The sequence below is a fragment of the Amphiura filiformis genome, chromosome 14 (assembly GCF_039555335.1).
Source record: "Amphiura filiformis chromosome 14, Afil_fr2py, whole genome shotgun sequence".
Classification (NCBI taxonomy): Eukaryota; Metazoa; Echinodermata; class Ophiuroidea; order Amphilepidida; family Amphiuridae; genus Amphiura; species Amphiura filiformis.
In genome coordinates, this window is record NC_092641.1 from 53,646,751 (window position 1) to 53,698,123 (window position 51,373).

General features: G+C 37.5%; 4 protein-coding genes across 4 annotated transcripts; all 4 read right to left on the reverse strand.

Annotated features, from left to right (window-relative positions):
* Positions 1 to 14,398: 14,398 nt before the first annotated feature.
* LOC140169498 (uncharacterized) lies at positions 14,399 to 17,357 on the reverse strand. The gene is made up of 3 exons (XM_072192761.1): positions 16,318 to 17,357; positions 14,683 to 15,149; positions 14,399 to 14,592 (listed from the first exon to the last, which is right to left on the reverse strand). The coding sequence occupies exons 1-3, from the start codon at positions 17,355 to 17,357 to the stop codon at positions 14,399 to 14,401; spliced, it is 1,701 nt and encodes a 566-aa protein (XP_072048862.1).
* Positions 17,358 to 17,380: 23 nt separating this feature from the next.
* Positions 17,381 to 19,234, reverse strand: LOC140169499 (uncharacterized). The gene is made up of 2 exons (XM_072192762.1): positions 18,587 to 19,234; positions 17,381 to 18,334 (listed from the first exon to the last, which is right to left on the reverse strand). Exons 1-2 carry the CDS (start codon positions 19,232 to 19,234, stop codon positions 17,381 to 17,383), a joined length of 1,602 nt encoding a protein of 533 aa, XP_072048863.1.
* A 716-nt stretch (positions 19,235 to 19,950) lies between these two features.
* LOC140169500 (uncharacterized) lies at positions 19,951 to 20,445 on the reverse strand. Its single transcript, XM_072192763.1, has one exon. The coding sequence runs from the start codon at positions 20,443 to 20,445 to the stop codon at positions 19,951 to 19,953; it is 495 nt and encodes a 164-aa protein (XP_072048864.1).
* A 2,301-nt stretch (positions 20,446 to 22,746) lies between these two features.
* LOC140169502 (uncharacterized) lies at positions 22,747 to 47,725 on the reverse strand. The gene is made up of 8 exons (XM_072192764.1): positions 47,338 to 47,725; positions 45,321 to 45,402; positions 44,141 to 44,193; positions 42,471 to 42,599; positions 41,467 to 41,663; positions 35,038 to 35,115; positions 33,246 to 33,456; positions 22,747 to 25,024 (listed from the first exon to the last, which is right to left on the reverse strand). Exons 1-8 carry the CDS (start codon positions 47,723 to 47,725, stop codon positions 24,978 to 24,980), a joined length of 1,185 nt encoding a protein of 394 aa, XP_072048865.1. The 3' UTR covers positions 22,747 to 24,977.
* Positions 47,726 to 51,373: the final 3,648 nt, after the last annotated feature.

Sequence of the window (51,373 nt, forward strand, 5' to 3'; positions counted from 1 at the left end):
ACAGTGTAAAGGGTTTTGAGCAAATCATCGATACACATAGTTATATATGAACAAGTTAACCTGCAAGTTTGTGTCGCAACCCTATTAGATCAGTTGGTAATTAAGTGCCGGACTTTGGTACAATTTTAGTTTTCAAAAGCGCTTGATGGTAAGCACATTATGCTAACTATCGAATTTTTACGGTATTCAATTTCAAGGATTATAAATAGTACTTACATGATGTGATAGTTAGTGGTCGTTCTTTCCCGTCTTGTGGCATTTTCAACTGTGATTTCACGTGTGTGCACTTTTCTTTGTTTTTTGTTACACTGATTATACTGTAAGTGCCAAAAACTATGAAACTAAGAATTAAAACAGGCAATATGGTTGTAGCACGTCGAGATATTTGTCTACATACCATTTTGAAAACCACACCAATTCAAATGATTAGGCTATAGCACTTGCGTATGATTTTATAGTACGGATATTGATGAAAGAGTTATGGTTACTAAAATGACGCAGGCCAAAATCACCTGCTTCCGATTTCATACAACAGCATTCACACAAACACACTGTTTATTATAAAACTTAATTACTATTTATTAATTAGTGCAGTATGGCTGTCAATCAAATAATGCAATACCATACAAGAATCAATCTTAGAATTACTACAACAAATTTCTTTAGCTATGTTTACTTAAAGGAGGATTTCTTGATCCTAGCATCCTCTTTTTATGACATTTTTCAGCAGATATCCACGAATAAAGCTTACTCCCAAAATTCATACTGCAGTTACTGTCCGTTTTCCTGTACACAATACACAGTGCTCTTACCATTGACGCGTGACCTCTACAAATAGCCTACGTTAAAAGTATGGGGATTTGCCTAGTTAACGTCGCTGTGTGAAAAATAACCGGCCAATATTAAAAGTACTCTTCTAAAGTTCTAGAAAATATAGTTTTGTAACATGTCCTAAATTTTTAGCTAATTTAGATGTTTGGAAATATGCGTACTTTGGTGTTTTAGTGTATGTTATAGGTAATAGTACATTGCCTAGTTACCGTCGCTGTGTGAAAAATAACCGGCCAATATTAAAAGTACTCTTTTAAAATTCTAGAAAATATAGTTTTGTAACATGTCCAACATTTTTAGCTAATTTAGATGTTTGGAAATATGCGTACTTTGGTGTTTTAGGAAGGATATGTAAACGACAGATAACATCAAAAATATGAAGAAATTATTTCCAAACCGTGTTAAGTCTGCAAACCACCATGCTTCTCATTTTCAAGAACGCTGGTTAACAATAAGCACGTATTGTCTCATTTCGTATACAAAGACCACATATAATTGTTCTCTAGCGCTCGCTTTATAATCGTTCACCCAACTGAAACTATAATCCCAGCGCATTGCTCCATTGTACGTATAAAGCAGAAACATATGTTGTGTGTATTTAACCAGAGAAGATATGATTTAATCAGTTGAGCTGTTTTCAATGAGTGTTATCTTGGTTTAATAGCTTTTAATGGGGTTTAAGTTCTGCAAAGGTCGAGGTGAATTCTACTGTAGACATGACTGCATCATGTTCAGTTGATTCCGATTTTGCTTTTGTGAGTTATGCATGATTATGTGTATTATACTGCTCCATAGACCACTGTTGTTGTAATTTCGTTCTGGTATACCAGAACGAAACTAAAATTTGACGATATTTTTGTTAAACAAATTAATCTGCAAGAAATTTTTTGGTACATAAACGTTATGTAGCCAGAGGTTTCCAGTGGTAACTTTTTTTGAGAAAAGTGGGGGGGGGATGAGGCTGTGGATCACGAAATACCCTTTTAACTAAGCCTGGAGATCTTGACTGGCTGACTTTCTGATGAGATTCCGTTGATGGTCTCAGTTCTTGATCCAAGATCCGGCAATGTCCAAGATCCTGCCTATCCAAGGTAAACCCCTGGTTAACCACAATCTCAGTCCAAAGTCCTGATGACTATGTTTTCACTATCCTAGCTGCTATGCTAGTGTTTCCAAATGGTTTTCTATGTTGACCATAAGCTCCTCTCTCGGATATCTCTTGAGCAAGCTTTCTGCTCCACTTGACAGACAGATAACACACTATGTTAGTCCATCGTTGATGGAGACACTTCAGTCTGTCGCTTCCTTGAGTCGACAAATAATTTTTGTACCAATACTGGCCAACATAAGTTTCAAAGAGTTCCCTCTTATAGCTATAGTCTGCTGCGTCAATCATTTCCTATCCAGGCTTTATATACAATTTCTTACCATTCTAAAGAATAATGTTTACTATTTATGGTAAATTACACCATCATCCCCATATATGGTATATTACATCAATTCTAAAAATAGTGCATGAAACCACCACAAGCCAATCAGACTCATTACTCCATATACATAATATCTAAATATTAGTGTGTATACAGGTGGTGTATGACATGCAGTCCCTAAATTCAGTAAATTTTCATCGTCAACCGTGTAATTGAATGGGATTATTTTGAAATTTTAAAACGCTTGAAATATCACAAACAAATAGGCCTATGTTGATAAATAATATAAATACAAGCTAAAACCGTTGGGGTTCGATAATGAACCCCACAAAACTAACCAGTATATGGAAAATGCCATACGGCCAAGGCGGTTTCACGAGTTGCCGGCTCGATCATGTCATCCGCCGCCTGTGTGTATAGATGGTTACTCTAATAGCGCCACCGCTTAATGTTCTAGAAGATTCTGGGGGGATCATGATCATTCTTTAGTTTCCATTAAATGTATGATTGTATATCTATCATTAGCATTTTCCATGAGTTTTCAGAATATTCCATGAACAAACCAGTAGAGATCAATATCAAAACAATTGAAAACTAATAATTTGATGGCAAAATGGATACCTTTTAATATAATATTATGGATAATTATTTTTTTTTTGGGGGGGGGGGGGCACATAACAAAAGCAAGTTTCAACAGATGTTTTCTCATGCATTTTGTTTGTTTTACAATGAATATGAAATAAGTAAATTCTATTAATGTACATTTCAGATTTGAGGTATACCTTACCATAAATACTTAATATAAAAATTATCAAAAACCGGAATTCGCATTTTGGTTTTCAGACCACTGACATGTTTTTACAGGAAACAAACTTCCTATTTTTAACCTTAGATTTTATTTATTATGTAATAAACCTTAGAATTAAAGTAAAGTTGGTTATTTAAGCTACATATGTTCGGATTTTAGTTACAAAATTACGTGTTGAAATTATATAGTACCCCGGGGGCACTCCAACTTTGGAGGTGACGCGTATGTATAGGGCTGTTAAAACCCCCTTTTTCAGCATCGCTGTCACCCAAATACCCCATATTTTTTTACGAACAGATGCTCTGTCACCCGAAGACCCCATATTTTCCATTTGATCTGTCACCCAAAGACCCTTACAAGTTCAATTTGAACAGCAATTTTCATTTATCACTGATTTTGTTACTTATTTTGAAAAAACAACAACAAGGTAGTCGTTCCAGTCCTTGGATATCCTCACAAAATAAACTCGTAGACATCACTGTGCATTGTGAAATGTAACAACAAGGTAGTCTTTCCAGCCCTTAGATGTCCTCACAAAATAAACTCGTAGACATCACTGTGCATTGTGAAGTGTAACAACAAGGGAATATTTCCATTCCCTGAATACCCATCACTGTGTAGTCCTTCCAGTCCTTAGATATCTTCACAAAATAAACTCGTAGACATCACTGTGCATTGTGAAGTGTAACAACAAGGTAGTCTTTCCTGCCCTTAAATGTCCTCACAAAATAAACTCGTAGACATCGTTGTCCATTGTGAAGTGTAATAACAAGGTAGTCGTTCCAGTCCTTGGATATTCTCACTGAACATCACTCGTGAACATCACACAAGTGTAACATTGTGAAATATAACAACAAAGTAGTCTTTCCAGCCCTTAGATGTCCTCACAAGATAAATTCGTAGGTATCACTGTGCATTGTGAAGTGTAACAACAAGGTAGTCTTTCCAGTCCCTGGATATCCTCACAAAATAAATTCGTAGGCATCACTGTGCATTGTGAAGTGTAACAACAAGGTAGTCGTTCCAGTCCCTGGATATCCTCACAAAATAAATTCATAGGCATCACTGTGCATTGTGAAGTGTAACAACAAGGTAGTCTTTCCAGTCCTTGGATATCCTCATAAAATAAACTCGTAGAAATCACTGTGTTTGTGAAGTGTAACAACAAGGTAGTCTTTCCGGTCCTGGGATATTCTCACAACACAAAATAAACTCGTAAACATTACTGTGCATTGTGAAGTGTAACAACAAGGTAGTCTTTCCAGTCCTTGGATATCCTCATAAAATAAACTCGTAGAAATCACTGTGTTTGTGAAGTGTACAAGGTAGTCTTTCCGGTCCTGGGATATTCTCACAACACAAAATAAACTCGTAAACATTACTGTGCATTGTGAAGTGTAACAACAAGGTAGTCTTTCCCGTCCTTAGATATTCTCACAAAATGAACTCGTGGGCATCACTGTGCATTGTGAAGTGTAACAACAAGGTAGTCGTTCCAGTCCTTGAATAACCTCACAAAATGAGATCGTAGACATCACTGTGCATTGTGAAGTGTGACAACAAGGTAGTCGTTCCAGTCCTTGGATATCCTCATAAAATAAACTCGTAGAAATCACTGTGTTTGTGAAGTGTAACAACACGGTAGCCTTTCCGGTCCTGGTATATTCTCACAACACAAAATAAACTCGTAAACATTACTATGCATTGTGAAGTGTAACAACAAGGTAGTCTTTCCCGTCCTTAGATATTCTCACAAAATGAACTCGTGGGTATCACTGTGCATTGTGAAGTGTAACAAAAAGGTAGTCTTTCCAGTCCTTGGATATCCTCACAAAATAAACTTGTAGACATCACCATGATCACTGTGCATTTTGAAGTGTAACAACAAAGCAGTCTTTTCAGTCCCAACACAACAAAATAAACTCGTACATCCCGTGTTGTGTTTGTAATTTTATATTAGTTTGCGTCTCTCCTCTCTGGGCTGAAATTTCCATTAGTATAGACAATTTTCGTAATTGACCACTTCGTCGCCGTTCAGTGGAAAATTGTCTATAGCGTTTTAATGTTTATTCAAAATCTCTGTCTAATAAAATCCTCATAATTTCGGGCATAATTTATTAACAATCGGTATAAATTCAGTCATTGATAAATAAGATGAAACTACCGGAGGGCTCATCATGAACCTTTTTTGGGAGCATTTGTTCCAATTTATGTAATTCCAACTCAAATTCCACTTGTTCATCAATTGTCAGATTCCGAAGTTCAGAATAAAAATAGCCAAGTGTAATATGAAGATAACGATAATAAGATGTACCAAAAACTTGATCCGTCTCTAATCTTGCCTTGTAGAATTTCTTTAATAATTCCGTATCATTCATCAACACATGAATCGAAAGTGCACTATTTTCACAGTTTATATCTAAAGATTTTACTTTAACTGTAAAATACTCTATTCCGGTTTTGTCCCAAACTTGTTGAGCTCTTTTCATGATTGGGTAAACCTCATCTGCTGGGATGCATTTTTCATGGCTTACAGTGCGGGTTGGGTTAGCATCTAACCAATCTTGGACAAACTTGACCGGTGGCTGCGAATTCGCATAGATGCTATATGTTGTCATGTGGTAAGATGTGTAAGGCAAGGGGGATATGACTTTTCTTAAGATGTAACTATTTTTGATGAATTCTTCCAAATATTTCAATGTTTCGATGCTGTTACATTTGCTGATGACGGTAAATCCACAATATTGTATATACTCCCCCGCACTATTGATCTTGCCTCCGTCAAGACGACGAGCTGAAATGAATTGACGAGAAAAATATGAAAACAATGATTTATTATCAGATTATTACTTAACCCTATGAGAACTACATGCTGATTGGCCCAAATGAATATTGTATCCAATTTTGAACCAATCAAGGAGGATATTAATAAGATAATCTGCAAATACAAGTTTGGCCATAGTCAATGGACTTTCTCAACACATGCAAAGAACATTCAAAACACATGGTTGATACAGCCGTGAAGCCCTACCATGCACCACACCTGCCCCCTTAGACAGCTCATTGTCTACCCAAAATATTAATTGCATTCATTCGACTGCGGAGCAGGCGACTACAAAGTTTCTCCAAGCACCACGATTCATAGCTATAGTGAGACAATTTTATTGTCAATAGTATCTGTTTGTAAATCTTTCTTAGTATCCCCTAACAGCTTCTGTATAGTATAAGTCAGATAGCGTCTCCATTTTCATTATACCGTATAAACTCGATAGTTAGCATATGTGCTTACTATCGAGCGATTTTTAAACATGCAAACATGAAGTGCCCTATCCACAAAAGTGTAAAGGGATTTGAGCAGATCATCGATACGTGACATAGTTATATACGAACAAGTAAACCTGCAAATTTGTGTCGCAACCCCATTATAGAACAGTTGGTAAAGCGCCGGAGTTTGGTACAATTAAATGTTTTCAAAAGCGTTCGATAGTTAGCAGATATGCTAACTATCGAATTTTTACGGTATTCAATTTCAAGGATTATAAATAGTACTTACATGATGTGTTAGTTACTGGTCGTTCTTTCCCGTCTTGTCGCATTTTCAACTGTGATTTCACGTGTGTGCACTTTTCTTTGTTTTTTATTACACTGATTATGCTGTAAGTGCCAAAAACTATGAAACTAAGAATTAAAACAGGCAATATGGTTGTAGCACGTCGAGATATTTGTCTAAATGCCATTTTGAAAACCAAAACAATATTCAAATGATTAGGCTATAGCACTTGCGTATGATTTTATAGTACGGATATTGATGAACGAGTTATGGTCACTAAAATGACGCAGGCCAAAATCACCTGCTTCCGATTTCACACAACAGCATTCACACAAACACACTGTTTATTATAAAACTTAATTACTATTTATTAATTAGTGCAGTATGGCTGTCCATCAAATAACAAAGCAATATCATACACGAATTAATCTTAGAATTACTACAACAAATTTCTTTAGCTATGTTTATTTAAAGGAGGATTTCGTGATCCTAGCATCCTCTTTTTATGACATTTTTCAGCAGATATCCACGAAAAAAGAATAATCTTTACTATTTATGGTAAATTACACCATTATCCCCATATATGGTGGGGGATCATGATCATTCTTTAGTTTTCATTAAATGTATGATTGTGTATTACTATCATTAGAATTTTCCATGAGTTTCCAGAATATTCCATGAACAAACTAGTAGAGATCAATATCAAAACAATTGAAAACTAATAATTTGATGGCAAAATGGATACCTTTTAATATAATATTATGGATTATTAATTTTTTTTTTTTTTTGGGGGGCACATAACAAAAGCAACTTTCAACAGATGTTTTCTCGTGCATTTTGTTTGTTTTACAATGAATATAAAATAGGTAAATTCTATTAATGTACATTTCTGCTTTGAGGTATACCTTACCATAAATACTTAATATAAAAATTATCAAAAACCGAATTCGCATTTTGGTTTTCAGACCACTGACATGTTTTTACAGGAAACAAACTTCTTATTTCTAATCTTAGATTTTATTTATTATGTAATAAACCTTAGTAAGTAAAGTTGGTTATTTAAGCTACATAATGTTCGGATTTTAGTAACAAAATTACGTGTTGAAATTATATAGTACCCCCGGGGGGCACTCCAACTTTGGAGGTGACGCGTATGTATAGGGCTGATAAGACCCCCTTTTCAGCATCGCTGTCACCCAAAGACCCCATATTTTTTTTACGAACAGATGCTCTGTCACCCGAAGACCCCCTATTTTTTCCATTTGATCTGTTACCCAAAGACCCTTACAACCTTACAAGACCCTCGATTTTCGAGGTTTCTGTGGCGCTGTTTCGGCTCTCACCCAAAGATTCCATTAAAAAGGTCATGTTCTCACCCAATGACCCCATATTTTTTACATTTTGCTCTCACCGAATGCCAAAAATCATGCTCTCACCCAATGACCCCATATTTTTTACATTTTGCTCTCACCGAATGCCCCTTAGTGCGGAAGTGCCAGTCCTACACCTATATCCATTTTATATTGAAGTGCCCCCCCCGATAGTACCACTGTGCAGAGAGAGGGTCCATGATGAGAAACTGTGATACGTTTGGCCAGATCGGCTATTGGGTTGCGATCATTAGGAGGTTACTACTCTTAATTCTTAACATTAAATTCATCAACAACAATGTGTGTTGGAAAGTGTAACAACAAGGTAGACTTTCCGGTCCTTGGATTACCTCACAAAATGAGCTCGTAGACATCACTGTACACTGTGAAGTGTAACAACAAGGTAGTCTTTCCAGTCCCTGGATATCCTCACAAAAAACAAAAAAAAACTCGCTGTACATTGTGAAGTGTAACAACAAGGTAGTCTTTCCTGCCCTTAGATGTCCTCACAAAATAAACTCGTAGACATCGTTGTCCATTGTGAAGTGTAACAACAAGGTAGTCTTTCCAGTCCTTGGATATCCTCACAAAATAAACTCGTAGACATCACTGTACACTGTGAAGTGTAACAACAAGGTAGTCTTTCCAGTCCTTGGATATCCTCACAAAAAAAACACCTCGTAGACATCACTATGCATTGTGAAGTGTAACAACAAGGTAGTCTTTCCAGCCCTTAGATATCCTCACAAAATAAACTCGTAGACATCGTTGTCCCTTGTGAAGTGTAACAACAAGGTAGTCTTTCCTGCCCTTAGATGTCCTCACAAAATAAACTCGTAGACATCGTTGTCCATTGTGAAGTGTAACAACAAGGTAGTCTTTCCAGTCCTTGGATATCCTCACAAAAAAACTCGTGGACAGCACTATTTGTGAAGTATAACAACAAGGTAGTCTTTACAGTACTTACAAAATAAACTCGTAGACATCACCATGATCACTGTGCATTGTGAAGTGTGTAGCAGCAAGGTATAGTCTTTCCAGTTCTCACCACTGTGCATTTGTGAAATGTAACAACAAGGTAGTCTTTCCAGTCCTTGGATATCCTCACAAAATAAACTCGTAGACATCACTGTGCATTTTGAAGTGTAACAACAAAGCAGTCTTTTCAGTCCCAACACCACAAAATAAACTCGTACATCTCGTGTTGTATTTGTACTTTTATATTATTTTGCGTCTCTCCTCTCTGGTCTGAAATTTCCATTCGTATATAGACAATTTTCGTAATTGACCACCTCGTCGCCGTTGGCGGCGTTTGGCGCTGATAACTCCAATTTAGCGGAGCAGAAAACTGAAAGAGAGACCAAAGATCAAATTACATACTCCCAATTATGCAAGTAACTATAAGGACTATCTATCTGAGACTGGGTACATATGTAGTACAAGCACAATGGAAGTATATTGTGTTTAGCATTTTGCTAATTTGAATCTCCATAATTAATTAGGGTTAATTTCTTGAAAAATTAAAATGTACTCTAATAGCCTCTAATTATTTATGCAGACTAAAATTAGCAAAATACTAAACGTAATATACTTCTATTGTACTTGTATTGCATATGCACCAAGTCTCAGCTAGATAGTCCTTATAGTTACTTAGCATTAACTTTGCATAATTGAGAGTATGTAAATTGATCTTTGGCCTTGCTTTCAGTTATCTGCTTCGCTAAATTGGAGTTAGCAGAGCCAAACGCCGCAAATGGCGACGAAGATATTGTCTATAGGCGTTTTAATGTTCATTCAAAATCTCTATCTAATAAAATCCTCATACAATCTGTATAAATTCAGTCATTGATAAATAAGATGAAACTACCGGAGGGCTCATCATGAACCTTTTTGGGAGCATTTGTTCTAATTCATGTAATTCCAACTCAAATTCAACTTGTTCTTCAATTGTCAGATTCCGAAGTTCAGAATAAAAATAGCCAAGTGATATATGAAGATAACGATAATAAGATGTACCAAAAACTTGACCCGTCTCTAATCTTGCCTTGTAGAATTTCTTCACTTGTTCCGTATCATTCATCAACACATGGATCGAAAGTCCACTGTTTTCACAATTTACATCTAAATATTTTACTTGAACCGTAAAACACTCTTTTCCGGTTTTATCCCAAACTTGTTGAGCTCTTGTCATAATTGGGTAAACCTCATCTGCTGGGATGCATTTTTCAAGGCTGATAGTGCGGGTTGGATCAGCATCTAACCAATCTTGGACAAACTTGACCGGTGGCTGCGAATTCGAATAGATGACATATGTTGTCATATGATAAGATGTGTAAGGCAAGGGGGATATGACTTTTCTTAAGATATGACTATTTTTGATGAATTCTTCCAAATATTTCAATTTTTCGACACTGTGACATTTGCTGATGACGGTGAATCCGCAGTATGGTAGATACTCCCCCGCACTGTTGATCTTGCCTCCGTCGAGACGACGAGCTGAAATAAAGACGAGAGAAATATGAAAACAATGATTTTACTTGAGTTATTTATTATCAAACAGAATCACTTAAACTGTCATGTCAAAAAGGAGCTATCATAAAAGCACAATGCTGAACATCCTACAAATGTATGTCTCCATCAAAGACGTCAAGTGGCTGCAGCAACGGGTCCTCTATACAAAATAAATGCACACAGCTTGTGCCCTCCAGATCTGAAAGCAGTCAGAATAGCTACCCGCTCCAGCTTGTCCATGCCTTGCCATGCTCTCACAGTACCAGTTTCTAGAGCCATATCTACTGGCAGAACCTTCATTTACACTGCAGTTCATGTTTGGAATAGCCTACCAGATGGAGTAGTCGGAGACATATCTAGGCACACCATTCATAGCTAGTGAGACAATTTTATTGTCAATAGCATCTGTTTGTAAATCTTTGTTAGTATCCCTATTATTCTGTATAATAGAATTTTGGAATTAAATCTAATACTGGAACTTACTTTTTGCAACTATTCAGCATCGAAGTGGTTACGTAATTCTCTTGGTTACCGGATCACGCTACTTTGGTATGCCTTCGAGTGCCATATACTTTATGTGGTGATCATTTCGATCGTGGTTCATTACTCTAGCGCGTGATCCCGTTGACATAGTAACATTACGTCACTTCGATACTGAATTGCGACGTTGCGTCTGGAACCACCAGTCATCAGGCAACTGATCCGCTGGGCTGGTCACGTGATAGACGGCTAGGTATCATCCCGATGGCCCGGTCCCATGCATGAGATAAGTTAAAATGGAGTCCCCCTTTCTTGTTCAGCGATGGTTGCTCAATGCGCTCCCAAGTGGCTTCATTTATGAATCTCAATGCCATTGTTCCTCCTGATCCAAATAACGACTTCCTTGTTCTTAATGGAGTGTCCAGTAACGAGGAAGTCGTTACTCTGGATCAGGAGGAACAATGGCATAGGAGAGGCATAAAAGAAGTCATTTGGGAACGCATTGAGCAACCACCACTGAACAAGAAAGGGAGACTCCGCTTTAACTTATCTCATGCATATGACTGGCCATCGGGATGATACCTAGCCGTCTATCACGTGACCAGCCCATCGGGTCAGTTGCCTGATGAAGTCTGGTGGTTCCATTCTTTTCCATTTTTATTATATTCAATTTCAAGGATTATAAATCGTACTTACATGATGTGGCAGTTAGTGATCGTTCTTTCCCGTCTTGTCGCATTTTCAACTGTGATTTCACGTGTGTGTACTTTTCTTTGTTTTTTATTACACTGATTATACTGTAAGTGCCAAAAACTATGAAACTAAGAATTAAAACAGGCAATATGGTTGTAGCACGTATTTGTCTAAATGCCATTTTGAAAACCACACAAATTCAATGATTAGGCCTATAGCACGTACACATAATTTTATAGTTATGAATATTTAATAAAAACAATTTTCTACAGATGCTTTTTCACAACATTTTCTCATATGAGCATGATGTTTTCTCATGCATTTTCAAAATCAACACCAAAAGAGATTCATGAATATGCATATTTAGATAACAATGTTTTATACGGTTTAGACATACTAGACAAGACCACTTCGTGTTATTGAAATAGATCATAAAGGACCGTTCATTATTAATGCCGGATGAGGGGGGGGGGCGAGGGGTCATGTGATTTTCACATTGACAAACAGGGGAGGTATGTGATTTTATTTTTCCTGATAGGTGGTCATGTGAAATTTAGTAGTTATTCACTAGGCCTATACCCCGGTACCAGTATTCTAGAAGGCCACAGCAAAAAGACCTAAAATTTGTAGGTCTTTTGGGGGGAAAATGTACATCTCCAATGCGAAAGGTCAGATTTTTCAAATGATGGTTGGCTTTTCCTCTCAGCTACATACACTTTAAGTACATAGTGTAGGGCCAACTTGGATAGCTCCCAGGTTAATTATGCAGATGCTTGGTAATCTTTTGACTCGCGTCCAACAACCAAAATACTTGACTTCAAGTGACAAATTAGTGCACAAAAGGATACACTTATAACATGAAACGTATCTTATTTATTACTACTATCTGCACTTAGCTTTCCTTTACATATCGAAGTCTTTATATGTTGAACAAACGGTAAAAGAATGTATTTTACCGAGAGCATCCTACAACAACAAACTTAATTTTTTAACATGGCAGCCTCCAGTAAATTACATGTGATTGATGGGCTGCAGGCTATGTTTAGCTTACTTCAAGGGCGCTCATCACATAAACAAACATGCCATAGGAATGCAATGATTAAGGATGCACAACACTTAAACAAACTTTGAATTTAGGGAAATGGCATCAACATTCCGGCGCCTAATTGTCTGCTACCAGCAACAATTCTTCTTAAAACATAGTTTTGGTGTGCCATTTACTGACAAAACTGAACCTTTTACAAGAGGTGCCTTTGTGACCCCTTAAACATCAAACTTGACTGATTTTGAAACATGAATAAAGTTTATGAAATCAAAACCTTTATCTGAGATTCACTTGTGTGATAAAAAACTTGTATCAATGCTAATGATTCAAAACAAAAAACAATTTAAAAAAATCCAAGTGATTAAATCCAAAAAGAAAAAGAAACTGAGTTTTGGACATTTAAAAAGTGATTTTAACTTTAAATGAAAGAATTATTTAGCTTCATTTTACAAGTTAGATGATGCTGCACTCAAGAGATAACTGCCTATGCCAACCAAAATTACTTGAAACAAAACCAAACAAAGGCCCACACAACAGGCAAATTTTGGTGAGATTGGAAAAGCCAACTGAACACATGGGATACTATTCAAGTGCAACTTGATCACAACATATCAACATGAACACAACAATGTTTAGTTTGTAAACTAGAAATGCAGTCTGTTGCTGTCCTTTCAATCAAAGTACATAACTCTTTGCATGCGAATATCTTGTTTGGTACACCTTGTAAATGAGAATACAACTTGATATAATATGACTGCCTGTGCACAACCATAGCAGCCATGAGAAAAACACAACTTGATATAATATGAATGCCTGTGCACAACCATAGCAGCCATGGCCCAAATTTGCAAATTCAGTCAATGCAAACTCAGTCAATCCAGGTTATAGTCAAAACACCAGATGCTGATAGGATGCATTTACTTGCAAAGTACATGTAGATAGGAATACACAATTACAAACTTGAGTGAAATTATTTCAGACCTCGATCATGCATACCCTTTGATAAATAGCAGAGCAATAATTTCAAGAGAAATCATATTTGAGCATTATCGAGATTCCAAAATACACGCAGAGAACATTACTTTCAAATGTGTATCCCAAATATGGATTACATGTAGATCACTGTACACAACCAACAAATTGTGCACACATTTTAAGCAGTAGAATACGATGTAGAATCTTGCAAATTAACGCTCCATGGGCCTGTGGTGTACCAAACTTTAACAAACTTGCTAATGATGCACACTGGTTCCATCGGTACAAATTGCATGCATAGGATTCTTCTTTACAAAATCAAAATGTGGTGATCTAGGTGTCAAACATGTTCATTCTTGATCTTGACGATGAGTTGGATACGAATCTGGCAACTTCACACTAAACGCAGACACGTCGCTGTAGAGATGAATCACCAGTCTTCACTTCTGTAGTACAGGTAGGTTCATCTGTCGTCACATCTGGTAGATCTCATGATGAATTTGACAGTTTGCATCAGTTGTTCCAAAGTGAAAGCAAGGTGTCAGCTTGCCTTTCATGGCAATTTTACGTAAACTGATGTTTAGTCTTATTTTATATATCAGCTGATCCGTAGCTTAGCCTCCAGACTAAGTGGCAATTTAGCTTAGCTGATACTTTTTGGTTATAACGGTTTCAGTGACTTGTTGTTATAACACTATTAGTTCTTTACAAGTCCAGGCGTTTCACTGGTTTCAATGATCGTCGTGGTCTTGCTTCTGGAGTACCTGACACTGATACAGTTTCATTGTTGGTAGCACTGGACGTAGTTTTAGGCTTGGTACTTGGGTTACCCAGTGCTGGTACTGGTGGATGAGCTGAAGTAGATTCTTTCTTCACTCCTATATCTTGAACTGGGACTTCTGATTCCAACAGCAAACACAGTTTATCAATGGGTCTGGTGAGAATGCTTGTCCTAGTTTTCACTCACACACGTCGAACCAGTCCATCACTTGCAGGGAGAGTTTCAATCACCCTTCCTAGCGGCCAGACGTTTCTGGGTGTAGATTCATTTACAACCATGACGACATCTCCCACCTTGGCATTTCGCTGTGGGTGAATCCACTTTTGTCTTTGCTGTAACTGAGGAAGGTATTCTTTGATCCATCTGCGCCAAAACAGGTCTGCCAGATACTGGACTTGCATCCACCGACGCTTGGCATACTGACTCAGCTTTCCTGCAGTGGCTGGTGGTAAGATCATGTCACTCCTTAGTTGAAGAAGGTGATTTGGTGTAAGTGGCTCTAAATCAGATACTTCTCCAGGAACATTGGTGAGTGGTCGGCTGTTAACTATGGCTTCTATCTCACACAGTAATGTATGAAGAGAGTCATCTGTTAGTATTTGTTCCTTTATAACAGAGCATATCACTTCCTTATTGTCCGTATTTGACGTTCCCAGATGCCTCCATGGTGACTTCCTGCTGGTGGATTAAAGGTCCACTCAATCTCTCTTTACAGAAGGTAGTCATGGATTCTGTCTTGATTCCAAGCGGCAATTTCTCGGCGTAACTCTCTTTCTGCCCCTATCAAATTGGTGCCATTGTCAGAGCGGATCTGTTTCACTTGGCCTCTTCTGGACACGAATCGTCGTATGACATTTACGCAGGCATCGGTATCCAAAGACGCTGCCATTTCAATGTGTATAGCTTTGGATGCAAGGCAGACGAACACTACACCATATCGCTTGACTATACTACGGCCTTGTTTAACTTCTAGTGGACAGAAATAGTCCATTCCAACTCTTGAAAATGGTGGCTCTCCTGGAGTGACTCACTCATCATCTGCTGTTGTACTTTTGCATTCCTCTTTCTGCAGGTGATGCAACTGTTGATAACCTTTCTAGCTGCTGCATTAGCATTTGTTATCCAGTACTTCTTATGCACCCAGCAAACACAAAAACGTTTTAAAAACGTTTTAAATAAGTTATATTTTGGCTTTTGGTTTAGGTAAAAACGTTTTAATAACATTAAAATGTCGGGTTATATAAAGGTCATGATAACGTTTTAAAACGTTTTGCATGAAAACACACTACAACAATATTTTTAAATGTTTTCAAAAAATGTTATTGTAAACTATTTTTAAAAACATTGTTGCCAAATATTGTGTCAATACTTAAATAACATTATGTTAAAATGCTTGAACCCAGCAAACAAAGAAATGTTCTTAAAATTGTTTTTTCAAAACCTTTTAATAACATTTAAATGTCGGGTTATATAAAGGTCATGAAAACGTTTTTAAAACGTTATTGAAAATATTTTGGGCAAACATTTTTCGCAAAATATTTTGTCAACCCCAAAATAACATTATGTTTAAAATGTTTTGAATCAAGTTTTCAAGAATGTTTTTGGAATGTTATTAAAACGTTTTTATACCCTTTATATAACCCGACACTTAAACGTTTTCTGTAAAACATTTTTGTTTGCTGAGCAGAAGATTATCAAAAATGTTTTTAAGGTTATGTAAACGTTTTATACTCTTAATATACCCTTTATATAACCCGACATTTAAACGTTTTCTGACAACCTTTTATAACCTTTTGCGAATGATGTCGAAAACGTTTTGTGTTTGCTGGGCAGGTGAGCCAACATGTGGTTTCTGCCCCCATGTCCAGTTGCTTCATGAACGTCATGTAAAATCAACTTTGCAATGTGGGACTTCTTTGGTATGATTGATGGAAATTTTGTCTTTTCAGGTAGAGCTGACTTAGCCAGTCGACCACCTACTCTGATTACTCCATCTTCTATAAATGGATTAAGTCTGTAGAGAGGACTTGCTTTCTTAATCTTGCTAACTTGTCGTAAGTCGTCTTCTGGCTGACTGTCATCATTTCTCAATTGCAGCTCTTTTAGTGTCTTAATTTCTTCTGGATATGCCTTGGTTTGGACATATACTATCACAGCTTTTTCTGCTTCTTGCATGTCAGCAACATTAAGCGAATCTGTAATGTTGCCATGCTCTTCATTCTCATCATTCTTTCTACCATCATCATCTCCATTATCAACTCTATCATCATCTCTATCACGACAGATCTTGCGGAGATGTTTCTTGACTCTGAGGATCCATGCAACACAACGACAAAGTTGATACCATGAGGAGAATCGTGTAAGTAGTTTCTCCATTGTATCTGTTGCTTCTTCTGTCGACGCTGTGTTGACTACTAATTTCTTTTTAACTTCTGGATCATCAGCTAGCTCTTCAGCGCTGTTTCCAATGGTAGTCTTTGGCCACTGGTTTTCTGCTTTGTGTAAGAAGTCTGGACCATCAGTCCACCTTCTATTCGTGAGGAAGCAATCAACGGCTAAGCCCCTTGAGCAGTCGTCTGCAGGGTTTGAGCTGGTTCCTACATACTTCCATTGGTGTGGCTGGGAGCCATCTCTAATCAATGCGACTCGATTAGCCACAAAGGTGTGGAATCTGGCGGTGTCATTGTTAATATACTTGATCACGGTCTGACTATCAGTCCAGAAGTATGTGCTTTCGACTTTCATCTGTAGTTCCTTTTGCAACATGTTGTTGACCTTTACTGCCATTGCAGCTGCAGTTAACTCTAGGCGAGGTATAGTTATGATCTTCAAGGGAGCAACTCTTGCCTTGTCTGTCAGGAGAGTAAGATGCACTTGACCCATCTCATTAACAAATCGTAAGTAGCTCACTGAACCATATCCTTCTGACTTGCATCACAGAAGTGGTGCATCTGGACTTCACTTTCTTCAAAGTCCTTGGGCTTGAAACATCTTTCGATGGTGAAATCTGACAATTTCGGTACTTCATCAAGCCATCTTTCCCAACGGGTCAGAAGCTCACTAGGAATAGGCTCATCCCAACCAAGCTGCAGCTTGCTTAAGTTCTGCAATATTTGTTTTGCTGGCAGGATTGCTGGAGCAACAAATCCTAGCGGGTCATAGATGGAGCTTACAGTTGCTAGGATGCCTCTTCTGGTAGGAGGTTTCTCTTTCACTTTAATATGGAAGCCAAACCTGTCGGTTTGTGGTGACCATATCAACCCCAGCACCTTTTCTGATGGCAATTCTTCATTCTTCAAATCTAGTGTCTTTGTAGTCTCAGCTCTATCGTCTTCAGGGACTGACTGCAACACTTCTCTGGAGTTACTCAACCACTTTGTCAACTTGAAGCCACCATCCTTACACAAGCTGGTGAGATCACTGACGAGTTGAATAGCTTTGCTTTCACTTTCGATAGATTTGAGGTAGTCATCGACATAGAAGTTGGGCAGTACTGTGTTGCATACCTCTTCACTATATTTCTCCTTACCATCATCAGCGGTCTTTCCCAGTGCGAAATTTGCACATGAAGGTGACGAAGTTGCACCGAACAAGTGCACATTCATCCTATATTCCTTCAGAGGCAGACTCAGGTCACCGTAGGGCCACCATAGAAATCTTACTAAGTCTCTGTCTGATTCTGGTACACGCACTTGATGGTACATTGCTTTTATATCTGCTACAACTCCAACAGGGTGCTCTCTAAACCTCGTCAACACACCTACCAAGTTGCTTGTCAAGTCGGGTCCTTTTAGTAATTGTGAGTTTAAAGACTGGCCCATGTACTTCGCCGCACAATCAAATACAACTCGCAGCTTGCCCTTGGTGGGGTGAAACACCCCATGGTGGGGGACATACCACACCTTGCCATCCTTTCTATTGCATGCATCTTCATGATCTTTGGGCACTTCTTCTGCATAATCATTTTTAAACATATCATTCATGAATGTAGTGTATTGGTCGTTGAAAACCGAGTCCCTTTCTAACTTCCTTTTCAGATGGCATGCCCGCAATTCGGCTTGATGTATATTGTTCGGCAATTTCATGTCATCATCTTTGAGCGCGAAACCTACTTGGTAGTGCCCATCTACATACTTGATTGATGCTTCTACTCTGTTTAGGAATTGTCCTTCACTCACACTTCTCTCGGGCTTGTCATCAATGATTCGCTCATTGAACTCAGCGTTGTAGAGTTTCTCTAATTGCTGGTCAATAGCGTCATGTGCTTTAATTCTGTGGATGACTGATGTCCTTTTGTGTTCTTTGTTTTTGACACCATACACTGTCCATCCAAGTCTAGTTTGGCAGGCGAAAGATCCTTCACCTTGGCTATTTACTACATGTATTGGCTCAAATGCTTTAGGCACATTATTTCCTATGAGGAGACCAATATGGCATTGAGATTCATCACTTAATCTTCCTAGCTTAACTTCTTCCATATAAGGAATTGCATCAATATCATCCTGGTTGATAATGTCAGCCAAGTCACCAGGGATCTTATCTTGTGTGTATGCCTTTGGAAGAGAGATGATATTATTTCTGTTCATGTCAGAAACTTCTAAATCTTGGATGATTTCACTGTCTGCTATGATATCATCTGTTATGGTTTCAATTTCCAGCTTGGTTTTCTTGCCTTTAACATGTAGTTCCTTTTGCAGCCTTTCAGAACAGAATACAGCATCACTGCCGTTGTCGAGGTAGGCGTAAGTTTCTACAGACATTCTGGAAACTCTTGAGTAGACTATGACTGGTATGATTGTGGGATATGATTCACTTGATTTAACTCCGGCGCCTGTAAAGCTCTGTAAGCAACTTCATCAGCCTTCTGTGTCTCTTCCTGTTTCACATGTAGCACTGTTGGATGGCGCTGTTTACATGTCTTGCAGGTAAGCTTGTATTTGCAGATTTTACTGTAATGTGTTGCTTTCTTTAGGCAGCCAAAACAAACTCCCAACTCTCTCAGATACTTCAACCGGTCACTTATAGGCTTTTCCTTCAATTTGTTACACATTTCCAAAGTGTGATCTTTACCCTTGCAGTATGTACACGGCTTGTCGGCTCCTGGGCTACTTGACGACACATTTGGCCTGGCTCATGGACTATATGACATTACATTTGGTCTGGCTCCTGGACTATTTGATGTCACACTTGCCGATACAGCTTCTGTGTTTGTTGCTAGATTTCTTCTAGCTTTATAAGTCTGATAGTTTGGGTTTTTTACCCTTTCTTCCTTCTTAGTACTATCTTCCTTCTCCGTCACACTTCTACCGTAGGCAGCATTAGTTGCGATTCTAGCCTGTTTTTCTAAGAAGGAAGTGAAGTCTTCAAATGTTACCACTTTGTTTCTTTCTTCTTCTACATAATCTACATGTCTCCTCCATCTGTCTCTCATACTATATGGTAACTTCATCATCAACATTCTAATGTTTGCTGTACTTTAGCCCAGGCTGGTCATGGTATTTTTGCATTCCAACAAAAATAATGACAAATCTTGTAGCCCTGAACTATCACCTTTCACATTTGGCCACTGCCTCATCTTCGCTAAGTAAGCCTCTGCAATCTTGTGCTTATTACCATATTTCCTTTCCAGCAACCTTTTTGCTTCCAGGTAACCAACATCATCATCCATGTGAATACAACCTTTCACCAAACTGTTGGCTTCACCTCTTGTGTACTGTTCAAGATAGTACAGGCGGTCTCTATTGCTTTTGCTCTTATTTTCGATTATGAATTCGAAGGCTCTTTTGAATGTAACATACTGAAGCGGGTCCCCAGTAAATGCCTGAAGTGTGCGTTTTGGTAGACTCGCTTGTTTATGTTGTTCTACCAGCAGCCTTGTCAAGTTGTCTTGGTTGCGTGCCAAATTTTTTATGTTACTGGTATCTTCTTTCCCTTCTATTGGCTCGCTTGTTACATGTTGCCGTGGCAACATGACTTATTTTTTTCACATCAGGCTCTGGTGACGAAGTTACTCTATGACCGTTCTTTACTGATGAAGGCCCTTAATGTTCATACTGTTCACTGTACTGTTCTTGACCATACTGACAATACTGTTCATCAATACTTTCATATTTAGTGGCAGACAAATAATGTGGGGGTATTCTGTCCCTGTACTCTCTGATTCCTCAGGTGCTGCTGCAGGAAACAAGACTTCACTTAGTGGTGGAAAGTTGACTTGCATAACTTGACTGGTTGTTAACATGCTTCTAGGTTGAACTTGTTGACCTAAATCAGTATGTACTTTACCATCAGTAGTCATACCCACTGCTGGCTGCTCTTTTGCAGGCCCAACTCCATATGTGTGTATTTTGGTCTTGCCCCTGGATTTAGACCTACAGCACCAATTGTATCATGTTTAGCTAGGAACTTGCCATCAATTTCTTGACATTCTCTAGTGTTGTGGTTCACCCACTGCCTCACTGATGTGTCTGTATCTGGTTGAGCTTCTGTGAGGTCATCAAGCACCGATTTTGGTCTACTTCTTAAGCTCTGGGATTTATGTTCATAATCCTCCAATACATCTATTTTGGCTTGCTGTATGTTTATTTCGGTCTTCATTTCCAACCACTCTCTTTGTTGTTGCAAGTCCCTTGCCCTGGCTTGCATTTCTTGTTCCAAGTCTCTTGCCCTTGCTTGGATATTAAATTCCTCACTTTCTAAAGCTTGTTTTTCCTTCAATGCTTTGGCTCGACATTCTAGCTCTACCTTTCTCGTTGCTGCTTGTAATAAAGCATATTCTGTACTTTTTGATAATGCATCACTTTTATAAGATCTTCTGCTTCTTAATTCGGAACCGCTTTTATGACTCGACATGATGTCTTCGATAGTACCGAAACGAACGAATTAACGAAACGACGCCGATGCAAGCAACGAAGCGCAATACTTTTCTAAAGTGAACAACGGTTCACTAATTTATGTGAGAAACTATACGTAGCACCAGTGTAAGGTGTGCTTTGTGAGGCTACATGTGTCGAAACCTGAAATAAATACGAATGTCAGTATACACGAAACTTCGCTTGAATGCAGGCCCTACGTTGCTTACCGACGGGTGGAAGAAAGCTCGATCCACCCGTTTATCGTGCTCCGACGGGCGGGAGTAAGCTCTTTGCGCCCGTTTATTAATACCACAAACTCTTTTTTAGGTAGAAGTCCTGAGTCAGTGTTGTATGATTCTATGAGTTATTCCTGCACAACGGTGCAAGAGATCTAATGTCAGTGTTAGAAATGTACATACAGGCACTTTACTACCAAACTTTATTTGAATTGTCGTAAGCGACTCGCGAATTGTCGTAAGCGACTCGCGAATTGTCGTAAGCGACTCGCGACTGGTGGGAGTAAACTTGTTACCCCTTTATTAGATATTTATTAAAATACCACAAAGCTATTTTTCAGTAGTAGTCCCGTGTCAGTTTGTGCTTTTGATTCTACAAGTCATTCCTGCACAACGGTGCAAGAGATCAGTGTTTGAAATGTACATGCAGATATCTTTATTTTATTTCTACGATTCGGATTCATAGGCCTCAATAACTTCTTTGAAGTTCTAATCTGTAAGCTTCTACCAAATGTGCATTTATCTACATGCACACTCATTAATATTTGCTATATTCAGTGACGTCTGACATGACTGGAGCTGCCGTATTCTGTTTGTGCCAAAGCAATGTTTATGTTTACACTGCTGACAGCTATTTTTTAGGCCCGGGGGGGCACTTCAATCTGAAATGGATATAGGTGTAGGGCTGGCGCTTTCGCACTAAGGGGCATTCGGTGAGAGCAACATGTAAAAAATATGGGGTCATTGGGTGAGAACATGACCTTTTTTTAAATGGAATCTTTGGGTGAGAACCAAAACAGCGCCACAAAAACCTCGAAAATCGAATTTCTAGTTCTAAATGGCTTCAAATTTCTTTACTTTTTCAAAATAAGTAACAAAATCAGTGATAAATGAAAGTTGCTGTTTAAGGGTCTTTGGGTGACAGATCAAATGGAAAAATAGGGGGTCTTCGGGTGACAGAGCGCGGAGCAAGCATGTGTTCGTAAAAAATATGGGGTCTTTGGGTGACAGCGATGCTGAAAAAGGGGTCTTAACAGCCCTACATACGCGTCACCTCCAAAGTTGGAGTGCCCCCCGGGTTTTAGGTAAGCTTACAAAACAGACGCTCAACGGAACCCTTATTTGGCAACTTTTAATACCAACTAACTAGTTTTTACAAATACATTCTTTTACAAATGTAGGGGCCAACTTGGATAGCTCCCCAGGTTAATTATGCAGATGCTTGGTAATCTTTTGACTCGCGTCCAACAACCAAAATACTTGACTTCAAATGACAAATTAGTGCACAAAGGGATACACTTATAACATGAAACGTATCTTATTTATTACTACTATCTGCACTTAGCTTTCCTTTACATATCGAAGTCTTTATATGTTGAACAAACGGTAAAAGAATGTATTTTACCGAGAGCATACTACAACAACAAACATAATTTTTTAACATGGCAGCCTCCAGTAAATTACATGTGATTGATGGGCTGCAGGCTATGTTTAGCCAGGAGGGTGAAAGTGCATAGGAACAATGCCGGAAACTACGTCACTCTATTGTTCGACTTAAACTACATCATTTTTAACGCATGCGTGTTCGTTAATAAAGCTTTAGTCTCCTCCACCTTCTCAACATGGTACGTGGAATGTCTGGAATCACACTGACGGCGGAGGAGAATACTAGCTGGTCAGACAGTTTAATTTTATCAAGCATAATTTTTATAATACCTAAACAATCACCGTCATTTGATCGATTTACTACAGAATATAATTGATTATTCAAAATATAATTTTAATATTGTAAACATGTTAACCTATATATTTGTGTACTAAAGTATAAGGACACGTGAATAAAATCATGTCGAAGACAAAATGGCCGCTAATCCGCCTATTGTCTAGACTTAAACTACATCTTCCGGTTTGTTACGTAATACTAGGATGCCCATCCCTTTGTATCGATCCCTGGTTTAGCTTACTTCAAGGGCGCTCATCACATAAACAAACATGCCATAGGAATGCAATGATTAAGGATGCACAACACTTAAACAAACTTTGAATTTAGGTAAATGGCATCAACACATAGCATTAGATTTATAAAGATTAATTCGAGGTCTGTTCAAACATAATTTTTTCAATAATTTGCCATAACATTTTATTATATCGCGAATTTTAAAAAAATCAAAATTATTGGATATCATCAGGACATTCCTCATATTCAGAATGCAATTTGATGTGTCTGATGTGCTCTCATATCCCACAAAAATACTGTGCAAACGTTTCTATCCGATCCCTTAAAGTCATAATGTACGATCTTATAATATGAATTTGGTTAATTTTTTTTCGAACCTGACTTTTTGGCATATTTGTAATGTTTACACATGTCACAACTTGCACCTAGATGGAATCGGCCAAATTTGTTGTGTTTGTAGGTAAACAGAGCAAAGTTCGACATAAAGTCATAATTCAAAGAATTATGACTTTATGTCCTCCCATAGAACTGCGTGTTAAACGGCCAAAATAAACAAGCAGTGTTTCTTTCACTTTACCTCATTATTTCAGCTCAAAATGGACAGAAACCATTCCCGATAATTATTACTAGTATTATTTCAGCATTTTGAGTATATAATGACAAATTTAAAATTTGAAGGAAATCGTAAATTGGGTTGAGATGAGGTACCATCATAACAATGTTAAATTCATAATTAAGAATAATCTTTTTTTGGGGGTGGGGGTTGCCAGTTAGGGAGTGTCTTGTTTTAGTTATTATTAGTGTATGGGGGTAAAAATAAGATTTGGTTAGTATAAAATTGTCACCCTTTGGTAATTCGAGAATTTCAATGTCAAAGTTTACAAAGGGGTAAAACATTTCTCAGGTCACATATATTCCGAAAATGTACAGTTTGACCTATCTGCAACTTATCCTTCCCGAGTAACAAGCAAGGTAAAACTTTTTTGGGCTTAACAGGCGTGTGTCAATTATTAAGAATATATTTTTTACCTATAAAAAGAGACGGCATGGCCGGTGACGTTATATTTACGTGGTTGAATTTTGGGCACTTCTTTTAACATGAAAATGGTGGCTTTTCGACGGGAATAAGTCAACTCCGTTTAAGATTTTTACCACCCATACTTTCACCCCTTTTAAGATTGTTTACACACGATGAAAAATCTATTTCGAGTTCGGTATTTTAATTCATAATCGAGAATTTCAATGTCAAAGTTGACAAAGGGGTAAAACATTTCTCAGGTCACATGTATTCCGAAATGTATAATTTGACCTATCTGCAACTTATCCTTCCCGAGTAACAAGCAATAATTAAAATTGCAGACACCAGTGTGAATTATTCTTATTTATCTCCCTGCTAATTCTACTTCTATTATGCATACTTCGATTATTTTATTATAATTTTTATTGTAGCAATAATTTAGAGACCAATGCAGAAGTCTTCAGGGTCAAATCCAGGCTGGTGACCTGTACAAATAAAAGAAAAAATACTGAATATGAAATATTATTGTATATTATAATGAAGAAGAAAATAATGTTATTGTATATTATAATAAAAACATAATGATCCCCCAAATTTGGCATAAGTATACAACAGATGTGGGGTGTGGGGGTGTGTGGTGGTGGGGGTGTGCACTCTCAGAACATTGGATAAAAAATGAATGGGCAGAAAACAGTTGGTTAAAAAATGCCCAACAATGGTTAAGATTCTTGAAGTTGGGCAAAATACAGTTTACTACATGGTTGGTCAAACCTGTCAATATGGTATTTACACAATGTTGGTTAAAAGTTAACCAACCTTGGTAAAAAACATCCTTTTCCCGCCAATAAAGTTGGGTAAAGTATGGTTTTGCCCAACCATGGTCACATGGTGTTCCTTTGCGAACTGTGATTGGTCATTGTGTTGGGCAAAAATGCATTTCAGAAAACAAGATGGCCGATATGAGTGGCTTGCTGCAAAGCTGTGGATCGGGGTCTTCAAGGTCTGTTGGAGACATTTGAAGGTAAGAAATTATATTATAAAGTATATCATTTCATCGGGTATAACACAGTGTGTGCGAGGCCGAGACTGTGAGCAAGACTTACGATGCTTTATCGACGACAACTACCCACCACAACCGGTAAGCTTAAGCTTACCGGTTGTGGTGGTAGCTGTCACCTGTAAATACATGGTTGGTTAAAATTTGAACCAAGTTGGTTAAAATTTTTAACCAATGTTCTGAGAGTGTGTGTGGGGTCGTCTTGACTTACAGGCGCAGGGCTTGTTGCTCCGTGGTTTCATGTCATTTCCATTCATGCCCGGGAAGGGGGCACTTCAATACGAAATGGATATAGGTGTAGGGCTGACATTTTCGCTGCAAGGGCATTCGGTGAGAGCAAAATGTAAAAAATATGGGGTCATTGGGTGAGAACATGATTTTGTTTTTAAATGGAACCTTTGGGTGAGAGCCGAAATAGCGCCATAGAAACCTCGAACATTGAATATCAAGTTCTAAATGGCTTCAAAATTTCTTTTTGTTTTCAAAATTAGAAACAAAATCAGTGATAATTAAAATTTGCTGTTCAAAGGGTCTTTAGGTACTAGGTGACAAATCAGATGACAAGGGTCTTCGTTGGGTCACATCTTCGGGTGACAGAGCATATGTGACCCCTCCGCACAACTGAGCCCGGATGTCGCCAGTGCCACTATTGAGATATGCTCCATTGAACTTAACAATAAACAATAGGAAACAAAGGATTTATTGGCTGTTTTATTGATTTTTCACTACTTAAATGTCAAGTACTATAGACATGATATACATCATTTTAAAGCAGAATATTTTGGTTGAATATCTCCAAAATGATGATTGGCGACATCCGGGCTCAGTTGTGCTGAGGGGTCACATATGTTCGTAAACAAATATGGGTCTTTTGGTGACAGCGACGCTGAAAATGGCGTCGTAACAGCCCTACATACGCGTCACCTCCAAAGTGGGAATGTCCCCCGAGCATTCATGTCCGTTGTTTGCACGCTGTTCTGCCTTGCCGACAATCCTGTTGTATTTGGTCCTTCCAACGAGGTGGTGGACGGGCTGTTCCTCTTGGGTGTGTGGAATCCTGGCGATAGACTTGGTTTGGTAATCTATTGGCAGGCATCCTTATAACATCATGGCCAAACCATGTGACGTGAGACGTTGTCATATTAAGTTGCAATCCAGGAAAAAAGGTTGGCACACTTTGCCTGTATTTTGGTATATGCCCCGCTCCCCCAATTCAATGTTGGACCAAGCAATGTTGTCCGTGAGACCTTCCAACATTAAATGGGGAGTGAGGAAGGGTGAGATATAGGGGAGGGGGTCTGTACTTCACATGTTATATGCATATTTGCAATTTTGATAGGGCACACATTTCAATTGTATAGTGCAAGTGTGCCAACTATTTTTTTTTCCAGCATTGCAGGCACGAACCTCCTCTTTTATCATCCCATCTGTCAATGATACACCACGCATGGAGTGGAGTGAGCTTAATAGATGTTGTGAGGGTCCAAGAATCTGATCCATATGTTGCAATTGATACATCTTAGTCTTAAAAGATCTTTTCAGGTCATGGTGGGACCAGACTGTATAAGTGTTTTACATCTTCACTGAAGGATCATTGCTCCTCAGGACTACAAACTGTTGGACTTTGTCAACTGGTGCGTCATTGACAATGATATCCCGAGGGTCGTTTATCATAATTTTGCATCTAACCAAAAAACACTAAGTCATCTTTCCAGTATGTGAGTGAAGGTAACTCAAAAACTAGAGCACTTTTGGAGATCCAGACCTGGACTGTTGATCTCCAATCTCCATTGCATACATGCTCATCCAATTGATCTTAACAATTTGGAGCTTATCAAAAAGCATATCCAGCAGGGTGGTGTCATCCGCGTTGTGGAAGTTGTTGATCCTTACATCATACATCTTGGCACCTGTATCATGTTGTTGTAAATCTTTCATAACAAACTCCAGGTAAAGGTTGAATTAGGCTGGTGACAGCATAGCAGGCGTCCTTACCTTCTACCAACCTAATATCTTTGACAATATAGCACACTTGATCTGAAGGTACATGTATGACTCCCGGGGGGGCACTCAACTTTGGAAGTGACGGGTATGTGCCTACCGGAGTCGCGAAGTAGGGGCCTATCGGGTACAAAGCGTTATTTTAAAAAGGGGTCATTGGGTACAAACAAAATAAAAAAGGGGTCATTGGGTACAATATTTTGAAAAAGGGGTCATCGAGTATAAGATTTTAAAAAAGGGTCATCGGGTAGAAAATTTTGAAAAAATGGAGCAAAATTTCGAAAATTTCGGCATAATTTTGAAAAAATGGAGCAAAATTTGACAGTTTCGGCATTTTTTTGTTGCATTTTGATGATGCTATTCTAGAAAAAAGGAGGTCATTGGGTAGCTGCAACCAAAAAAGGGGGTCATTGGGTAGCCGCAACTAAAAAAAAGGGGGGTCATCGGGTATGGCTTTTTAAAAAAGGGGGCCATCGGGTAGGCCTATAGTCGACTTCAAAAGAGGGGGCACATACCGTCACTTCCAAAGTTGAGTGCCCCCCCCCCGGGGTATGACTTCGATGAGATCAATCAGCTATCAACACATGCAACAAGAGCTTCGCGCCGAATGGTGTCGACATTTTTTAAACTATATGTTCTTAAGGGCAATTCCATGGTAACTCGTGGGCATCCTTTTGCAAACTTGATGCTCCAGCTTTTAAGAGCTCTTGAACATAATTTTTTAGAAGTGGCTCTATACCTCAAAAAATAGATTTTTCTGATATTTTGTGTAATGATGCATGTTAGGGTGTTGACTACTTGTGTGACTAAAAAAAATTCAAAAATCGGCTCGTTGCCATGGAAACGGCCAAAACCCAGATTCTGTCATTTTGGGCCAAATTGGCAGTGAAATTAGTTAAGAAACATGTTATTTCAAGTGTTCGCTGCAACTAAGCCATATAATGCTGGTACATTACATTAAGTTCTTGTGAAAGGACATCTATTCATCTGATGATCAGCATATTTAGAGGTCAATAGGTTATTCTTAAGGGTACGTGCAGAGCCCATCTGCCAGGTGTATTTTCACTTTTTCATAAAATGTCATTTTAGCACCTAAAATATAATCATGAAAATCAACAACCCGGTGTTGCCAGAATTTTATCCATTCTAGTGTGGGTAGTACAAGCTAGGTACTTTACATTTTAGTAAAAATCAGCTTGGGCAAATGTTACTTCTAAATACAGTGTTGCCAGAAAAACCGGTATTTTTGCAAATTGACATTTTGTCAAATTACGCCTTGTTGTCACAATTTTGTGCATTTTGACAAATATTTTCCTTCAAGGTGAATCCAAACAACACTTTTTCGTCTTTGTAAATATCTAAATACTGAAAATTCAAAATTAGTGTTGCCAGAGTTCTTGATAAAACACCCAATATTAGTATTTTACTGATAGTATGATTTGTTGTTGATGGTTTGATTGGGAAATGCTTATTTCTAATTTTCATACATCGAATGTACATAGTATAGATTGTTATATGAATGTTTAAACACCTGAGCACAAAGTAAGTGTTGCCAGAATTCTTGATAAAACACCCAAAATCATAATGCCATGATCCAGTCCTCTCACGCTAAAGTTGACAACGTCAAAATTTGGTTTACTATCATCAATACCTTGTCCTAAAAAGCGTATTCAAATGGTAAAAACCCCACGGTTCTAGAATTATCTAGTACAAAGTTATAGTCAGGGTAATTATGGGTATTAATTTTGTTCTTTGTTTTCTATTGAATTTTGAACTGGTCACTCAAACCTTACTGGACTGGATCAATAATAATCAAAAATATTGATATCAATTTCAGCAATAATTAAAAAATATATAAATATCGTTATCAATAATAAACAAAAATATTATCATCAATATCAAAAATATTAAATATAATATCATCAATATTAACCAATAATAATATCAAAAATATTAATATTAATATCAATATAATCAAAAATATTAATATCAAAAATAATTCAATTTCAATAATAATCAAGAATATTAATATCAATATCAATAATAATCAAAAATATTAATATCAATATCAATAATAATCAAAACTATTAATATCGATATCAATATCAATAATAATCAAAAATATTAATATGAATATGAATAATAATCAAAACTATTAATATGAATAATAATCAAAAATATATATCAATATCAATAATAATCAAAAATATTAATATCAATAATAATCAAAAATATTGATATCAATTTCAGTAATAATTACAAAAAATATAAATATTAATATCAATATCAATTATAATCAAAAATAATGATATCAATTTCAATAATAATTAAAAAAATATATATATCGTTATCAATAATAAACGAAAATATTATCATCAATATCAAAAATAAACAAAAACATTGACATCAATAATATCAATAATAATCAAAATATTAACATCAATATCAATAATTATCAAAATATTAATATTAATATCAAAAATAATCAAAATATAAATATCAATATCAATAATAATCAAGAATATTAATATCAATATCAATAATAATCAAAATATTAATATCCATATCAATAATAATCAAAATATTAATATCTATATCAATAATAATGAGAAATATTAATATCAAAATCAATAATGATCAAATATATTAACATCAATATCAATAAAAAATGAAAAATATTAATATCGATATCAATAATCAAAAATATTAATATGAATATGAATAATACTCAAAAATATTAATATGAATATGAATAATAATCAAAAATAGTAATACTAATATCAATTTTAAAATATTAAGATTTTGATATTGTTGATATTGATATTAATATTTTTGATTATTATTGATATTAATATTTGGTTATTATTGATATTAATATTAATATTTTGCTTATTATTGATATTGATATAAATATTTGTGATTGTTATTGATATTGATGTTAATATTTTTGATTATTATTGATATTGATAGTTTTGTTTATTAGTGTTATTGATATTGGTATTAATATTTTTAAATATTATTGATATATTGATGTGAATATTTTTGATTATTATTGATATTAACCCTAGGACTACGAAGTACCACCCCAAGATTTCTTATCCGTCATAAAAAAAATGCGCGCATTTACGCCCCGACCTAAACTAATCATAGATCCATCCTTTGCGCTCATTTTAGTGTAAAAATGTTTATCAGCACATTACCTGGGGGTAGGACCGGCTGTCAAAGATGAACATAGAGGGGGTGTTGGTGAGGGCCACCAATGGTTTCTACAGTAAAATAAATTATATTCATTTCGCTCATGTAAAATTATTATAAGCTATTGACTTTTTACTTGTTAGTTTGAGGAGAAAATTCGGTCAAATTGCATTTTTTGTAGAATTTTAGCCGAAAATCAATTTTGCCAATACTTTTGTAAATAGCTGAAATTTTCCAAATTTGCATGGGCGCCCTCACATTATGACGTCACAGCGACATTATATGAGAGGAATGTTTGTACTTATTGGTATCACTGGGGTAGAGGAGACCCATAGCTATACATTGATTCCAAATATAACGGTATATGACGTTTATAATTGAAAATTAGGGGTTGCAACCCCCTTCGTAGTCCGTGTTACAAAATATGGCTCAGTAGTTCTAGGGTTAATGTTAATATTTTTGATGATTGTTGATAATGATGTTAATATATTTGATATTTTTAATATTATTGATGATAGTAAACCAAATTGATGTTAATACTTTTGATTATTATTTATATCGATATTAATAGTTTTGATTAGTATTGATAATGATGTTAATAGGCCTACATTGATATTATTATTAATATTGATGATAGTAAAAAAATTTGATGTTGGATCATGGCACATATAAATATATATATATATGATGTTGGGTGTTTTATCAAGAATTCTGGCAACACTTACTTTGTGCTCAGGTGTTTAAACATTCATATAACAATCTATACTATGTACATTCGATGTATGAAAATTAGAAATAAGCATTTCCTAACCAAACTATCAACACAAAATCACTAAAATGCTAATATTGGGTGTTTTATCAAGAATTCTGGCAACACTAATTTTGAATTTTCAGTGTTTAGATATTTACAAAGACGAAAAAGTGTTGTTTGGATTTACCTTGAAGGAAAATATTTGTCAAAATGCACAAAATTGTGACAAAAAAGCGTAATTTGACAAAATGTCAATTTGCAAAAATACCGGTTTTTCTGGCAACACTGTATTTAGAAGTAACATTTGCCCAAGCTGTTTTTTATTAAAATGTAAAGTACTTAGCTTGTACTACCCACACTAGAATGGACAAAATCCTGGGAACACCGGGTTGTTGATTTTCATGATGATATTTTAGGTGCTAAAATGACATTTTATGAAAAAGTGAAAATACACCTGACAGATGGGCTCTGCACGTACCCTTAACAATAACTTATTGACCTCTAAATATGCTGATCATCAGATGAATCGATGTCCTTTTACAAGAACTTAATGTAATGTACCAGCAATATATGGCTTAGATACAGCGAACACTTGAAATAACATGTTTTTTCACTAATTTCACTGCCAATTTGGCCCAAAATGACAGAATCTGGGTTTTGGCCGTTTCCATGGCAACGAGCCGATTTTTGAATTTTTTTTAGTCACACAAGTAGTCAACACCCTAACATGCATCATTGCACAAAATATCAGAAAAATCTATTTTTTGAGGTATAGAGCCACTTCTAAAAAATTATGTTCAAGAGCTCTTAAACTCTTTTGAGTGGAACTTTTATTCTTTGTATTTTAATAACCAACATTCAAGGTTAAATCCGCTTGGTAATTGCTGCATGAAGATATCAACTGTTGTGCGTTTGGGACAGCTGTGAAAAACGGTAACTCGTGCTACGAGCAGAGGACATGCTAAAAAATCACTCACTTTTATTTTGATGGTGTCCTAAAACAAAACACACTATAAAGCCTAATTGATTATGATAAGTAACTAGTAATGGTAAGGTTTATCTTGGTATACCTTAGAAGAATTTGCCCTTCATGGTTTTACATTTGCTTGCAAAAAACACGGTAACTCGTGCTACCGTAACTCGTGCTACAGTTTGTCCGGCCAAAAAGATGGAAACGAATTACGTAATAAATACATTATCAAGATTTAAAAAAATGAAAAACTTTATAAAATATGTAAATTTAGATATTCCTTGAGCAATTACAAACAAAAAAACATGAAATAAAACCTTAATGAAGATGTGCAAAAGAGATCCAAAATGTAGGTCTTTTTTTTAAACTAAAAAAACAGGTTTTTCCAAAGAAAATCACGGTAAACATGTACCAACGTAACTGCGAGACAAGGAGCGTAGGCCTATTAACCTCTTTTATTTGATACCAAATTTGCCATTGTAGAACCTGTAGGTTTAAAGTTCTAAGCATTTTTCATGTTTTGGGCCATGTCCACTTTTGCATGGAATTGCCCTTAAACATAATGGGCTCTGTAAAAAATATTGGAGATGTAAATTGCGTATTATCTTGCTTTGTTGTTCACTGACGTTGCCCGATGCCCATTCAAGTAGCTACCTCTTTTAAATTATTTCTGAATGATTATTTATTACTCTCGGGCTCATAATTATTGTGATTTGTGATCCATATGCTTACCGTGCGAAACTTTGATGTCTTGGCATATCTCATGGTATTCCTTGCTTGCGATCAGTTTAGCTTGGGCTGGATTCCACCAATCGTTGAGTTTCGAGTCGTACCGAGACATCAAAGAGGTGCCGCCGACCTGGCAAGCCTGAAGGTGGTCCGTTACCTCCTCTATTCCTGTCTTACCTCTGAACCAGGTGGCATCCGAAAATATAGCATCTATCTACACAGAGGAATAAAATAGCCTTCAAGGTGAGTCTGAAAGAAGTGTAATCTCGAAAAATAAGTTGCTTGAAAACTAAAATGAACCGCACAGGAAATCGTGTGCGCTGTGATAAATCAGTTTACACATAGGCCCTTACTTTAAAAAAAAATCCAATTTACCTTTGCATATAAGTCTAATATAACATTTTTGTTTTAAACTAAAGAAAATACAAATACGCAACCAATGGCCGGGGGGGCAAAATTGCCGCAAAAATTGGAAATTTACATAATTTTGCGACACATTTTGCGCAAAATTGCCACAAAAAGTGGAGATGTACGTAATTGTGGCTGTTTTGTATCAAAAGTGGGGGAACTGGGTGGGAAGAAGACAAATTAATTGGGGGGATGCCCCCCTCTCCCCCGTAGCGCCGCCACTGTACGCAACGGCATAAATTCGACTGTCTAAAGGGTAATGGGCGTCGTTGTCAAGTTTCACACCAACCTTCGACATGGAATTTTTCAAAAGGGAAACACAAGGACCAGTAACAGAGCACAGCGTCTTAGATCTCATGGTCACGATTTCATGAGTAGCCGACTGAACAGAGTCACCCATTCAGTTAACCTCATTTGAAATTCACACTCCCTATGTGGGAGATTAAGGTCATGTCTTCCATAGGGTGTGATTTTAACTGGAATATCATATTTATACCATATTATGAAACCCACTGCGGATCTCTTAAAGCCATATTATAACATTTTCAAACAAAATAGATTAGCATTTCTTTGCCATAAAATTTTAGCTTTTACTGTCAGATATATCCCCTTTTATTTTTGAGCCGAACAACTACGGCAAAGCAAAGAAAATTGGAATGTACTACCAGCGCACATGTCGCAAATACGTACCACTCCTTCGGTCATGTTGTGGTACGACCCTTTGTTGTGTATATCACCGTCCCGTGCGCCGTGTACGTCCCGTACTCTGTGTTATGAACATAAATAAATAAATTTCGGAATTTATATAGCGCTTTTTCCAGAGGATTCAAAGCGCTGTAATTTCGCTGCGTGGTGAATCATCACAATCAGATCGCATCAACTAGGCTAGTTGCAGCCGAACCTGGCGCAAACCTATCCGCACTTAGATTGTAACATCCACCCATTTTCTGCAGCTCCCCAAATTCCATTGGGTGAAGGAAGTTTTTGATAACGAAACAACTAATCACCGATTTTGAAAGCAGGAGGAAACCGGAGATCCCGGAAAACCTGCGAGAGCGAGCATGGATCGGGATAAACCAAGTGCACATGAGTCCTTGGGCCGCGCCGGGGCTTGAACCCGGGACCTCAGTGGTGCAAAGCGAGGGAACTACCGCTGCGCTAACTCGCCCTCCCCTACATCGTGTATGCGTTCGAGTAATAATTCCATCGTAATAATAAAGCGACGGTTCGGGGACAGCACCTAGAGTCTTGATTTTTGCAGGGTATATTGGTTTAATAAAGTACAATTTAATCGTGTAAAAAAGGAATTTTAAAAATTCAGTGAGGGCGTCTTCCTCAGCAAATGTTATAATATGGCTTTAATGAAAGACGAATTCATTATTCTCACCGTTTCGTCTTTCAGCCATTCCAAACCCTGGTCATATCCGCTGGCACGTCGTATGTTTTCTATTGGAACTACTGCTCCCTGAAGTAAGAAAAGGGGTACGATAATTATCACAAACCTGAAGCTTATGAATTTTAGTTTTAGGCTTGTGGTATTTTATAAGTTGACCTCAAATGACCTTTGACCTTAGTATATGACCTTGAACACCACCAATAGACGAGGCTTCGCATAGTGCAGCTATGACCCAAATTTGGTTGCAATAGGATTTGAACTGATCAAATGAGACCAACTTTTAATTTACAAGTTGACATCAAATGACCTTTGACCCCCTTTGACCTCAGTATTTCACCTTGGATACCACCAACACAAGAAGATACCCATAATGCAGTTGAGGGTTCACATAGTGCAGCTATGACCCAAATATGTTTGCAACAGTTTGATATAAAATTGAATGGTTTTAAAATATTGGACGAGCGTAGTCGAGTCCAATATTTTAAAACTCATAGCGAGACCAATAAATTTGTAGTATTTGGTGAAACATCCCATCCAATTTTATCATTATTATGTTTTCAGAATCTTTACTTTAAAATAAGTTTAAAATTAGTCTGTGTTTAAATTAGTTTTTGTTTATCGTAGAACTCTACTACATGCAGCTTCCAAGTTCAAGTGATGGCAAGCAAAATATAGTAACTATAGTAACATTTGGTGCAGCTGCAATATTTGAAGGATTTACCAATGCTAGCAGTAGAGTCTAGAGAGACTGACACCTGTGTTGGCACTATGGTGGTTTCATACTTTCCTGCCACTTGCCGCTTTGCTGCTCTGGCAACGATTTTACAGCACTGTCTCACCAGAAACCCCTACGGTTACAAGCAGCCGGCAAGCAGCAAGCCAATAGCCTATATCAATCACTAAGCGACAGATCGCTGGGTCTAGGAGTTCAATTTAATTTCAAGTCAACTTGGGTTTCATATTCATCCTGCTGCCGTTCAGTAGGAGGGTGCCGCTCCGCTTGCAGAAAAGCATAAGCGGTGCATGAAACGGCAAGCGGCAGAAGGTATGAAATCAGCATAGCATGACTAGGCTTGGGCTAAAATTCAGGCCTTGCTGATGAATGCATGAGTTTTATATTCAAGAAAAAATTGCTCCTCACATACAGCGTGTTTATAGTGAATATACCGCATTTTGAGTATACCGTATACGATCATCCTTGTATACCGATACCCTTGCTGTTTATAGTGGGACACAATTACCGCACAAATTATATACCAACTAACATTATCGTACATTTGCAATGACCCCGAGGTCACACGGGGAATGTGTAAATATTGTGGCGCGAGGTATAAACAGCACATTCAACAATATGATCATGGCGGTGAACATGTAGCTTCTGTTTTGATAACTCCTGGGGTGAGAATCGTTCTGAATGTCCTTCGCGCATCCTACGCATCATGAAGAAGCTCCTACTTCCGGTAATACCGCACACAATTGATACTGGTGTGTTTATAGTGCAAATATCTCGTGACAATATCCTTCAGTTTAGAAGGATACCGATGTACCGTATATACATATACTGCTTGTGTTTATAGTGGGCAAGTATCCGGATAATATCTGACCGGATAGAAATTATACCGCAATGTACCGCACATTTGCTCCCACTATAAACACGCTCGATGTCATAGATCTGGCAGCTGCATCGGCTAGCAGTTCTAATACTACTAGAACTAGCACCAAGAGACATTGGGCTGATTAAGGCCTAGGCTAAGCCTTGAGGCTAAGCCTTGAGGCTGAGCCTAAGCTTGGTGATTTGTGTTGTCTAATCATCTCTAGAGAATAGCCTACCTTTCTAGCTTCACACAATGCAAATTGCAAGCACATTATAAGCATGTCTTGTGCATGTGTGCAACTTCCAAAATAAGCTTACTTCCCTCGGCCTTGACTCCTTTCTCAAGCATTCTACTCTAAAAACATGAACAATCTTGAAAAATTAGCTCAAAACACTGGCTGTCATTTTTTTCTATACTTCAATTTCTAAAACAATTTTTGAGTTAGACCTTGGAATCTTGGATACCACCCCGGGGATACCACCAACACGAGAAGGTACCCATATTCATAATGCAGATGAGGGTTCAGATATATAGCGCAGCTATGACCCAAATTTGATATAAAATTGGATCGATTGAGCCCATATTTATTGGTCGAGCTATGAGTTTGAATTGGCCGAGACGTAGTCGGGTCCAATATGTTAAAACTCATAGCGAGACCAATAAATATTGAGCGTAAAGTATCCAATTTTATCATTATTATGTTTTGGATCCAATATTTTCACACACTTGGATCCATCAAAACATAATAATGGTTGCAATTGGATTTGAACTGTTCATATGAGACCAAGTTTTAATGTAAAAGTTTGGTTGCAATACGAATTGAACTGTTTATACGAGACCAAATTTTAACCAAGTCTTAAATAATGGTATTTTACAAGTTGACCTCAAATGACCTTTGACTTCAGTATATGACCTTGAACACCACCAATAGATGTGAGTTCCCATAGTACAGCTATGACCCAAATTTGATATAAAGTTGGATGGTTTGAACCCAATACTACAAATTTATAAGTCGAGCTATGAGTTTTAAAATATTGGACGAGACGTAGTAGAGTCCAATATTTTAAAACTCATAGCGAGACCAATAAATTTGTAGTATTGGGTGAAAAAATAAACATCCAATTTTATCATTATTATGTTTTCAGAATCTTTACTTATCGTAGAACTCTACTAGGGGCAGGAAGTTCATGGCCAGCAACTTACAGTAACATTTGGTGCAGCTGCAATATTTGAAGGATTTACCAATGCTAGCAGAAGAGTCTAGTCTAGAGAGACTGACACCTGCGGCAATATGCTGGTTTCATACTTTCCCAGATACTTCCCTGTCGCTTGCCGCTTTGCTGCACTGACAACGATTTTATTGCACTGTCTGCTGTGCAGCCGCACCAGAAACCCCTACAGTTACGTACCAGTAGCAAGCCGAGATATCAATCGCCGAGATCAATCGCTCTACCAGTTTGCCCAAATCGACAGATCGCAAGGTCAAGGAGTTGAATTCAATTTCAAGTCAACTTGGAGCTGCGCCAAACAGTGTCATCGCTCCGATATCTTCATGGCAGAAAATGCCATGGTAGGTTGAATCCACAGCCACGCATGGTCATTGTATTCCCACCTGTTTAATAGTTTTTAAATGCATAGTGGGCTGAAGGACATCCGACTAAGGCTAATGACATTAGCCTGTGACTGACCTCTGTACGGTCAGCGAGCATACATTCGCCATTGTCATCTGCTTACAGACTGCCTCTACGATAGTCTCCTACACAGACAGTTTGTGTCAGTCGGTCTGACACTCGTCGATCCTGTATGTTCGTGATAGCCACATACAGTCTGGCCCGAGACTACCTCCACGAGGGTCTACGCTGCGCTATTTAAAATCATGACTTTTGGTCACTTTTTCAGCTCAAGACGCACGCTAGATTCTCAAGACGCTAGCTAAAGACGATAATATCCGTTGAACATATATGTTCAAGTGCAAGGAACCAGATCTGGTTTCATTATACGAAATCATTTACGGGAAATATTCATCATTTTCCACCCCGGTATCCAAAGATTTATCGTCCGAATATCAATCGTGCATAGCACATTTACGTGTATCGATCCCGTGTATTCATTTCAGTGTCTCTGGTTGTATAATGTAATTATTAACCGGGCGATGTCGGTGTGCGCCACTATGACGTATACCGTATGAGAACATTAAATGATTTCTGGCGGTGCCGAGCAGCAACATTGGCTTTCATATTCAAATATGGCTGAGTGTAATCAATGTAATTTATAAGGTGAATTGCAATTCTATTCAATGTAAGTTCTGTAAATCCATGTATCATAAAAGATGTGTTTATGGTAATCTTGATGACGACAGTTAGTTCTGCTATATCTGGTCTGGTGATATTTTTTTCCATTTAATCACATTCTTGATGATGGTGAATTTTTGTTTACTATTCGTTATTTCAATAATTCTTATGATTATAATAAGATGTTAGATTTAAAGTTGAACCGTTTCTTATTTGAAGTTGGTATTAATGACAAGTCGCATTATTACCTTCAAACCCTTGGTATTTTAAACTCGTGCAACTATGTGTTTGATCCTTCATCTGACTTTAACTTGTCGTTTAAACCTGGGTTTTCTATTTTGCATTTAAATGTACGTAGTTTTAACAAGAACCAGGATCTTTATAATGCATTCATTTCTAATTTGAATTTCACCTTTTCGATTATTGCCCTGCCCGAGACCTGGTTCAAGGAGGATCATGCAAACCTGATTGACATTTCCAATTATAATTTGATAAGTATCCCTCGTCAAGGTAGGAGAAGTGGTGGTGCTGCTCTTTATGTTCGTAATACATTATCATTTAAAGCCAGACCGGATTTTTTAATTTTTTTATTTATAACATTCGGCCGAACCCAGGCTAATCCCAATAGTGCTCAGAAGCTACTAAATTTAAGGGACGCCATCCGGATATGACGGGACAGGGATATGGGAAGAGGTCCGATTTTAGATGCAGGAGGAAAACCGGAGCACCCGGAGAAAAACCTGCGAGGACGAGCATGGATCGGCAACCAAACTCACATGTGGCGCCGCGGGGAATTGAACCCGGGCCACAGTGGTGAGAAGCGAGTGAGAAGACCACTACACTAACCCGCCCTCCTCCCTTAAACTTGATTTAAACTTGATTCAAGCCGATCGTAATGATATTGATCATTCTGAATCCATTTTTGTTGAAATCATCTCATCACAATCCAAAAACATTGTTGGTAATGTATACCGCGTCCATCGTACTAATGTTGATACTTTTAATTCTGATTTATCTAACTGTTTAGATCGTATTTCACTTGAAAATAAAGTGTGTTACATCTCTGGTGACTTCAATCTTGATATTCTTCAGTATGACACCGACAACAAGGTTAATGAATTTGTCAATAATTTTTATTCTCATGATATGTTTCCACTTTATAGACCGTCCTACACGTATTGTTAATAACTCAGCGAGAATTCTTGACAACATATTCACAATGTTCTTAGTAAGCAGACTAAGTCGGGTATTTTTTGTTAATGACATTACCAATCACTATTCCATTTTTCAAGTTACTGGTGCTGTTGATTTACATGAACACAGCCCTAATATTAAGGGATGGGGTATGAAAGTTTGGACAGTAATATTGTGGGACATTTGAGCACGAAGAATGTCCTTCTGATATCAAATAATTTTGATTTTTTTTTTGAAATTCGCAATGTGATACCCATTTTATGGTAAATGATTAAAAATTAATATTTTTGATATTTAAACACAAAAAAATAGGTCTTTTTTTTTGGGGGGGGGAATCCATATCTTCAATATGAAAGATCAAAATTTTCAATTGATCGTCGGCTTTTTCTCCCAGCAACATACACTTTAAGAATATATCATTAGATTTATAAAATTTACTTCGAGGATTGTTATATATCAAAAATGTGAAAAATGTCAAATTTGAATAATTTATCATAAAATTTGTATTATATCGTGAATTTCAAAAAATGAAAATTATTTGATATCCGAAAGACATTTTGCGTATTCAGAATGCAATTCGATATGTCTGATGTGCTCTCATGTCCCACAAAAAATACTGTCGAAACGCTCAAAACGCTCATTCCAGATCCCTTAATTGTTTTAAGAATTATCTTCAGACCTAAATGATTACATACAATGGGAATCTTCTTAGACCTCTCGAAGGCCTTCGACGCGATCGATCAACACATCTTTCTCGATAAACTACATCATTATGGTATCAGAAGAAGTGCCTTCGCGTCGAGTGGTTTAAGAGTTACCTTACTAATATAACTCAGTATTGTAAAATAATTATATCCATTTGTGAATAATTGGGTCCAAGTGTTGATTATGTTAGATTTTAAAAATCTGTACAAACTTTAGGGACTAAAATTCTGAAAACATAATAATGGTTGCAATTGAACTGTTCATATTATGAGACCAATTTTCACTAGATACTACGGACGGAGGTACGGACATTGCTAAAACAGTACGTATGCCTCGCGGTGGTGGCATAATAATTATGAACCAAATGGCTTCAATTGGACCTTTATTTTGCAAATGTTTCCACCCACCTGTGTAGACCTATGGATAAACATATCCTTCTTTTTGCTTCTGGATTTTTTAAACTAAAATTGTACTAAAATCATAGTGTCAAAATGGCCCCCTAAATAGCTTCATTAGGGTCGGCCTTCATTTTGAGGGGGCTGCGAACCCATTGACTGGCCGATCCCCCACTTCCAAATTCGTTCCGCCGCCGCTACTGTGCGAGTAGGTTGGCCAGGCTTTTTAACCCTACTTACAATAATTCCTTTAGCCTGTGCAAGGCAATCTTCATTACCAATGGTTCCGGGGTAGAAAGCAATGGTCTTTCCGGTTATATTTCGCCAGTCGAAGTTCCTGGGATTTCCTGGTAGTGTGACAAATGCATGGTGCGGGGATATGGTAAATTGATCGGAAAAGGCGAAGGTACGTCGTCGCTCAGTATTAGATCGCCATCCTAAAGTAATAATAATAATAATAATAATAATAATAATAATAATAATAATAATAATAATAATAATAATAATAACAATAACAATAATAATAATAATAATAATAATAATAATAATAATAATAATAATAATAATAATTTGATAAGGGAATGTCTTGTTGATATAGTAATGTCGAAATTAAGACTAACTATCGAGTATACGAAGGAAATAAACGACAAGCATAAGATATGAAGCCTACAGTAAGTATTTGAAGTCACAAAATCATTTGACACCTCACGTGACCTTCCAAAATAGCGCCCGTGGCAATAGTATTTGCTATGTATTTCCTCCCGTGAAAAAATATCCCGAAAAAAATATCAATCTGCACTAATACACTTATTGGTGTAGCCTGTCACTATGAATTATTGTTTAAAAGTACAATAACACCGTACATTTAATTGTATACCGCCGCCTCTAATAATCAAAAAATCCGATCTTTATTCATCACGTCTATTGGCTCATTTTTTACATTGATCTATTATAGGAACTTACATCGATGATAACCAGCGTACACCACAAGACCCCAGAAAAAGATCATAGGCTCACTAACCCCTGATACGTCACTGAATACGTGGATTTAAGGTTTCTCTACCGGAAGTCAATTTGTGCCGAAATTCCTTCCTACAATGCAATAGGCGTATTACATAACAAAGGAGATGGATTAACCTCCGAACTGTATCCATTGCATTGTAGGGAGGAATTTCGGCACAAATTGACTTCCGGTAGAGAAACCCTAAATCCGCGTATTGTTTATGCTAGTATAATTATCTTACCACTGCACGCGTCATACCACCCTGCCATCAGCCCATGCCCTCCTTGTGATGCATCTCCCTCCTCGTTGCTCCAACAATTTGACCAGAGGTCGACCACAATCTTACAATTCTTATTGGCTATTCTGCAAACTGTTACAAAAACGAGATAATTGAAAGTCTTGAAAACACGCGTTTGAACTAAAACCATGCTATCATACAGCTCCAAAACCATGAAAACTGGGCAACTGTGTCATCTTAATATAACTTAAACTTAAGGTTATTAATTATGTTTAATTTGAAATTTAATCAAAAGGTCAGGGAACTTTTTCGCAGAGATGTAGACTTGAGTCGTGTGACTTGGACTCGAGTCTGACTCAAGTCACTATTTTTGGGACTTGTGACTTGACTTGTAACTTTTGCAAAATGACTTGACTTACTTGTGACTTAGACAACATGACTTGGACTTGGACTTGGACTTGAAAAAATTGACTTGTTACCAACGCAAGTCTAAGGTTACTTTCTTATGGATAGAATTTATGAATATTAATAGGCCTACAATTACATTAATGAATTATCCGCTGGCGGGCCTCGTGTCCGGCATAACCAGAACTGGAAATAAATTAATACATAAATAAATAGTGCCCTCAATCAGCGACACGGGCTCGGCGTGGGAAGTAAAAGTATGTCGGGTTGAAAACTCAGAGTCCTGTCCCAGCAAACACAAAACTGGTGAATAGACTTGTAGTGACTTGTGACAAGTTGTGACTTACTTGCGACTTGACTTGTGATTTGATGACTTGTGACTTGACTTGACTTGCAACTTTTTCAAAATGACTTGACTTACTTGTTGACATCTCTGCTTTTTCAACGTTACCATTTTATATAACCATACCAGGTATGCAGTACTTTGTAAGTTCCAGCTACACTGATATTACACAAAACCAAGCTTACAGTGAGAGTGGTCATGTTACATTTGGGTCATAACACACAACGTTTTAAAAACGTTTTAAACGTTTCGAACGTTCTAGAAACGTTTTTAAAACGTTTTGTGTTAGTTGCCAAATGGATTACAATCATTACATAAATCATTTCTGAAGTAACATGTAGTATTCACAGGTATTTATTTATCTTAAGATGTTTGATAGGCCTATATAAGTCTTTCACATGTATTTATTTATCTTAAGATTTTTGATACGTGAATCTGTCTGTTCGCCCTTATTCTCGGAACTGACAGGTCGCATGGCCCTCAAACTTGGTGGGTATGTGCAACTTGATCCGTCAGAGCAAATTTGCATTTGTTAGGACATCCGAGGTCAAAGGTCAGGTCAAATTTAAAATAGCTCTGATTGGGCTGTGTCGTGGGGAAAAATCCCTGGCACTTGCGGATTGCAAAACTGATATGAGGTCAAAGGTCAGGTCAAATTCACAGTTGCTCCCATTAGGCTGTAACTCATGGGGAATATAATCCCTGACACTTAGGCAGTTTGAAACCGCAAAGGTCATCCGAGGTCAAAGGTCAGGTTTTGATAATTATCATCACCGTTTACCGTGTCTACTACTAACCGTTCCCGTTTACCCAATTAGCGGAGGCCCGCGTGATGCGCGGAACGCCCGCTAGTGCATAGTTTAATAACTTGCATTTAACAAGCATCACAGTTTGAGAGATACGTATTTCCGAGTGTATAACTTACCTGCATTTATAATATCCGGGACAAATCCTTCCAACTTGCCAGTTTTTTCGCTTCTGTATATTAGGAAGAAGAACGGCAGCAAATGTACAGGATTCGATACTCGGATTGTTTATAGGTATTGATATTTGTACCTCAATTGTGTGAATTAACCTCAATTTTATGCTGTGTACTTTGGAACACTCGAAAATTACATTTTAACTCAAAATTAAATTTAAAAAAAATCCTTAAACAAAAAAAATCAAAATCAAAATTTTTAAGAAAAAAATCATTCCGCATTCGTTTTTGAAACTGCCATGAGCTTTGAGACATAGCATTATTTTTTTTTAGCCTTAGGTCCATATAGATGGGTCGAGTCTCATTTTGGCAAAAAAAGTTGACACAGACAAGATCAGTTTTCCGAAATCCATTGTGAGTACATCTTCGTACCTGTGGCTCCGGTCTCACCTGCGGGTTGTTTTTTTTTTTTTTTTTTGCGGTTTGCTTTAATCCTCAGTATTAGTAGTATTACATAAAAGTAATACAACTATACCTTATTGTTTTTCTTGTATTGGTTTATACCAAAGTTATTGTAGTAGTTGCATTTCTCTCATTTCTTGCAATAGGTTGTGTTTGTGCTGTTGTATTTCTTTGCATCATAGTATTAATATTCAATGATAACTTTATTCGCCGTCGAAGTGACGTCATAATCGGATTAACTACCATAGCAATAGATGAATACAATTTTTGAATAGATCGCCCTGCACTACAAGCAGATTGCACTAATCATCTGTGTATGTCAGCAAACATAGATTGAATACAATACCGTTCTTTTCAAATATACTAATCTTACAGGTGCGAGTGATCAGCATTTCTTTGACATCTATGTTTCAATGCATCGGTACCACGTGAACGTTGTAGTGCAGGGCGATATAGTCAAAATTGTATTCATATATTGCTATGGTAGTTAATCCGATTATGACGTCACTTCGACGGCAAATATGTTACAATAATTATTCGCATAATTTTAAAATACATTCATTTCTTATTTTGGTTTTGTTTCTCTTGTATCATTAGTGATTCCTGATGAAGGTCACTTGGACGAAAGCTTCATTCAAAGTGATAAGTACTGCAACGTCTTGACCCTGGATGGTGGAGGGAGGGGTACGTGTATTGTTGTTAACAATAATAATTGGATACTTGCATATAATACTGATTGAACCTGGCGTGTCCACCGTGTATTATCCAGACTTTGTCATCTTTGTCATAATCTGCAGACGTTAAACCTACGAATAATAGCATGAATAGACGTGATGTCGCAACATTTGTACATGACACGAACGCCGCGCTGGTTTAGTCTAATACTATAGACCTTTTTCCCTCTATCCCACAATGCACTATTCCAGGGGGGTATGACGTAGTTCATCAACCTCATAGATCGTGTGCATCCGATGGTCTTTGCCAGGCCCAGGTGGTGTATGACGTGCAGTCCCTAAATTCAGTAAATTTTCATCGTCAACCGTGTAATTGAATGGGATTATTTTGAAATTTTAAAACGCTTGAAATATCACAAACAAATAGGCCTATGTTGATAAATAATATAAATACAAGCTAAAACCGTTGGGGTTCGATAATGAACCCCACAAAACTAACCGAGTATATGGAAAATGCCATACGGCCGGGCGGTTTCACGAGTTGCCGGCGCGATCATGTCATCCGCCGCCTGGCCAGGCCTTTGCAATTATTTTGTCTTAATATGGGCATACTGATTCCATATATGCGGATTATCGTAAAGGCCATCGATGTTACTAATTATGTAATTATTGAATACACGAGTGATGCAGTTACGGAGCGATGCAGAACATCTGTGTAAGAGATTTATGTTTACGTCTTATTTTCATCTCCGAAAAAAAAGTGAAACGGACGCCGACAAAATATCACTGCGTGTCCCGTCATTAGTTTTTCACCATTAGGTCTATAAAATGTATACAAAGTTAGGTTTCAATAGCAGGAAACTTTTTTGGCTGAGGACACCATGTCCATAAGGCATAAATATGTTGTTTTTTGCCCCCGAAAGGTATTAGTGATCGCGGCGCCATTATCGTGATTATCGAGGATTCCTTTTTTGTGATGAAGGCACCAGCCGAAATGTCCGTATTCAGAATGTAATGAACTTAACTCTGTACTCCCCCGGGGAGATGATGTAGTTTGCGACACTCATACCCCCCTGGAATAGTGCATGATGGGAAAGAGGGAAAAAGGTATATAGATTGCCGTAACGATCGCGCAAATCATGTTAAATTTGGCAGAGATACAACACTTATAGTTTATCATTAACATGATTATAGGCTATGGAGCCAGTTCAACAACCCCCTCATTTTGTGGGAAAAGGTCATTGAACTTTCACACGGTGGTCAAGTTCAAAATTGCTTGAACTTAGTTAAAAACAACAATAGTGTATGCATCTAGTCATAAGGATTCAGAAAAAGTATCGTTTGATTATCTACGTACGGTTATGGAGTTATGGGCAAATAGGTAACATTGTGACGTCATTTAAATTATTTGTTTTGCCATGAGAAATCGGAAAAAGAATAGTTTTCCCTATGTATGATGTTTCGTTACCATGGTAAAAAAGCAAAAACAGGACAATATCCTATGAATCGCATTGAATTCTATATTGAATCAATTTGACCTTAACAATTCTTGTATTACCTGGATAAGAAGCACTCTTGGAGAGTTATAACTATTCTTTTTTCTCTTGGTTAAAGGTTATGATTGCCAAATCCATAAAATACTCACAAGTTTTAGACTTTCGCCATCTCGGCTGATGGCTTCTTATGGGATCCACTTTTCCCGCGGTTTTGGCCGCTGCTTCCGGTGATTTTCGCATCTCGCGGAGGCTTGGTTCTTATAAGTGGATCCTATACATGATCTAGAGCGTAGCTGCCGATGTCCCTGTTGACTGTTTTGTCCCCCCGCCTTCTAATCCAAATCGCTTCTCTGATAAGTCTTGTTTGTTGGTTCCCGTCTTTGTCAAGTAGCTTAGGCTCCTCCCAATTGATGACATGGTTTTCAATTGCAATGTGGTCGGTTATGGCAGATTTGTTTAATTCCGAAGTTGATACTGTTCTTATTTTTTCTGGTGTATTTTCTGTTTGCGACTTTTTCCGCATCTTTCTGGTGCTCTTTTAGTCCACCTCCGAAAGGACGACCTGTCTCACCAATATACGACTTGTCGCACCCTTTGCAACCTATCTCGTAGACCACCCCACTAGTCTTGATGGTATCCACTTTGTCCTTTGGGTGCACTAAAAGTCTTTTGAGTGTGAAGTATGGCTTCATGGCCACTGATATCTTGTGCTTGCGAAATATTCTCTGCAGTTTCTCTGATAACCCTTCCACATATGGTATTACCACCATGCCTTTCGTTTCAGTCTCGTGTGTGGTGTTCTTCTGGTCTCCTTTGCTCTTTACCAACTCCACTTTACCTTCTACCTGTTGTTTTGCCTTGTCGAAAGCCCACTTTGGATATCCACAATTGGTGACTGCCTTTTTGATTCTACTTTCTTCTTTCTTCTTATATTCGTCCTCCGTCACGATGGAATGCATTCTGTCAAGCAATGTTCTGATGACGCCTATTATTTGATGAAGTGGGTGTTGTGAATCGAAATTCAAATACTGGTCGATATGTGTTTTCTTTCTGTATACCAGAAGCTTTACTGTCCCATCTTCTTTTCTCACAATCAGTGTGTCCAGGAACGGGATCTTGCCATCGCACTCTTCCTCATACGGTAGGTAAACTTTATGTTTCCTATCGTGTCTACCGTGTTTAGGTGCTCAGTTAGTTGTTCTGTAGTGTCTTTCTTTATAATTTCCAGGACATCATCGACGTAACGACGCCATAGCCGGGGTTTACATTCTAACGGAGCGGTGGCGTGGCGATGGCCTTCTTCTCCAACCACTCCATGAAAAGGTTTGCGATTATCGCACTGACCGGACTTCCCATTGCTGCGCTGAATCTTCGTCGGTAGATCGGAATGTGAAGTAGGTAGTACAGTCAGTCTACTCTGAAGTACAAAGTACCGACGCGAATGCACACATTGTGCCGACTTTGAAGGCACGCGTACCTGCAGCAGAGACGCAGCACTACGCACTGTTAACGCGCTGTATACGCGTGCGTTGTCACTTTGTACTTCAGAGTGGACAAACTGTAGTCAAGATGAACTCTATAGTAAGCCCATAATGTCACTGGCTGTTAAATTAGTCCTATTTGATAATGTTGTGTCCTCTTCTAGTCTCTCTCTTATGATTTCCATTGTCTCCTGAATAGGTGTGTTGGTGAATAAGGCAACCACGTCGTGGCTATTAAAAATCTCGCCCTCCTCCACAAGAACGCCAGACAACTCCTTTGCGAGGTGCTTTGAGTTGATGACATGATGTTCTGATTTACCCATGATAGGAGACAAAATTTCCGCCAACGCTTTTGAGGTCTGATATCCAATACTGCCCATGTAGTCCACTATAGGGCGGATCCTTGTGGATCTTAATAGTACAATACAGACTGGGTATTGTTTCGGAAGTAGGATACTTTCCTTACAACAAGATTAATAATTTGAGACCATTTTCAATAAAATCCGACCATTTTCTTTTTGCCCCATGCGAAGCCAAAGTTTAAAGCGCTCCACAGACTCCGAGTATTAGACGTATCCTAAGACATATGTGATGCGATCAAGCAAAATCAGTCGGAACTCGGAAATATTGATTTTGAGATATAGCCATATAAAGAAATATTTCCTTCGTTTCATATTGTTTTGTAAACTCTTTAATTGCTCATATCTTTGGAATTAGTTGTTCAATTTCAATGGTGTTTTCTACAAAATCCAGATTTGTAAATGCATTTTACTATCCTATAAGAAACTGAAAATTTATGCCTATAACTCCATAATCGTACGTCATACATACGTCAAAGTATAATTTTTCTGAATCCTTATGACCAGAGGATGACGATGGTGTGAGGTTTGAGCAAGTTTCAAATAACTTTGGACTTGACCTCCTGTTCAATGACCTTTTACCAAAAAAAATGAGGGGTGTTGTTGAAATGGCTCCATAGCCTAAATTAATCACATATATAAGTAAATTACTCTACCAAATAAGACATCTTCAACATAATTTGCACGATTGTAGTGCCTACAGTCAGCCTACTCTGAAGTACAAAATACAGACGCGGACGCACACATTGTGCCGACTTTGAAGGCACGCATACCTGCAGCAGAGACGCAGTACTACGCACTGTTAACGCGCTGTATATGCGAGCGTTGTCACTTTGTACTTCAGAGTGGACAAACTGTATGAACTGAAATATCTTGGACTATAGTTTGCAAATCTCAACGGCATACAACTTAACCATGTTTACTACCTGTTTAAAAGTTAAACATAATCATAATCATAATGTAGGATCAATGTGATGATTATATCTACAGTTATAACTTGCCCCTAAATTGAATCAGCCAAATTCATTATGTTTGTCATTGAAATTTGTAGTAATGACCCCATAATGTAGTTATAGGCCTATTGTAGTTTAACATGTTGACCGGGCATGTTGAATAGACCAGAGATCTCGTGACACATTACCAATAAGATGTGCTTCAAAAATGGCAAATAACAGAAAAAATCTGTGTTAAGTACGAGGGTCATTCAAAATGTTCCACCTCCATGTTCAGAATAGCCTTCATTATTATCCCTTTTCCCGTTGGTTGTTGATTTCGATCGGGTGAGCACTTGTTGGTTCAAGTCGTATTAATTGGGTCATAAGTTAAAATCAAATATACGCCGTATTTTGTATTTTGTAAGTATATACATTGTTACAAACAAATATTTCATCTTATTTCCACGTCAAGATACTTAAAATAAGGACGTGATTACGAATTATCCTTAAACGCGGATTAGGTGGAATCTGGCAAATTTCAAAAACATTATTTTGTGTGTCTGTTGAACCTTCAATGTTTTCTTCTCATATAAAACGTGTTTTATTTTGTTTTGAAGTCACAAGGCATGTCAGGGACCTCAAATAGGAACAAAATATTGATCCCAAGTAAGCAGTTGGACAACCGCATCTTAAAAACATTTTTTTATGAAGATTATCCAAAGCTGCAATATGACGCTTACTAAACTGTTGGCAGGCGGCGAGTTTTCCATATACTCGGTTAGTTTTGTGGGGTTCATTATCGAACCCCAACGGTTTTAGCTTGTATTTATATTATTTATTAACATATTTGTTTGTGATATTTCAAGCGTTTTAAAATTTCAAAATAATCCCATTCAATTATACGGTTGACGATGGAAATTTACTGAATTTAGAGAATGCACTGCGACCACCACCTGACTGTTGGCTTCAGTTTTCGATGCGCCGCCAGCGGTTGCTCTTGGCAGTCAAATTTTTGACTCCAGAGTCGACATTGTCGTTCTAGCTGCTATTGAATTTTCACGCGAGTGTGATAATAAATAGGCCTATATGTTGAAAACAGTTCCACGAAGAATTCACTGTGATCAATAGATAGAAAATGGATCTACTATAATTGTAAATTGTTGTTTTAGTGTGCATTCGCATATAACATCATAATAATGACATTTAAACCGCGCGCGCGGGCCGGGATAATGATGTATGTTCCTGTATTGTATTCGTATTACGCGGGCTTTGGATGTTAACATTTTCCCATGATGCACTGCGTATTTTGGCCTCCACCCAGCGACCGCTGGCGGCGCATCGTATTGTGAAACGCCCAGACAAACGTCTATGGTGAAACGTCCAGACAAACGCGAGAATTTGTAGCCGAGATTTAAGAGTATAATCACGGGTAATTTCAGTATCATGACACGTAAGATAACAGAGATGTCATGATGGAGGTAGAACTTTTTGAATGACCCTAGCATGAATGAATTAAATTCATGGTTTGCTTGCTTCTATATCGTCGTCACAAATCTTATTTGTGAAATTATATTCATATCAAAGCACCATGACAGGTCAAATGTGTTTGCCTGTATTGCATATATACAAGGTATCCCATGATAGGTTACATCATACATGTACAAAATGAACCGCATTTAGTATTGTTACAACAAAGCAATGTAAAAGTGTCTGTTTTTACTCCGTATCTTAAAATCAACTTAACGTATGAGCGCAAGATGACAGGGTGCCAAGAGCGGCTAACTATCCAAAGATCGCATTTTCATGGTTGAACGTATTGCACAAAAGATATA

Coding starts and splice junctions, on each gene's coding strand:
- LOC140169502 (XM_072192764.1), bottom strand. CDS start 47,725: ATGCATTCCATCGTGACGGAGGACGAATATAAGAAGAAAGAAGAAAGT. Junction 44,194..45,320: donor AGGTTCAATCAGTATTATAT/GCAAGTATCCAA, acceptor CCTAATATACAG/AAGCGAAAAAACTGGCAAGT. Junction 35,116..41,466: donor CACAGGCTAAAGGAATTATT/GTAAGTAGGGTT, acceptor TTCTTACTTCAG/GGAGCAGTAGTTCCAATAGA.
- LOC140169500 (XM_072192763.1), bottom strand. CDS start 20,445: ATGTTGCCACGGCAACATGTAACAAGCGAGCCAATAGAAGGGAAAGAA.
- LOC140169499 (XM_072192762.1), bottom strand. CDS start 19,234: ATGTCTGTAGAAACTTACGCCTACCTCGACAACGGCAGTGATGCTGTA. Junction 18,335..18,586: donor ATGTAGATGGGCACTACCAA/GTAGGTTTCGCG, acceptor CACCCCACCAAG/GGCAAGCTGCGAGTTGTATT.
- LOC140169498 (XM_072192761.1), bottom strand. CDS start 17,357: ATGGGTCAAGTGCATCTTACTCTCCTGACAGACAAGGCAAGAGTTGCT. Junction 15,150..16,317: donor CATGGGGGCAGAAACCACAT/GTTGGCTCACCT, acceptor ATCCACCAGCAG/GAAGTCACCATGGAGGCATC. Junction 14,593..14,682: donor GATTGAAACTCTCCCTGCAA/GTGATGGACTGG, acceptor TGTTGGAATCAG/AAGTCCCAGTTCAAGATATA.